General features: G+C 40.1%; 1 non-coding gene and 1 pseudogene across 1 annotated transcript; one reads left to right on the forward strand and one right to left on the reverse strand.

The window, feature by feature from the left end:
* Positions 1–34,810: 34,810 nt before the first annotated feature.
* LOC110296454 (high affinity immunoglobulin epsilon receptor subunit alpha pseudogene) lies at positions 34,811–36,278 on the forward strand (annotated as a pseudogene).
* A 15,826-nt stretch (positions 36,279–52,104) lies between these two features.
* LOC115032367 (U6 spliceosomal RNA) lies at positions 52,105–52,209 on the reverse strand. Its single transcript, XR_003838046.1, has one exon. It is a non-coding gene; the product is annotated as a U6 spliceosomal RNA (small nuclear RNA).
* Between the last annotated feature and the right edge of the window lie 19,880 nt (positions 52,210–72,089).

The following is a 72,089-nucleotide window of genomic DNA, read 5'->3' on the forward strand; positions in this document are numbered from 1 at the left end:
TGTCCCTTTCCTATGTTTTTTTAAAAAAAGGTTCATATTCTTTGTTTCTTTAGTCTAGTCTCTCTATTTGAGATGGAAATTGAAGTCCATCTCAATTTCCCTTGATATTTTTAGTTGAGTCATTGAAAATTTCCACTTTGTGGTTGTTTGAAATAGATGTCTCTTGAATGCCTGTCCTCAACTGGTGACACTTTTAGGGGAGGCTTTAGGAGGTGTGTGTGCTTTTGTTGTAGGAGGTTTGTCATTGGTGGAAGGTTCGGAGAGGTTAGACTCATGTCAGTTGTAGTTCTCCATCCTAATGGTTCAAGACGTGCTCTCAACTGTTTCTGCTTTCATACCTGCCTGCTGCGGTGCTTCCCTTCTATGATGGTGGTAAAGCCTTATACCTCTGGAACACCAAGTCTAAGTAAATGCATCATTCTTTATAGGATGAAATTGCCTTGGTAATACTGTTTTATCACAGCAACAGAAGAGTAACTATCACAAACTCCATTTGAGTACTTTAGTGTTCCTATATATTTATTGATTTCAGTTTTCAAATTCTGGATTGTCTTTATTGTTTCATTGATCCCCATGGTTGAATTTCCTTGGGCATCACTCAGCCATTTATTCTCTTTAATTCTTGTAACATTGGGCTGTTTCTTTGTGTCTTCTTTAAACACCTTTGACATTTTATGTCTTGGGATTCATCTTAAATCTCCATTCAGTGGATTTTTGTTTGTTTGTTGTTTTGTTTTATTTTAAATTTTTTTAAAAGATTTGTTTATTTATTTTATGTATATATGAGTAGTAGCTGTATAGATGGTTGTGAGCCTTCATGTGTTGTTGGATATTGAATTTAGGACCTCTGCTCACTCTGGTTGGTCCCTGCTTGCTCTGGTCAACTCTGCTTGCTCAGTCCCTGCTTGCTCTGGCCCAAAGATTTTATTTATTATTGTAAATAGGTACATTGTAGCTGTCTTCAGACCTACCAAAAGTGGGCGCCAGATCTCATTATAGGTAGTTGTTAGCCACCATGTGTTTGCTGGGATTTGAACTCAGGACCCTTGGAAGAGCAGTCAGTGCTCTTACCCGAGGAGCCATCTCACCAATCTCTTTTGTTTTGTTTTAAATAGAAGTTTCTTATATCACTTAGGTCAAATGTAAACCAGGAACAAGAATTGAAATTCAAATCCTCATGATCTAGTTTTGCATCTACTGTTAACTTACAATGGGTGAAAGTGAAAAATCACTCCCTCAATCTGTTAATGATACATGTCTACAAATAATCATGATCCAATAAGTTTATACTTTATAATTGTCATAGATACAAGACGATGGGGAATTCTGGTGGGGTGAGGTTATGTCAGAAAACTGCAGCTGATTTATAAGTCACTCCCTAAGCAGAAAAAGGAGAGAAAACTATGTAAGTAAGGCCTAAAGGGTTGCACTCAGAAAAGAAAAGAAATGATGCACAATAAAGAATCTTTTCTGCCCACTCATTATGGTCACAATTTTTAAGTATCATTTCAAAATAACATTTGTATGCAAGTACATTGCCACGAATGAGCCACACAGAATTAAATTGCCTGTAGTTTTGGACACTAGAGATTTTGTTCACAAACAAAACGCAGAAGCAAGAGCCATGCCAGCTTCTTCAGCCATATAACTGGGAGGATGAGCAAGTACAGACTGAGACTTGGCAGCACAAAGAATTTCATCCCCTTTTTCATGTATCTGCTTTATTGTTCTATATTTCCAGTTAATTAAATTTATAGTCAAATATCCAATGGTTAGAACAGTGGAAAGAGGACTACAAAGTCATTTTACATATTCTGAAAAAATACTGACAGGCTATCAGTCATAAAGAAAAACCGTCTATGAAGCTATTAACATAGAAATTAACTAAAAAAATATGTCCTGGGGCTGTTTTTTCTAAGCACAGATGCACAGACAAGGTTGGTAGCTTAAACAAAGGATGAAGAATTGGAGATGAAGAATGGTTCAGAGCTCTTTAATGCATATACATAGTTTAGGAATATTCACCTTTAGGAAGAGAGAATGATCTATTTGGTTGCAATATCTCGATGAAGTAATCAATGTGTTAATTGCTCATTTATTTCTCTAATAAGTATTTATTGAAGGTTTGAACATTATCTACACTAGAGTATAGAGAAGTTGATCAAATACACGTATACATTAAGTTCAATGAGTAACCATGAGGACCCCGATGAGAAATCACACTGTTTCCTTTTATTGTGATACATGCTAGGTTAGGTAAGATTGAACTAGCATGAAAACAATAACTAGTGCCAGTATACACTTTCATACAGTGTGTCTACATATCCAACAGGAAGGAGAGTTTACATGGGAATGGCTTGTATACCTTTGCAGGAGCTTTTCCCCTGCAGAAACAGACACATGTCTGACTCACCATCGAGGACACCATTGACAAGCCAAGAAAATATGATGCTACTGAAGTCCACTGTGAGGAGCCAATGGTTTTTTGGCTTACTTAGAACGTGTGGATCAGATGATTCTTACAGGAGACTGGGTAACCCCAAAGTAGCTGTATGAGTGACAGTGTCACCCCAGCATGGATGATGACTTCTAGCTACACAGATTGCTAACGTATGTTAACCTTCCACACTTTATACCCTAGAGACCATGAGGCTATGTTCAATTAGGGAAAAAATTGGGACGTTCAAGAGAGACGGGTGAGACATCAGGTGAGGGTCTGATGACCTTCTGTATGTCCTCTTTCTATGAAGGACTCTCAACAGCCAGCAGGCTTGATTGTGAGGGTCCCTTAGAAGCAGTCACAGGTGCTCTGATGAAGATGACAGAGTCACACTCAGAGGATGACCCTACAATGTATACACAAATATTTAAATGAACGTGTTAACAGTCTAAGCTACTTTGAGCTTCTTTATAGAGTTGTAGGAATGGGCTACAGTCAACACTAGCGAGGTTTTCACTGTGATTTGGGGATTATGTGGTAGAGAGTCTTGTGTTGTGGGAAATAATAAAAAACGCAATTCACACTATGCTGGCAGGCCCCCGCACTGGCAGGCATGGCCAGCCTGCTCTCATCTCGTGGAGACTCTCTGACGCAGAGCTCCGAAATCTCTCTACCCAGCTTGCTAAGTTCCCACTGGCTGGTCAGTACTACACCAACCCCACACTTCAAAATTCCCATGGCCTTTTTGGGTTCACTTCTTGCAAACCCATGCTTCGCCATTGCACTTTTCTCTCTGGAACCCAGTTGAGCCACAGCGCAAAGGAAAACACCACACAAACTTAGTTCAGAATCAGTGGTAACTCGGTCTCTGGGCGCAACAATTAGAATCCTAATTTTCTAAGCTATAATAAATAGAACTCCTCCAGTGGCGAATTCTGGTGGATTCGCCATCTAAACCAGGTGTCACTTGTAGCTACATCTTGTTGTTCCCTGCTGTCCCGTGCAAGAGGCCATTGTCCTCGCCTCCTCTTTTCTTCCTCCCTCCAACCCGGAAGTCCCACCTACTCATCCAGTGATTGGTTTCTTTATTCATTAGAAGGGTCACATGAACTCCTGAGTACATGATTCACTCCTTGTCCAGATTGCCCCTCTTAGAGAAGTTGAATTAACATCAAAATATAAACAGCACTGGGGTTATTCACAACAATCTTGTTGGTGGAGACTACACTAAGATATTTTAAAAGAGATAATTTTAAAAATTTAATCTTTTTCATATATGAACACAAGGCATTTAATCATATTTACTTCCCATTCTCCCTCCAGCTCCTCTTGGATCCCTCCCAGATGTCCCCTCTGAAATTCATGCGATGTGTTTGATCTTTTTAAAATCTCACTGAGTCTAATCAGTGCTGCTCACATCTGCATGAGTGTGAGGTCATTCATGGGAATATGAACAACCGGCCAGAACCAAGACCAAGTCTCCCTCCTCTAGCAGGCATCGATTGTCAATCACTCTTCTGCTGGAGTGGGATCTCACGTACCCTCTCCTCATCTCGCTGGAATGTTGGGTAGAGGTTGATTTTGTTCATTCTTCATCTATCACTCTGGGTAGCTTTCTTGCTGGCCCTATCTGGCATGTTCTGCTCATTCAGTTTTCCCCACTCTTCTTCATTTTCCTTCTTCCCACATCATACTCCAGCATGCAAATGAACACCAACTCCCATACCCTTTCCCTGGTTCAAGCAGGAGCAAAAATGACTGCCACTACCACAACAACAGAAGCATATTTTTGTTCTTTATATGCCACTGATTAATCACACACACACACATACACACACACACACACACACACACACACTTCCCACAAACCATTCTGTGGTATTTACTCAGTCTAAATTGAAGCTATTTGAATTGGTTGTCTCTAAATCATGTTCTATTTAATGTTACAGGCATTTTATTTTATTTTATTATTTTATTTTATTTTATTTTATTTTAGTACTTTAGGACTTTCAGTAAACATTGACTAGGAACTAACTCCTCCTCCATACAAGTCCTTCATGCTCACATCAATCCTGCTCGCTTCACCTCTCTTGCTTTTAACTCCTTTTTTTTTTCTTCAGCTTCTGCTTTCAGATCTGTCTCTGCCTCCCACAGATTTTTCTTTTCACATGCACTAGCTTTGAGACAGAAGCACAGAAGGCAAGGTTTCTGTATGTGCTGAACTGTCACCCCGGCAAGTCAGAGAGGAGAATGAGGGACTCATCCATCAGGCAGCCCAAGTCACTGCTCTTGGGCACCACCACAGGGCCACATTGTCCATATAACTAACTGCTGTCCTCTTGAAGTTGTGTACTCCTCACTGCTAGGACACACTCAGATGTTAGACCCATGGAGGACCTCAGAGCATAAGTCTAGCCTTTCCATTTCAGAGAAACACTGCTTTGGAAAGTCTCAGCTTGTGAGATATAAACATGAAATCGTTAGCTCTGAACCACCAACCAGGGAGCCTTCATGGGCCTGACATATGTTGTAATGTGTATTTTGGTCTTCTTGTGGGACTCCTAACAGTGGAAGCTGGGGCTGACTCTGTTGCCTCTTCTTGGGACCCTTTTTCCCATACTGTGTTGCCTTGTCTAACCTTAATAGAAGAAGAGGTGCTAGACTCATTGTAAGGTGATATGTCATGGCTAGTTGATATGCATGGAAGGCCTGCTCTTTTCTGAAGAGAAATGGAAGAAAGAGGGATTGGGTCAGAGGAAAGGGGAATTGATGGAGAGGGATAAGAGGAGAGGAGGGAGGGGGAACTGTAGTAGGGATATAAAATAGATTAAAACAAAAAGAAAAGTGATCCATCCAGCCCCACCCCCCAAAAAATTAGTGCTGTGGTCCTATTCTTATAAGGCAGTAGGCTTGCTCAATGACATGATAGGCCAACTCCAAGGCCATTTGATTGCTTCTCATAACTAATAAAAGAGTCCATTGAGGTTAATAAACCCAAATCTGTTAGTTTCAAATTTTAACTTTAAATCTCACTTAAAATTGTGTGCCCAGTCCAGTATAGTATACATCTCTACTTGCCACCTGCATAGAATAAGCTGATAGTTCCAATGTCCTGATGCATGTGGGAGGTGGGAACCTATACTTCTTTTCTCCTTACATCATCCACTTGTCTGGGAGGAGAAATAGAGAATGAAAACTAAGGTAATTATCCATAACGAACTTTGTTTTGTCATAACTGCTCTTCTGCATACGAACCCCACATTGTAACGGAAGGTGAAGGTGTAGTGGGGTTTCATTTGTATTAGGTGTCACTGTTAGTTTGACGTTACTGAATTACTTTTCTCATTTACTTATTTTTTAAGTGTTGTTCTTTGGGTTTTTCCATTGTAGGGTCTCCATCATTTCACCCATCTCTGACTGCATGAAGCCAACTCTACAGCCTTTCATTATTGTAGGACCCATTCACCAAATTCCATGTCTCCTGGAGTAAATATATCTGAGTCTTAAGCCTTCAGCACTTTCTATTATATATGCTTAGTTTATTGGGCAATTAAATAAATGCCACATGAAGTGATAACTGCATAGGCTAACCCCTTGCACCCTTTTTGGGGACCTATCATTCCTTCTCCACTATTTCCTCAAGCAAAACTGAATGCTCTGGTAATATAATGCTTTATAGTTAAGGCAAAATTTAAGTGTGAGATCTCAACTTCTTGAAGTTGGGAAGAAGGGTTTAATCACCTCAACTTGTATAGTAATCATGTTGTAATAATATGTCTAATGTGTTTGTTTCCCGCGTTTAAGATTTTGGCCATTCAGACTTAGATCTCTAAGCTTCAAATATTGAGTCCGCAAATCACCTTGACTTCTGCTTCTCATGAGAACCAGAGTACAAGCAGAACTCACTCCATAGGCTCCCTGTGAGTAAGCGGTTAAAGCGCAATGTCTGATACTAAATACTCACCAAATGCTATGAATCATTGTAATTGTTCGATATTTATTATTTTTTACTGAATCATGTTTCAATCTCCCCATATTATTTTTTCCTGTAAAACTCAAGGTTTTTTTCCTCAAGGCAATACATTTAGGAGGAATAAAAAGCATTATTTTTCTTACTCTACATCATGCTCGGTATGTTTCTATGCACATAGCAGCTGTTTAATAAGTAAAAGACAAACTAAACAAAAACCACAAAAATTCAACTTTATACAATTTTTTTGCTCTAATGTACTTTTATGAAACTCAAATAAGTTCTTATTTTATTAGTAAGTCAAAGGATAATATAGTGTAGAAGGCATCTCACACAGTTTTTCATAGCATGCTAAGGTGTTGTATTATGTAGAAGAGTTGCTGAAAACAAACCTTGTGGAATACACTAAGTACAGAGCCTGTGCACAATGCCTCCCCACTCCAAGGTTTCTTTTTAGTCAAGTTTTGCCATGAATCTGACTTGGAAATGTTCAGCACAGTTTTTTCCTCTGGCATTTTGCATATTTTCTCTCTTAACTTCGTTCTAGGAACCACTGGGAATAATCTTGTCTTATCTATATTCACTGTTGATTTTATTTACTCGAAACTTAACTTATATTTTCAATTATTTGTTGGACTTCAAATGTTTGTGCTTTGGCAACGGAGTTTGTATAATTTGAGGGTTTCTCCTAAAGAATTATCCTTTTAGCACTTTTTTTTTTGAAATAACGAAGATTCAAAACTTAAACTTCTCAGTGTATTATGGCAGAAATACCTGTGTTCTTCTCAAGAAATATTTATGGGTGAAAACAGCTTCCCTTATTTGTGGAAAGACCAATGTGTTTAATCTTCTACTCTGTCTCTTCTCCTTAGATCATCATCAAAAACTAGCAAATGCTATCTAAATTCCCTCAAGTGAGAGCTCATCTTGACCCCTGCATCCTCCAGCCCCTCCAGGCTACTGGAAAGCTTCTCTGACATTATCTGTCAAGACTTCCTTCCTTCTCCCTTCCTGTTCTCAGTGGCTCACTTCAGCTTGGCTTCCACACACACCCTTCCACAGAGATCAGCATCATTAGTTCCTAGAGACTTCCACAGTGCCAGGCACAGTGTCGTTTAATCTTCTCATCTTACTTCATCTCTCAGCAAGATTCAGGAATAACCATTTCTCTAGAAGTGTGCTCTCTTCCCAGCTCTGCTGAGGACCCTCTTATCTTATAAACTGTAGTATCTAGTATCTTTTCTGGACCTGTCCCCTCCTCCATCCTTGAGATGTTGGCCTTCCTTACTGCTTTATCCTGGAATTTGCTTTCTTTTTAAACTCTCTCCCTCCTTCTTCCCCTCCCTTCCTCCCTCCTTCCCTCCACCCATCCCTCCCTTCTCTCTCTCCCTTTCCCTCCATCTCTCTCTCTCTTTCCCTTATTCCCATCCCAATAAGTGATTTCATCTTATTCAGTCACATCAAATATATGCCAGTGATTTAAAACCTTACATTTCTAGTAAAAACAATTAAAATTTAAACTTCATTAACTGTCTATTTAGCATTATCATCATGTAAAAAGGATGCCACAGCACAAATTCTTTAAATTGGAACACTTAATTTTTCTCCTTAAACTGGTACTTTCCTGATCTGTAGTCCCTCCCCAGCCTCCACTAATAAACAGTGTCACCATTAGCATAGATATTAGAGCTAGAAAATTAAGAACTATGCTTACACTTTCTCCATCTGCCAATCTGCCCATAAATCCTCTTAATGCTAACCGTAATGCTTGGCATGAACCCATCAACCTTCCACTAGCATCGCTCTAGGACAACTTATCATCACATTCTATTTCAAAGAAGTCATAATTTAACAGACTCCTAAAATCCACTAAAAGTCTACACCTCACATGACTACAGGTATACCTGAATGTGTATCTCCTTTGCTATCTTTCCATATACATATGTGCACATGTACATGCACATGTATTTATCTGTCTGAAAACCCTCCAAATGTTTTAGTCAAGGGAATACATAGTTATACATGTGCACACATGCCTATCTACATGTGTGCATGTCCCCTTGATTTTCACAGTCAAACAGCTTTTCATAACCATTCAAAGAAAACATGGCTCTTTGTCATGTTCTTCAGATACAATCTGTCCCCATTCTCAGTTCCATCTCATTTTATGCCTTTGCCTCTTTGCCCACCAAGCTTCCACCTTACTGTTCTCTTAATTCCTGGATCTCAATGATCTTTCGTGTCAATCAGTGTTAAATGGGAGCCTGTGTTTCCTTCATTCATTTCCTTAGTCATTACAGTTCAAACTCAGGGACTTCTTGTTTAGAAAACACAATGTACAGGATGCCATCACTGAACTTCACAGCTTAGTTTTCTCTTTCAGGGATTTTAAACTATGTAATTAACCAACAAGCTATACCTAAGTTCCAACTTTAATGAGACAGACCTTTATAATTACATGTAGTTCTCCTACACATTGCTATTATGACATTACTTAACTCATGATTTGGTATAATCCCAATTCAGAAATTAAGAATATAATTTTATTTCAATTTTACTATTGCACATTTCTTCTAATGTTGACCTTTGGGTCATGTAAATAGAGGATTAGCTACATTAATTTTTTTGCATAATAATATGCAATATAATAAAGACTTTTTATTAGCTATGATAAAGAATACCACTCTGTGTTTGGAGCCTTTTAATGGTGGCTCTGTGTTGGCTTATTCTTTCTTCTATTTATTGAACAATTTGAAAGCTCCATCATAGGTTTATCAAGATAATTTGAGTCACCAGATAGAAATTACAATTAAAAATAAAAGGTAAAATAGTAACCTATTAACTAATCAAGTAAGCAAACCATAATAATTGTAGAATTATTTTTATTTTGTCACCTAGGAAAATGAGCATATGTTATCTTTTAAAAAACAATCCCAGTTCTTCCTTATGAGAAACTGGATTAAATTCTTGCCAGAGAATGTTCCTGACTATTCTGACAATGCACCTCTGTCTAACAGTTACCATCACATTATTCCAATCACCTGTCAGATCTTGAGTTTTTATCCAGGACCAGATCCTTACTTAACTGTGTTCTTGAACCTCTACTGTCTGTTAGGATTAACAGTCTTGGAGGACAAGTCAGGCAGACCGTGTTCACAATCCCGTTTCTCCTTTCTGGGCTTGTTTCCCTTCCTCAACACCTAGACCAGTGATTTCCAGCCCTATTAGGCCCTGTTTGCTGTTGTCCATTTATAAAACATCTGCTGCTGCTCTGATATGACATATATAGATTATACATTGACTAGTAGATAATTATGATAAGGTTAATGAAAGTCAGGTTTCTGCTTACTTACTGAGCCTCACAAAGACTCTGAATAATGTTAATACATTTTTATATATTTATATTTTATAAATTTAATTTAAAATCAACTATACATTAATTTATATATTGTGTATATAAATAATTGATAGAAAGTATGAATATAAATTATATTTATATTTTATAAATATATATAATTATATATTTATTTATAATATTTATATATTTATATAATTTGCAGGATTAAGACCTTTTGCTAGTAACCTTTCTGTTCCTGAGTACTCATAACTGAAAAATGTGAAGCTTTTACTTTACTTACAGTTTATGACATTTTAGTCAGTTGGTTCTGTTGTCTTTGTGAAAAGGCAGAACACATGGTCCAAGCACATGGACCAGGGGAAGCCTCTGGCCTCATGATAACTAGGAAGCAAATAGAAGGGAAAAGGAAGGACCTGGTACCCAATATCCCCTTCAAGAACATTCTTCCAAAGGTCTCTGATGTACCACTTGGCCCTGCTGATTAAAGAATCTCCCCTCAGTACCACAGGCTGTGGAGCCAGCCTTTCCAACAGCTCTTCTTGGTATCCTGGCTATAATTGTCCAAAAGCACCGTCTTTCCCATTCAGACTTCCCTAGACCATAGTTTCTCTCCTTTTGCCAATGCGAGAGTAGATGAGGGTTGTGTTGAGTTTCATGTAAGAAGGACACTGGCCAAGGAGCTACTTAGATCTTCCTTTGTGTAATAGATGATTTAAGTAGCTTTCATGTGTAGTAGTCTACTCTAGTCCTTCCTAGTGTAGGTGTGAGATCTTCCTCCAAAGCTGTCTCTCCTGCCTTCACTGCTCAGAGATGGAAGGCCAACCAACACCCTGCAGAGTAAAGCGTCTGCCAGTACAGGGAGTTGCAATCTGTGGGCAGAGAGGGAAAGACAAGAATGAAATACCTTGTCTGAGAAGCTAATCTTTTTTAAAAATGTAAGCTTCAGATATGTCTAGTTTCATTAACAGAAGATTTGAGTTGTTTCCATGCCTAATGAAACTATGAGCCCCCCCCCCCCGCCGCAAATAACTTATTCAATCATACGAGTAGAAAATTGTAAATACATCGCAATGATTTTAGCTTTCGTGGTGAGATTCAAGCACCCAGACGCATTAGAACGCCTGTGTGTGTGAGCATAAGCCCGCAGCTCTACAAACAATAATATCGCATGTTGAAATTGCATCTGCCGTTCACTCCAGCTGCAATAATGGAAAATAAACACTGATCAATGATGCTAGAGGAATGAATTATACTTGTAGATTCCCTGCTAAAGTGATATTAGAAAATTATTCTCCAATAAAGAGAAGATCAAATAATATGAAGCAAAAACTTATAGAAAAAGAAAAATTCTATGGAAGAGTGCATATTAGTGACTCATTTTTTTTTCTTGATCTCCTAATACATGTGTTATCTAGTTTGTTGGAAAAACAATGAGGTTTATTTTATAGTTCCAAATAAGTAGTCACTGAAATACTTAATATTGTATTCATTACTTTCTGTTAATTTTTAGGAGGAGAACCCTAAATTAAATAAACTTCAGGGTCCTAAAGTTGGATCTCTCTTTGTGTGCTGCTTACATGTGCCTTGTCTAGCCTCGCTATAAGGACTTTTGCCTTGTCTCAATGTACCTTGTTTTGTTGTGTCTTGTTGTTGTCTCTGGAGGCCTGCTTTCTTTCTGAAGGGAAATGGACTGGGAGTGCATCTAGGGAAGGTGGAGCTGGGAGGAATGGAGGGGAAAGTAACTGTGGTCTCGATGTATTGTATGAGAGAAGAATCTATTTTCAATAAAAAGTATATAAAATCAGAACAACTCAGAACTTTAATATGAGGAAGTAATAAAATGGGAAAACTTTATAATAAGAAAGAGGGACCATGAGCTATAGCTGACCATAGTAGCTGTTGCTCTGACTCTGAAACATGAAGATTGATGGACAGTGTGCAGAGCAGGGAACAAGCACTCTCCCCCAAGTACTCTTGGCAGCTTACTTCCTATAAATTCAGATATACATGGGAAGGCTAAAAAAAATGCTCCTGCACTTATATGTCAAAGTCAAATAAATAAATTATAAAATTGTATTAATGTAACTGGGCATTTTAAAAAGGTGTCTGGAAATGGAGGTTATTAGCATGTAAGGCTGCCTGGTATCTTGAGTGTCAAAGTATGCTCTGTGGCCTTCTGTTTTCACAAATATCTTCCTTATACTTGCTATTAAGACAAACAATCTCTAACGCGCATGTGTGTGCGTGTGCTCACACACACACACACATACACACTCACTCACACACACGCACACACACTCATACTCACACACACACATACACACTCACTCACACATACTCACACACACATACACACTCACTCACACATACTCACACACACTCATACACACACACTCACACACTCACACACATATGCACTCACACACAATGCACTCACACAGTCACACACACAGTCACATACAATCACTCACACACAAACTCACAAACACATACACACAAATATACACACACAATCATTCACATTCTCTCTTGCTCTCTCTCTCTCTCTCTCTCTCTCTCTCTCTCTCTCTCTCTCTCTCACAGACACACTCACTCCTCAAGGCTTCTTGCAGATATCCATTCATCACATCTACCCTTTCTTGGGTTTTGTTGTCAGTGCTGCGCTGCTCTTCTTTTTATGTCTCTATATGTATCTGTGCTTATGTGTAGATGCAGATGTGTGTGTGCATCTGGAGGCCAGAGGTTAATATTCAGTGTCGTCCTTCACATTTCCCTTTATTTCCCTTTATTGTTTTGAGACTGAATCTCTTACTGACCCACTGATTCATTTATGCATCTGGCCAGCGAGTCCCAGGGATCTTGGTGTTTCCCTCTCTCAGCACTGGAGTTAGGGAGGGTGCTTTGGGTCACAGTTTGTACATGGGTGGTGGAGGTCAGACACACGTCCTCATGCTTGCCAAGCTAGCACTTTCTGATGAGTCGTTTCACAGCCTGCTTCATTATTTGTGTGTTTTGTTTGTTTGTTTGTTTGAGACAGAGTCTTATTATGTATACTAGGCTGGCCCCAAAATCTGTCAGGTGACCCTCCTGCCTCAGTGTTCTGACTGCTGAGATTTTAGGCCTGACCCTTCATGTATGACTATGGCTATCTCCCCTTTTTTCCAACTCCCCGTAGTAACTTCCTTTATCCATTAGAAACACACTGGTCACAGTACAGTGCAACCACAGTCCTGAAAGATTAGAATTCATGATTCACCTATTAAAATGCAAATGCTCTGTGCTGGGCCAAGACTTCTGGTCTTATTTTCTGACAGACTAAAGGGATTCCTTTAAGAGTAGGCTGTTTCCGTGTTTCGGTTCTGTAAGCAGGCTTAAAATAACCCCTGTGCATATTACACTTGGCTGACTGAAAAACAGGAATTTTTGTCTGGAGCCACATCTGTAACTGACCTCTGGCTCCTACCCTATCCCTGCAGGCCTGAGAGTGATGTGGGAGCTGCTTCTCTCTGGTGAGGACAGTGCTCCTAAGTGCTACTGGAGTCTAATGATCATCCCCATCAGCTCAGAGTGCTGTGTTATGTCAATAAAATATTAGGTGCTAGAAATACATTTGGTATCAATTCTCCATTCAAATTTTGTTTCTGGGAAAACTTTCACCCAATTCTCTCTTTCCTAAGAGCAAAACCTCCATACAAAACACTTACCTTACCAGTAATAGCTTCTATTAATAGATGCAGTATCTGCCATGCTCCATGCTAAGCACCTCAGTATATTAGCTCATTTAACACTCAAGGCCCTCATATGCCCTCAAGGCAGGTACCATCCCTTCTTGTATCTGACAATCGAAGCATCAGGCAATTTGGTGCCTTGAGGAAGCCACACAGTGAATGAGGGCTCTGACTTGAGAAAGCTACACAGTGAATGAGGGCTCTGACTTGAGAAAGCCACACAGTGAATGAGGGGTCTGACTTGAGACTCAAGCTTGAGAGTCTGTTCACATCCTAGATTTCTAATTCTTTTGTAAATATGTACAGATGATCTTTAAAAAGCTTAAAAATCTTAGTGTTCATTATAATAACCTTTTCCCACCACCGCATTCCGTCTGCATCTTCCCCTGCAGGTTAGAATACAGTTCTCTTTGCTCCGAGTGCTCTGTGCCTCCTGACCCTGCACCTGCATCTGTAGGAAGAGAGGAAGGCAAGTCTGAAGCCCTTGGCTAGAAATGATGTTTCAGGCTCCTCCCTCAGCTATACGATGCCACAAGATGCCTCCTCTGCAAAGTGAGGTGCCTATTCCATATCCCAAAGATGCCCACCCCTGTGCCATAACAGAGTGTGAGCTAAAGGACATTTGCTCAGTTGAGGTAAAGGAATTTTCTCAGTCCTGAGAAAAACTAGGGCACCTAGGAATGTTTTTATTTTCCTGTATGTTTTATAAATTAGGCAGTACCCAAGAATTGTAACACTACTTAGGAAAAACTTCCCCAGTATATAGTTTTCATCTGCATTCAGAAAATAGTCATACTATGTGATGCTTTAACATCGAGTTGGCAGATCTGGTAGCACTTGCTTATATAGTATATCAGCTTGAATTCTACCAAGTCTTAATCTCCAATTATGATTACCTTTAGGTTTGAGTGATAGTATTATTTTGTTTTTAAAACATTAGGTGTTAGATGTGTGTTTTACAGCTAGTCTTCATTCAAATAGTTCTTTCTGTGAAAAAGTCTACCTGCTTTTCTCTTTCTAGTTAGAGGAAAACCAGTCCTTAAAACTGGACGCGAGGGGGCAGGAAAGATGGCTCAGTGGTTAAGAGCACTGGCTGCTCTTGTAGAGGGTTGGAGTTCGGTTTTCAGCACCCACATTAGGCGGGTCATAACACCCTGGAACTCCTGTTTTAGGGAGTATTATGCTTTTTCTTGCTTTCAAAGGTACTCACACACATGCATATACCACACAGACACACACATAGACACACACACAGACAGACAGACAGACAGACACACACACACACCTTTTACTGAACGAACTCAACTAAAATGCTACCAGTGACAACCAGTTATGCAGCTGTTAAATGAGAAATCATCCCTTGGAATGAGGAAAGTAATGGGCACAACAAGAGATGGATGAACTAGATCCATGTGTTTCTGTCTGTAGATGAGGAACTCTGGTGAATCTTTGGAGTTCCCGAGTAAGTCTTATGAACCCATCCACAGGTATGTGAGCCCAATGTGCTGACTGAATAGACACTCCCACTGTGTCCATCTATCTAGTTACCCATATGCACTCTCCACCAAATGGCCTTAGTTAACATCTTAAGCCTTTTAACTGGCAACTGAATAGGTTTCAAATACTACCTTGCCTCTCTATGATGTAATTTCTTTATTACCAACCACATAGAATTGATAGAAGGGAAACACTGGTAAGATGTATTGCATACTTAGCCCTTTCACTGAGAGAGAGAGAGAGAGAGAGAGAGAGAGAGAGAGAGAGAGAGAGAGAGAGAGAGAGAGAGAGAGAGAGAGAGATTTATGAGACACATAAGCCACGAGGACACAGGTATACTGGCTTTTCAATGTTTTATGTTCAATATTATATGGACGTTGGCTTTATAGAACATATAGAATAAGCCAGCATATTGGCTGTTCTGGTTCCTGATTTTGGAAGGAGCAGGAAGTGAATAGGCTAAGTTCTGCTGCTTCTCTTTCAGACATTACAGGAAAATAAAGTTTCTGTTAAAAGTTTCTCACTTTGAATCCAGGTTCAAGGACACCTCATAGAACGACAATCCCAACCTTTATTCATGGTTATTAGAGTTTTATACCTACATGCTACAAAGTGAAATACAGATTAAGTCTCCTGGAAACTGGGCAGGGTGATGCTATTATATCCATAGTCTTGTGTGTGCATGCATGCATGCATGTAACAAAAAACTTTCAAGGCAAAGAAAGAAAGCTTCCTTCCTTCCTTTCTCTTTTTCTTTCTCTTTTTCTTCCTTCCTTCCTTCCTTCCTTCCTTCCTTCCTTCCTTCCTTCCTTCCTTCCTCTCCCTCCCTCCCTCCTACCCTCCCTCCCTCCCCCTCCCTCCCTTCTCCCTTCCTCCCTCCCCCCCTCTCTTTGTTTCTTTGTTTCTTTCTTTCTCTGTTTTTTGGTACCCAGAGCCTATTGATTCCTTCTCAGAATAGTATTTTCAAATGTATGCTCACAATAATCATTGTCGTCGTCGTCGTCATCATCATCATCATCATCATCATCAACACAGGGAAAACACAAATTACTTTAAAATAAATTTTCATGAGTTTCAATAAGTTCCTGTGCCTCAAAGCACATGTTTTTTGTTGTAGGCAAACTTGAGTCCAAGAAACAAGATGGATATCAACCACGGAGAGTGTTTTATTTATATAAGGTTAAGAATGGACCCGCCAGCTACCCACGACCCCCGCCGCAGGATTTTGGGACTGCTGGTGAGTGGAACACAGCTTCTGCTCCAGTCCAATCACGCGGGACCTGAGACTGCTCTGGTTGGGGAGAGAGAAATCCGGCCTACATAGGGCCACAACCCTCTTCCGGTCAGAAAAGCACTAGGACAGCTGGGGCGCAGGGTCAGCTGACACTCGCCAGCTACCCACAACACCGGCCACAGGATCTTAAGACTTCTGGTGAGTGGAGCACAGCTTCTGCTCCAATCCAATTGCGGGGGACCTGAGACTGCATTAGTTAGGGAAGCAGAAACCGGCCTGAGTAGGGCCACAGGCCTCATCCGGCCGGATCAGCGCCGGGGTAGCAGGAGCGCAGGGTTGCCTGACACCCGCCAGCTACCCACGACCCCCGCCGCAGGATTTTGGGACTGCTGGTGAGTGGAACACAGCTTCTGCTCCAATCTTTAAACAGTGACAACGATAACAACTAACCCCAGAGATTACCAGATGGCAAAAGGTAAACGTAATAATCTTACTAACAGAAACCAAGACCACTCACCATCATCAGAACCCAGCACCCCCACTTTGCCCAGTCCAGGGCACCCCAACACACTGGAAAAGCTAGACACGGATTTAAAAGCATATCTCCTGATGATGATAGAGGACTTCAAGAAGGACTTTAATAACACACTTAAAGAAATGCAGGAGAACACTGCTAAACAGGCAGAAGACAATAAAGAGGAAGCACAAAAATCCCTTAAAGAATTGCAGGAGAACACTGCTAAAGAGTTACAAATCCTTAAAGAAAAACAGGATAACATAATCAAACAGGTAGAAGTCCTTACAGAAAAACAGGAAAACACATCCAAACAGATGATGGAAATGAACAAAACCATACTAGACCTAAAAAGGGAAGTAGACACAATAAAGAAAACCCAAAATGAGGCAACACTGGAGATAGAAACCCTAGGAAAGAAATCTGGAACCATAGATATGAGCATCAGCAACAGAATACAAGAGATGGAAGAGAGAATCTCAGGTGCAGAAGATTCCATAGAGAACATCGGCACAACAATCAAGGAAAATGTAAAATGCAAAAAGATCCTAACTCAAAACATCCAAGAAATACAGGACGCAATGAGAAGACCAAACCTACGGATAATAGGAGTGGATGAGAATGAAGATTTTCAACTCAAAGGACCAGCAAACATCTTCAACAAAATTATAGAAGAAAACTTCCCAAATCTAAAGAAAGAGATGCCCATGAACATACAAGAAGCCTACAGAACTCCAAATAGACTGGACCAGAAAAGAAATACCTCCCGACACATTATAATCAGAACAACAAATGCTCTAAATAAAGATAGAATACTAAAAGCAGTAAGAGAAAAAGGCCAAGTAACATATAAAGGCAAGCCTATCAGAATTACACCAGATTTTTCACCAGAGACTATGAAAGCCAGAAGATCCTGGACGGATGTTATACAGACGCTAAAAGAACACAAATTCCAGCCCAGGCTACTATACCCAGCCAAACTCTCAATTAACATAGATGGAGAAACCAAAGTATTCCACGACAAAACCAAATTCACACATTATCTCTCCACGAATCCAGCCCTTCAAAGGATAATAACAGAAAAAAACCAATACAAGGACAGGAACCACGCCCTAGAAACAACAAGAAGGTAATCCCTCAACAAACCTAAAAGAAGACAGCCACAAGAACAAAATGCCAACTTTAACAACAATAATAACAGGAAACAACAATTACTTTTCCTTAATATCTCTTAATATCAATGGACTCAACTCCGCGATAAAAAGACATAGACTAACAAACTGGCTACACAAACAAGACCCAACATTTTGCGGCTTACAGGAAACTCATCTCAGAGAAAAGGATAGACACTACCTCAGAATGAAAGGATGGAAAACAATTTTCCAAGCAAATGGCATGAAGAAACAAGCTGGAGTAGCCATTCTAATATCTGATAAGATTGACTTCCAACCCAAAGTCATTAAAAAAGACAGGGAGGGACACTTCATACTCATCAAAGGTAAAATCCTCCAAGAGGAACTATCAATCCTGAATATCTATGCTCCAAATACAAAGGCAGCCACATTCATTAAAGAAACTTTAGTAAAACTCAAAGCACACATTGCACCTCATACAATAATAGTGGGAGACTTCAACACACCACTTTCACCAATGGACAGATCATGGAAACAGAAACTAAACAGGGACACAATGAAACTAACAGAAATTATGAATCAAATGGATCTGGCAGATATCTACAGAACATTCTATCCTAAAACAAAAGGATATACCTTCTTCTCAGCACCTCATGGTACCTTCTCCAAAATTGACCACATAATTGGTCACAAAGCAGGCCTCAACAGATACAAAAATATTGAAATTGTCCCATGCATCCTATCAGATCACCATGGACTAAGGCTGATCTTCAATAACAAAATAAATAATAGAAAGCCAACCTTCACGTGGAAACTGAACAACACTCTTCTCAATGATACCTTGGTCAAGGAAGGAATAAAGAAAGAAATTAAGGACTTTTTAGAGTTCAATGAAAATGAAGCCACAACATACCCAAACTTATGGGACGCAATGAAAGCATTTCTAAGAGGAAAACTCATAGCTCTGAGTGCCTCCAAAAGGAAACTAGAGAGAGCACACATTAGCAGCTTGACAACACACCTAAAAGCACTAGAACAAAAGGAAGCAAATTCACCCAAGAGGAGTAGACGGCAGGAAATAATCAAACTCAGGGGTGAAATCAACCAAGTGGAAACAAGAAAAACTATTCAAAGAATCAACCAATCAAGGAGCTGGTTCTTTGAGAAAATCAACAAGATAGATAAACCCTTAGCCAGACTCATTAGAGGGCACAGGGAAAGCATCCTAATTAACAAAATCAGAAATGAAAAAGGAGACATAACAACAGATCCTGAAGACATCCAAAACACCATCAGATCCTTCTACCAAAGGCTATACTCAACAAAACTGGAGAACCTGGATGAAATGGAGAAGTTCCTAGACAGATACCAGGTACCAAAGTTGAATCAAGATCAGGTTAATGATCTCAACAGCCCTATATCCCCCAAAGAAATAGAAGCAGTCATTAATAGTCTCCCAACTAAAAAAAGCCCAGGACCAGATGGGTTTAGTGCAGAGTTCTATCAGACCTTCAAAGAAGATCTAATCCCAGTTCTTCACAAACTATTCCACAAAATAGAAACAGAAGGTACTCTACCCAACTCATTCTATGAAGCCACAATTACTCTGATACCTAAACCACAAAAAGACCCAACAAAGATAGAAAACTTCAGACCAATATCCCTTATGAATATTGATGCAAAAATCCTCAATAAAGTTCTTGCTAACCGAATCCAAGAACACATCAAAACAATCATCCATCCTGACCAAGTAGGTTTCATCCCAGGGATGCAGGGATGGTTCAATATACGGAAATCCATCAACGTAATCCAGTATATAAACAAACTCAAAGACAAAAACCACATGGTCATCTCGTTAGATGCGGAAAAAGCATTTGACAAGATCCAACACCCATTCATGATAAAAGTGTTGGAAAGATCAGGAATTCAAGGCCCATACCTAAACATGATAAAAGCAATCTACAGCAAACCAGTAGCCAACATCAAAGTAAATGGTCAGAAGCTTGAAGCAATCCCTCTAAAATCAGGGACTAGACAAGGCTGTCCACTTTCTCCATACCTATTCAACATTGTACTTGAAGTCCTAGCCAGAGCAATTCGACAACAAAAGGAGATCAAAGGGATACAAATTGGAAAAGATGAAGTCAAAATATCACTCTTTGCAGATGATATGATAGTATATATAAGTGACCCTAAAAATTCCACCAGAGAACTCCTAAGCCTGATAAACAGCTTCGGTGAAGTAGCTGGATATAAAATTAACTCAAACAAATCAATGGCCTTTCTCTACACAAAGAATAAACAGGCTGAGAAAGAAATTAGGGAAACAACACCCTTCTCAATAGTCACAAATAATATAAAATATCTTGGCGTGACTCTAACTAAGGAAGTGAAAGATCTGTATAATAAAAACTTCAAGTCTCTGAAGAAAGAAATTCTAGAAGATCTCAGAAGATGGAAAGATCTCCCATGCTCATGGATTGGCAGGATCAACATTGTAAAAATGGCTATCTTGCCAAAAGCAATCTACAGATTCAATGCAATCCCCATCAAAATTCCAACTCAATTCTTCAACGAATTAGAAAGTGCAATCTGCAAATTCATCTGGAATAACAAAAAACCTAGGATAGCAAAAACTCTTCTCAAGGATAAAAGAACCTCTGGTGGAATCACCATGCCGGACCTAAAGTTCTACTACAATTGTGATAAAAACTGCATGGTACTGGTATAGTGACAGACAAATAGACCAATGGAATAGAATTGAAGACCCAGAAATGAACCCACACACCTACGGTCACTTGATCTTCGACAAGGGAGCTAAAAACATCCAGTGGAAGAAAGACAGCATTTTCAACAAATGGTGCTGGCACAACTGGTTGTTAACATGTAGAAGAATGCGAATCGATCCATTCCTATCTCCTTGTACTAAGGTCAAGTCTAAGTGGATCAAGGAACTTCACATAAAACCAGAGACACTGAAACTTATAGAGGAGAAAGTGGGGAAAAGCCTTGAAGATATGGGCACAGGGAAAAAATTCCTGAATAGAACAGTAATGGCTTGTGATGTAAGATCGAGAATTGACAAGTGGGACCTCATGAAACTACAAAGCTTCTGCAAGGCTAAAGACACCATCAATAAGACAAAAAAACCACCAACAGATTGGGAAAGGATCTTCACCTATCCTAAATCAGATAAGGGACTAATATCCAATATATATAAAGAACTCAAGAAGGTGGACTCCAGAAAGTCAAATAACCCCATTAAAAAATGGGGCTCAGAACTGAACAAAGAATTCTCACCTGAGGAATACCGAATGGCAGAGAAACACCTGAAAAAATGTTCAACATCCTTAATCATCAGGGAAATGCAAATCAAAACAACCCTGAGATTCCACCTCACACCAGTCAGAATGGCTAAGATCAAAAATTCAGGTGACAGCAGATGCTGGCGAGGATGTGGAGAAAGAGGAACAGTCCTCCATTGTTGGTGGGATTGCAAGCTTGTACAACCACTCTGGAAATCAGTCTGGCGGTTCCTCAGAAAATTGGACATAGTACTACCGGAGGATCCAGCAATACCTCTCCTGGGCATATATCCAGAAGATGTCCCAACCGGTAAAAAGGACACATGCTCCACTATGTTCATAGCAGCCCTATTTATAATAGCCAGAAGCTGGAAAGAACCCAGATGTCCCTCAACAGAGGAATGGATACAGAAATTATGGTACATTTACACAATGGAGTACTACTCAGCTATTAAAAAGAATGAATTTATGAAATTCCTAGCCAAATGGATGGACCTGGAGGACATCATCTTGAGTGAAGTAACACAATCACAAAAGAACTCACACAATATGTATTCACTGATAAGTGGATATTAGCCCAAAACTTAGGATACCCAAGATATAAGATACAATTTGCTAAACGCATGAAACTCAAGAAGAATGAAGACCAAAGTGTGGACACTGTGCACCTTCTTAGAATTGGGAACAAACACCCAGGGAAGGAGTTACAGAGACAAAGTTCGTAGCTGTGATGAAAGGATGGACCATTTAGAGACTGCCGTATCCAGGGATCCATCCCATAAGCAGCTTCTAAACGCTGACACCATTGCATACACTAGCAAGATTTTGCTGAAAGGACCCAAATATAGCTGTCTCTTGTGAGACGATGCCGGGGCTTAGCAAACACAGGAGTGGATGTTCACAGTCAGCTATTGGATGTATCACAGGGCTCCCAATGGAGAAGCTAGAGAAAGTACCCAAGGAGCTAAAGGGATCTGCAACCCTATAGTTGGAACAACATGATGTACTAACCAGAACCCCGGAGCTCTTGTCTCTAGCTGCATATGTATCGAAAGATGGCCTAGTCGGCCATCAATGGAAAGAGAGGCCCATTGGACTTGCAAACTTTATATGCCCCAATATAGGGGAATGCCAGGGCCAAAATAATGGGAATGGGTGGGTAGGGAAGTGGGGGGCGCTATGGGGGACTTTTGGGATAGCATTGGAAATGTAATTGAGGAAAATATGTAATAAAAATATTAAAAATAAAAAAAAAAGAATGTATTGTATGTGAACTGTATCAAGATGGGTAATTGAAACTCTTATTAATTTGGTGCTTATCTATGTCTTCTGAATTCTTTTTCTTTGCTTAGCAACATTCTTTAGTAATTAGAGTATGGTTTATTCTTTCTGGTGGTCATGATGTAACTTGTTTACTATTATTTATTTACTTATTTATTTAAAGATTGACAGCAATATAGCTTGTTTTTAAGCTTTGTTAAACTTTGGTTGAAACTGTTAACTTTTTTTTTTCTGTTGCTGTTTCTAACATAACCGTCTTCATCTCAGTGTTGTGCACTTAAGTGTAAACCTTAGATGGTGAAACAAATAAAAATGATCTCTCTAGCAAACCTATCTTCTTCAGAGCAGGCATGAACCTCTCAGGGAGTGCGCTCTTGATCCCACATAAGTAGGAGCTGTTTGGACAATGTGGAGAGACTTCAGAAAAGCCTGTGTAGAAGCTGTTCGAGCCACAGCAATGTGACAGCATTTCAGGCAATTTTATTGTAGGACCTCTTTCCTAGGAAAGAAGAATACTCAAATCCCTCAATAAACTCTCAACAATGCGCAAGGTATAATCGATCTCTGTCTTTTCCAGGATCAAGGAATTCAAACATTACCCCCCCCCCCCAGCAGCTCAAACCAAGACACTTCTCCATTCCTTCTTGCTTCCTCTCCCCACCCTTCCTGATCCTGCTCTTTCCTAGGACTTTGAGAGGACTGAGATTACTCAAAGTGCACTGCCACGAGACACCAGCCATTGATCTTACACAGGCTGCAACCCAGCTCATATTAGTATTTATATTAAAATTATCTAACAAATAAAACTAATAAAAGGAAGAATGTATTAAATATCTTTCCCATGCTAGATGCCGTGCCGTGAATTTTAAATATTAGTTTTCTTATTAAACCCTATAATGAAAATAAAATATTCAGTGAATTAGTTAGAGCAGCTGTGATCAAATAGAGGACTGGTGTGCCTTTAAAGGAGAAATGTTCATGTTTGATGATTATAAAAATGAAGTGTTGACCAAAGGTGGGAAGCATTAAAAATGAAGATTTTCTGGTTCCATAAATGAAGGTTCATATCTACCTTCCCGTACCATGAGCTATATCAGAACCCAGTGGAGGAAGAGCCTCTGAAATTATCTGCCAAGGACCAATCAAATCCTGGATCACCGTGAATCACGGGGAGAGTGACAGACTAAGTAGGAGTGGGCTGGTAACTGAGAAGAACCTCAAAGCATGTCACCGATTGTTCTCCATGCTATGGGATGTTCTTAGAGCATCATAGTGACCAAGAACTTGACTTCAGGGTTATATTTTTAAATGTTTAAAGCTCAAATGAGCCATTTAATAGGTGGCGCGATAATACAGATTACTTTCCCAAGATCTATTTTTCTATCAATGAAATATAGATTGTAATAAAATCCAATTAAATTAGACAGTAATATCTAATTCATAAGATTTTCTTGTGTGTACAGTGTCAGCTATATTTAGCACGGTACCTGGCACTTATCAAGAGTTTCAGTATGTATGTGTTTCTTTCTACCGTCCTTTATACCCTGTGTTTCTAAGTCTCAAACCAAATACTTGTGCACTGAATGGTATCTTAAGGAGTCTCTGCGGCTCTGGTTGATCCACAGTTCTTGCCCACCAGATTCTAGGTGTCAGCTGAAGGTACAATGGGAGAAAATGGGTGACTATAAAATTGTCCAACTTGGCACAACCCTATTATTATCTCTGGAGAAAGACAAGGCCAGGCATAGCTGATAAAATAACCAGATACGATGCAGAAGACATTTCCTTCTCTTTTGTGGTTTCAAGCCTATTTTCTTCCTTCCTTCCTTCCTTCCTTCCTTCCTTCCTTCCTTCCTTCCTTCCTTCCTTCCTTCCTTCCTTCCTTCCTTCCTTCCTTCCTTTCTTTCTTTCTCTTTCTTTCTTTCTTTCTTTCTTTCTTTCTTTCTTTCTTTCTTTCTTTCTTTCTTTCTTTCTTTCTTTCTTTCCGTCTTTCTTGGCTTATTATTGTTCTTTTGGATATTTTCTTTATTTACATTTCAAATGTTTTCCCCTTTCCAGGTCGGAAACACCTATCCTATCTCCCCTCACCCTGCCTCTATGAGGGTGCTCTGCTACCCACTCACTCCCATCCTCCTGCCCTGGCATTCCCCTACACTGGGACATTGAACACCCTCAGGCCCGAGGGCCTCTCCTCCCACTGTGATGTCCAACAAGGCCATCCTCTGCCACATATGCGACAGGAACCATGGGTCCCTCCTTGTGTATTCTTTGGTTGGCGGTTCAGTCCCTGGGAGCTCCGGGGGGTCTGGCATGTTGACACTGTTGCTCCCTCCATGGGGCTACAAACCCCCTCAGCTCCTTCAGTCCCTTCTCAAACTCCTCCATCAGGGACCTCTGAGCTCAGTCCAATGGCTGGCTGAGAGATTCCTCCTCTATATTTGTCAAGCTCTGGCACAGCCTCTCAAGAGAAAGCCATTTCAGGCTCCTATCAGCAAGCATTTCCCAGCTTCCACAATAATGTCCGGGTTTGGTGACTGTATATGGGATGGATCCCCAGGTGAGGCAGTCTCTGGATGTCCTTTTCTTCAGTCTCTGCTCCACACGTTGTCTCCAAATTTCCTCTTATGAGTATTCTGTTCACCCTTCTAAAGCGTATTTTCAAAGCCATAGCTCTTTGATGAAGTTAGCACCTGAAGGTGCAGGGGCAATGGCAACTGGAAGGTCTGCCCAGCTGTGCCTATCACTGCTGCTCACGTGTAAGTACAGGTTCATGTTATTCTCTGCTCCGAGAGACCAAAATGCATTTAGAGAGCATCAAGGTGGGACATTGATTTTTTTTGTTTTGTTTTGTTTTTTGTTTTTGGTGATTTTATAGCACATATGCAAAATGAAGTATGTTTCCCAGACACTCTGTAGGCAAGAAGAGCAGAGGAAAGTGGGCTGAGCACCACCTCAGTGGGAAACCAGGCAAATAGCTTAGATCTTTTCAATCCTCTGGCATCTATTAGAGTACAAGACAAGTACCAACATAAGAGAAGAGAGGAAAGAGCGCAGCTCCTGCTCCACATTGACCACCAAAGCTCCACATATGTGGATTTCTTTCCCACACTGATTTCAGTGCTCTGGTGACTGGGAACACTGGGGACAGATGCTAAACTTTATTAATTTTGCAGTTCTGGGCTTCATGCTAACAAGTGAGTCCTTGGTCGTTCTTTCTCCAGTGGGTCTGAGCATTGTTCTTCATTTGTGTGACTGTACCCACTGTGTTTGTTCTTTACGGCTGTGAATCATCCCCACTATGGACAGCCAGCTTCCCTGCTGTATCTTATTTATTCCTTCTTCTCCCTTCTTCAAAAGTTTCCTATATACAATATCCCTCTTTCAAGCCATCTCTTCTTTTGCTTAACTCAATAGCTATGTCTTATGCTAACCTGTCCCAGCCTCCCTTCTAGGCCTTTCACAGCTACCCATCCAACTCCCACATGACTTTCTTTTTTTTTTTTAAATCTTATTTTATTAGATATTTTATTTATTTACATTTCAAATGCTATCCTGAAAGTTCCATATACCCCTATACCCCTGCTCCCCTACCCACCCACTCCCACTTCTTGGCCCTGGCGTTCCCCTGTACTGGGGCATATAAAATTTGCAAGACCTAAGGGCCTCTCTTCCCATTGATGACCGACTAGGCCATCTTCTGCTACATATGAAGCTAGAGACACGAGCTCTGGGGGGACTGGTTAGTTCATATTGTTGTTCCACCTATAGGGTTGCCGGCCCCTTCAGCTCCTTGGGTACTTTCTTTAGCTCCTCCATTGGGGGCCCTGTGTTCCATCCTATAGATGACTGTGAGCATTCACTTCTGCATTTGCCAGGCACTGGCATAGCTTCATACAAGACAGCTATTACAGGGTCCCTTCAGCAAAATCTTGCTGGCATATGCAATAGTGGCTGGGTTTGGTGGCTGATTATGGGATAGATCCCCGGGTAGTCTCTGGATAATCCATCCTTTCATCTTAGCTCCAAACTTTGTAACTCCTTTCATGGGTATTTTGTTCCCTACTCTAAAGATGAATAAAGTATCCACACGTTGGTCTTCCTTCTTGTTTTCTTGTGTTTTGTAAATTGTATCTTGGGTATTCTAAGTTTCTGGGTTAATATCCACTTATCAGTGAGTGCATATCAAGTGGCTTCTTTTGTGATTGGGTTACCTCACTCAGGATGATGCCCTCCAGGTCCATCCATTTGCCTAGGAATTTCATAAATTCATTCTTTTTAATAGCTGAGTAGTACTCCATTGTGCAAATGTACCACATTTTCTGTATCCATTCCTCTCTTGAGGGGCATCAGGGTTCTTTCCAGCTTCTGGCTATTATAAATAAGGCTGCTATGAACATAGTGGAGCATGTGATCTTCTTACCGGTTGGAACATCTTCTGGATATATGCCCAGGAGAGGTATTGTGGGCTCCTCTGGTAGTACTATGTCCAATTTTCTGAGGAACCACCAGACTGACTTCCAGAGTGGAAGCTCCAAGCTTGCAATCCCACCAGCAATGGAGGAGTGTTCCTCTTTCTCCACATCCTCGCCAGCATCTGCTGTCACCTGAATTTTTCATCTTAGCCATTCTGACTGGTGTGAGGTGGAATCTCAGGGTTGTTTTGATTTGCATTTCCCTGATGATTAAGGATGTTGAACATTTTTTCAGGTGTTTCTCAGCCATTCTGTATTCCTCAGTTGAGAATTCTTTGTTTAGCTCTGTAACCCATTTTTAATGGGGTTATTTGAATTTCTGGAGTCCAGCTTCTTTAGCTCTTTTTTTTTTTTTTTTTGGTTTTTCGAGACAGGGTTTCTCTGTATAGCCCTGGCTGTCCTGGAACTCACTTTGTAGACCAGGCTGGCCTCGAACTCAGAAATCCGCCTGCCTCTGCCTCCCGAGTGCTGGGATTAAAGGCGTGCGCCACCACGCCCGGTTTAGCTCTTTTTTATATATTGGATATTAGTCACCTATCAGATTTAGGATTGGTAAAAATCCTTTCCCAATCTGTTGGTGGCCTTTCAGTCTTATTGACAGTGTCTTTTGCCTTACAGAAGCTTTGCAATTTTATGAGGTCCCATTTGTCAATTCTTGATCTTGCAGCAAAAGCCATTGCTGTTCTGTTTAGGAATTTTTCCCCTAGTGCCCATGTCTTCGAGGCTATTCCCCACTTTCTCCTCTATAAGTTCTAGTGTCTCTGGTTTTATGTGGAGTTCCTTGATCAACTTAGACTTGACCTTAGTACAAAGAGATAAGAATGGATCAATTTGCATTCTTCTACATGAAGAATTGTGCCAGCACCATTTGTTGAAAATGCTGTCCTTTTTTCCACTGGATGGTTTTAGCTCCCTTGTCAGATATCAAGTGATCATAGGTGAGTGGGTTCATTTCTGGGTCTTCAATTCTATTCCATTGATCTACCTGTCTGTTGCTGTACCAGTATCATGCAGTTTTTTTTAAAATCACAATTGCTCTGTAGTACAGCTTAAGGTCAGGCATGGTGATTCCACCAGAGTTTCTTTTATTGTTGAGAATAGTTTTAGCTATCCCAGGTTTTTTATTATTCCAGACGAATTTGCAAATTGCCTCTTCTAACTCAGTGAAGAATTGAGTTGGAATTTTGATGGGGATTGCATTGAATCTGTAGATTGCTTTGGCAGTATAGCCATTTTGACTATATTAATCCTGCCAATCCATGAGCATGGGAGATCTTTCCATCTTCTGAGATCTTCTTCATTTTTTTTTCTTCAGAGACTTGAAGTTCTTATCATACTGATCTTTCACTTGCTTAGTTAGAGTCATACCAAGGTATTTTATATTATCTGTGACTATTGTGAAGGGTGTTGTTTCCCTAATTTCTTTCTCAGCCCGTTTATCCTTTGTGTAGAGAAAGGCCATTATTTTTTTTTGAGTTAATTTTATATCCATCTAATGAACTGAAGCTGTTTAATTGGGTTTAGGAGTTCTTTGGTGGAATTTTTAGGGTCTTTTATATATACTATCATATCATCTGCAAATAGTGATATTTTGAATTCTTCATTTCCAATTTGTATCCCCTTGATCTCCTTTTGTTGTCAAATTGCTCTGGCTAGGACTTCAAGTACAATGTTGAATAGGTAAGGAGAAAGTGGGCAGCCTTCTCTAGTACCTGATTTTAATGGGATTCCGTCGTTGATGTTGGCTACTGGTTTGCTGTAGATTGCTTTTATTATGTTTATGTATGGGCCTTGAATTCCTGATCTTTCCAAGACTTTTATTATGAAGGGGTGTTGGATTTTGTCAAATGTTTTCTCTGCGTCTAAGGAGATGATCATGTGGTTTTTGTCTTTGAGTTTGTTTATATAATGGATTATGTTTATGGATTTCAGTATATTAAACCATCCCTGCATCCCTGGAATGAAACCTACTTGGTCATGATGGATGACTGTTTTGATGTGTTCTTGGATTTGGTTTGTGAGGATGTTATTGAGTATTTTTGCATCGATATTCAAAATGGAAATTGGTCTGAAGTTCTCTTTCTTTGTTGGATCTTTTTGTGGTTTAGGTATCAGAGTAATTGTGGCTTCATAGAATGAATTGGGTAGAGTACATTCTGCTTCTATTTTGTGGAATAGTTTGAGGAAAGTTGGAATTAGGTCTTCTTTGAAGGTCTGATAGAACTCTGCACTAATCCCTGGGTCGGAGCTTTTTTTTTTGGTTGGGAGACTAATGATGACTGCTTCTATTTCTTTATGGCAAATGAGATTGTTTAGATCGGTAATCTGATCCTGATTTAACTTTCGTACTTGGTATCTGTCTAAGAATTTGTCCATTTCATCCAGGTTTTCTAGGTTTTTTTTTTTTTTTTTAGTATAGCCTTTTGTAGTAGGATTTGATGATGGTTTGGATTTCCTCAGGTTCTGTTTTTCTGCCTCCTTTTTCATTTCTGATTTTTAAAATTAGGATCTGTCCCTGTGCCCTCTAGTTAGTCTGGCTAAGGGTTTATCTATCTTGTTGATTTTCTCAAAGAACCAGCTCCTGGTTTGGTTGATTCTTTGAATAGTTCTTTTTGTTTCTACTTTGTTGATTTCAGCCCTGAGTATGATTATTTCCTGCTGTCTACTCCTCTTGGGTGAATTTGCTTCCTTTAGTTCTCGAGCTTCTCGGTGTGCTGTCAGGATGCTAGTGTATGCTTTCTCTAGTTTCTTTTTGGAGGCACTCAGGGCTATGAGTTTTCCTCTTAGGACTGCCTACATTGTGTCCCATAAGTTTGGGTATGTTGTGGCTTTATTTTTATTAAACTCTAAAAAGTCTTTAATTTCTTTCTTTATTACATTCTTGACCAAGGAGTCATTGAGTAGAGTGTTATTCAGTTTCCACGTGAATGTTGGCTTTCTATTATTTATGCAGTTATTGAAGATCAGCCTTAGTCCATGGTGATCAGATAGGACACATGGGATAATTTCAATATTTTTGTGTCTGTAGAGGCCTGTTTTGTGTCCAATTATATGGTAAAATTTGGAGAAGGTACCATGTGGTGCTGAGAAGAAGGCATATGCTTTCATTTTAGGATAAAATGTTCTGTGGATGTCTATTAAATCCATTTGTTTCATAACTTCTGCTAGTGTCCATGTGTCTCTGTTTACTTTCTGTTTCCAGGATTTGTCCATTGGTGAGAGTGGTGTGTGAAGTCTCCCATTATTATTGTGTGAGATGCAATGTGTGCTTTGAGCTTTACTAAAGTTTCTTTAATGAATGTGGCTGCCCTTGCATTTGGAGCATAGATATTCAGAATTGAGAGTTCATCTTGTTATATTTTACCTTTGATGAGTATGAAGTGCCCCTCCTTGTCTTTTTTGATAACTTTGGGTTGGAAGTCAATTTTATTCGATATAAGAATGGCTACTCCAGCTTGTTTCTTCAGACTATTTAATTGGAAAATTGTTTTCCAGCCTTTCACTCTGAGGTAGTGTCTGTCCTTTTCCCTGAGGTGGGTTTCCTGTAAGCAACAAAATGTTGGTTCCTGTTTGTGTAACCAGTCTATTAGTCTATGTCGTTTTTTGGGGAATTGAGTCCATTGATGTTAAGAGAAATTAAAGAAAAGTAAATGTTGCTTTCTGTTATTTGTGTTGTTAAAGTGGGGATTCTGTTCTTGCAGCTGTCTTTTAGGTTTGTTGAAGGATTACTTTCTTGCTTTTTCTAGGGTAGTGTACGTCTTTGTGTTGGTGGTTTCCCTTTATTATCCTTTGAAGGGCTGGATTTGTGGAAAGATATTGTTTGAATTTGGTTTTATCATGGAATACTTTGGTTTCTCCATCTATGGTAATTGAGAGTTTTGCTGGGTATAGTAGCCTGGGCTGGCATTTGTGTTCTCTTAGGGTCTATATAACATCTATCCAGAATCTTCTGGCTTTCATAGTCTCTGGTGAGAAGTCTGGTGTAATTCTGATAGGTCTGCCTTTATCCACTACTTGACCTTTTTCCCTTACTGCTTTTAATATTCTATCTTTATTTAGTGCATTTGTTGTTCTGATTATTATATGTCAGGAGGAATTTCTTTTCTGGTCCAGTCTCTTTGGAGTTCTGTAGGCTTCTTGTATGTTCATGGGCATCTCTTTCTTTAGATTTGGGAAGTTTTCTTCTATAATTAAGTTGATGATATTTGCTGGCCCTTTAAGTTGAAAATCTTCATTCTCATCTACTCCTATTATTCGTAGGTTTGGTTTTCTCATTGTGTTCTGGATTTCCTGGATTTTTTGAGTTAGGATCTTTTTGCATTTTGTATTTTCTTTGATTGTTGCGCCGATGTTCTCTATGGAATCTCCTGCACCTGAGATTCTCTCTTCCATCTCTTGTATTCTATTGCTGATGCTCGCATCTATGGTTTCTGATTTCTTTCTTAGGGTTTCTATCTCCAGAGTTGTCTCACTTTGGGTTTTCTTTATTGTTTCTACTTCTCTTTTTTGATCTTGGATGGTTTTGTTAAATTCCATCACCTGTTTGGCTGTGTTTTCCTGTAATTCTTTAAGAACTTCTACCTCTTTAGCAGTGTTCTGTATTTCTTTAGGTCAGTTATTAATACCCATTTTTAAAGTCCTCTATTAGCATCATGAGATATGATTTTATATCTGAGTCTTGCTTTTCAGATGTGTTGGGGTATCCAGGACTGGCTGAGGTGGGAGTGCTGGGTTCTGGTGATGGTTAGTGGTCTTGGTTTCTGTTAGTAAGATTCTTATGTTTGCCTTTCGCCAGCTGGTAATCTCTGGCGTTAGTTTTATAGTTGTCTCTGCTTGGAGCTTGTTCCTCCTGTGATTCTGTTAGCCTCTGTCAGCACTCCTGGGAGTCCAGCTCTCTCCTGAGTCTCAGTGGTCAGAGTATTCTGTGCAGGGAAGCTCTCCTCATGCAGGGAAGGTACACAGAGCTCTGGCATTCAGACATGCCTCCTGGCTGAAGATGAAGGCCTGAAAGAGGGCCTGTCCCAGAAGATGTATTGCCTCCACAGTCTGTGAGCTGACCTGCACAGACTGGTCTCCAGGGGACCTGGGTCACAAGATGGCTCCCTCACCTGTTCCAGCAGTCAGAGCCCTATCAGGCAGACAGATCTCCTCTGGTGGGGAAGGTGCCAGAATGTCTGGAGCCCAAACAGGGGTCTGTCCCAGAAGCTATGTAGCTTCTGCAGTCCACACTCTCACCTGTGTAGACTGGTCTCTGAGGGAGCCAGGGCACAAGATGGCTCCCTCAACTGCTCTGACTTTCTTTATTGCTATGCTATAACTGAGACTTCAGTTACTCAGATTACATCACTAGTGGAGGTTACACAGCTGACAAAGACTGGATTCTATCTTAAGTCCCCAATGTCTGAAGATAGCGCCATGACTATATCACCCCTTATCTTCACCATGTAGCCATTTCTTTAGTGCCCACTTAAATTTTCACCATGTCTCCTTGCTCCCAGAAGCCATCCAAGGCTGACACCCTCTTGGTTTTTCTTGTGACCATCTAAAATTTCAAACATTCTTCATTCTATCTATTCACAATTAAAGAGCTATAGTAATTTAGACCATGTAGAGCTTATATTTTTATCAAGTCTATTATATACTTTTATTTTAATTATTACAACTTATTCCTGCACACTATAATAAAGTGTACCGATCCTTGCTGTAGTTTGAAGTGATTGACAGTTGTCCCTGACATATTTTAATGAAGCCAAGATGTTGACATTCACTTATTACTCCTACATTTAGCTGTTTAATAATTATTTAATAAACATTATATACCAACCATTATAGGAAGCAATGACTGAGTGTGACTAATACTATCTCTATCTACAAAGAGATTGCAATTTTTATTTCTAGATGCTTAAACTGAATTAGAGGAGGTTATCCTATCACATTATAAATTAGTTTGCTTGTTTCCAAACCTCTGTGTTTGTGGGTAACCTTTGGGTTTAGCTTGGTTGCTCCCTGAGGTGACAACATGGTACACTTCATCCTTTATTGTTTTTTTTCTAGACATCAGGGCAAAAGTCTTGTCCTGCTGCCAGAGTAAATGGGCCATTGTAAAAACATGTACATACATGTATAAACATGACGATTGACATGCTTGTACTTTTGACATGATCATTTTCAATGATTTAAAATTTCTTTGTCTTCAGGCAGCATGCACAAGCTGATATGAGGCCTTCAACACATATATAGCAGAGGACTGTCTGGTCTAGCCTCAGTGAGAGAAGACGCACCTAACCCTAGAGAGACTTGGGGCCCCAGGGAGGGGACAGGTCTGGTGGGGTGGGAGTAGGGGGCATCGTCTTAGAGATGGAAGAGGAGGAATGGAATGAGGAACTGTTGGAGGGTGGACTTGGAGGGAATAACGACTTGTCAGTAAAAAAGATATAATAATAATAATAATAATAATAATAATAATAATAATAATAATTACAACAACAGCAATAAAATGTCTTTATCGTCACAATTTAACTTTTTTAAAGTCACTCAGAAATCTGTAGTGTCCTTGAATGGATTAGAATACTTACCAACAAGAAAGTGACTTTTACATGAAGTGGGAATAATTCCCTTCAGAACTACTCTACTAAATGGATCTACAATGGCACCAACTAGGTGACAAATTCACATTTGGACAGTGTGAGTGCCACCATTCAAGGCATGAAAGATACCTCTGTTCATTCCCAATTTCCTTTACTGTTACTCAAAACTTAATACAGCATATTTAAGTGTCAATAAATGTTGAATAAACAAATTATCTTTTGAATGGATAAGTTGCACATTATATTTTCTCTTGAGTGGAAGGTGTTTTAAATTCTGTAAGCCGATTTCAAAGATAAACTAAACCATAAAAGATAGTTATTTATTTCATCCTAAGTATATTTGAGAGGGTCCCTTAAAAGGCTTTTCTTAAAAACAATATACTTGTACAAGTTAGATATATTCTAACTCAAAATTCTCCATTTATGATTATTTTACAATTCTTAAAAATGGCATTAGCCATAGAGCATGATTTTAAAAAAGATTTATTTATTTTATGTATATGAGTACACTGTAGCTGTCTTCAGACATACCAGAAGAGGAAATCAGATCTCATTACAGATGGTTGTGAGCCACCATGTGGCTGTGTGTGAGCTGGGAATTGAACTCAGGACCTCTGGAAGAGCAGCCAGTGCTCTTAACCACTGAGCCATCTCTCCAGTTCAGGAAATAATTTTTACATCTTGCTGAGTCATTGCTGACAATTATTCATTGAATATCTGCCTACTATAAAAACTGTGGTAGGTATTAGGGGCAGATGCAGCCCTGACTACTTGATACATAGATTTATATAGAAAAGAGGACAATAAGTAGAAATTAAACATATAGTTCAAATTGATGCATATATTTTAAAGAAACTTTTTTTTTTTGGCCAACTACAATTAACAACAGAGTTGAGAAGACTCTGTGAAGAAAGAGTGTACAAAATAAATCCCCTAAGCTGAAACTCCATAGTCTATCTGTATGTTTATCTACTTTTGCTTAACTCGACCCTGATCTAAAGGGAATTCTGCTTTGCAAGCCTTCTCTATGTGTGCTCAGATTGGGCAGAGAGGAGGGGAGTTAGAAGAGAAAGGTCTCAGAGACTTTATAGCTCCTGACTGACTTTTCAGGGGGAGAAAGGATTCAAATGTATAGAAGTGAGGTTATTCATATTATTTTTGTCTTTATTCTTTCATGGATCTTATGAGCCAAGAAACGGGTTAGTGATCATCTCTGGATGACCCCTTTTATCAGTCTGTGCATCGGTCTGTCCCTTTCTCCATGCAATGTTTCTTTGTTTTTTTCCATCCAATGTTAAATAAACCACTACAAAGTAATGAATGTCTTTCAGGCTGGCTGGTTCTTCAGGCCTCTGCTGATGTGGTGCTGGAAAAAGGGCCCTTCTTCTTTAGGAGCCATGGCAGGAAGAACTGGATGCACACCAGGTGATCTACTACAAGGATGCTCTCAAGTACTTGCTCTCAAGTACTATGATGATGGTCCCAACATCTTCATTAAAAATGCTACACTTGATAACAGTGGCACCTATGACTGCTCAGGCAGTATTCATTGGGTGTACATTTACTCTGAGAAACTAAGAATTACTGTAATAAATGGTGAGTTGATAATGAAATACATAGTCTTTACTGGGGAAGGGAAAGCACACATATGAGTCAGTGTATGAAGTTAGTACAACAACTAACTTCAATAAGTTGTGATTGTCTCAAAGACTAATAGACTTACAACAAGGAGACCCAGTCCATATCTCAACAGCAGAGCCCTTATTTGCCAAGTGCTGATGGTAATGTCTATGCACAAAATGGAATTTTGCAACAAATAATGGGATATTTTTGTCAAATGGCTTTCTAAACTGTCAAGTTCTGTCCAGACACAAAAGGATCCAGTCCTTATTTCGATCTCAAATTCATCTATTGCTCTGAAGAATAGTATTTATATTTATCGAACTGAAAGGAGTTTGGAAAGCCAAAGGAAGCAAGGATATAAAGAGATTGAAGAATCCGTATTAGCCGAGGATGGTAGAAGAGGAAAATCAACCCGTCAGCAAGCTGTGAGGGCAAGTCCCAAAAGATGTGAGTGAGTCTGCTGAGAACAGGCAGGTGGCCTGCCCTTATGACCCACAAGAATATTTGCTCTTCCCAAACATCATGTAAGAGGGGAACCTTTGAAATGTTTGCCTTTGAAGGAAGAAATTTCGTTTTATCTTGGCATGCTCATAATTATCTATTAAAAAAAAAGCAAGACGCTAAATCTCAGAGTTAAGCTCTGCCAGTATTTGCTAATTTGAGAGTAAAATGCTGTTTAATTATCTCTGCTCCACTCTGTGTCCTTTCTACATTCAAATAGTCAGGGAACAGCATCATGTTTTCCATGACTTAGGCTGGCTAGAGGAACTTTAAGACAGGGGTCATTGGGAACCACTTATCCTTCTATAGTGCTCTAGAGAGAATAGACTGTGGAACTCAGTATATTGGGTGTTCTCTGTCTGTTCTTGGATACCCCATCATACTAATGATGGACAATCATGCCTGGGTCCCTCTTGAGCCCCATTTTCCAATTTCTGATCTGAATTGTATACTTGTTGCATCTACACTCCATTCTAACTCACAAAAGCAAATATGGTTGACTACAGTGAATTTTTCCATTGTTGGTGATGATTTTGTTTGCTGTGGACACAGGGTTATTGCTCTCAACCCAAGAACAGTTCAAATCAGTCTTGGAGATTCGGAAACCTGGAAAAGGCAACAAGGTTGAAACCTAACTCCTAACCTAGGTACATAAAGGAGCTAATGTTGTTGGCAAAGAGACAATTCTTAACAGTAATTTTTCACAGTGTTGTCAATAGCTTCTCAACTGTCAAAGGCCACTGGCATTATCCACTGAAAAGTCTGTGCCCCAGGATTTGCATACATGCTTCATTAAACCAACTGCAGCTGGTTAAGCAACATGTAATAGCAAGTGCTCAGTAAACACTGGTTTAATAAGGTAAAGAATGAGCCAATTCCTATTGTTGTATTTGTAAAAGAGAATCACAATTTGAATAAAGTAAGCATGAAACCATGTGGCACAGTACTTTTAGAGATCCTGGGTTTATTCCTTTGTTCAGTTTCTTCTAGAAGAAAGACCATGAGGGTATGAATTCAAATGTCTTTTTTGTTGTTGTTATAAACAGTAGGCAGCACAGAAGACATGGAGGAACGTTGGTAACATATTGTGTTCTCCCATCCATTACTATGAGATATTGATTCTTGATAAAAGTTTCAAGGCACGGAGAAGAATTTCAGACTGGGATTCTCATGTGATGAATTCACTGCTCTTGTGTCACCCAAACTTATAACTGCAACTTATATCTTCACAGTGTGACTCAACCAAAGGTTTTTTTTTTTTGTTCGTTTGTTTGTTTGTTTGTTTTTTAAGAAATCCAGTAAATAAACTCTGTAGTTTAGAATCAAATAAGTTATTAGGCAACGAAAATAGTTGGTTTGATTTGTACATTATCTCTCATTTTATGTTACCAAAATATTCAATGAAGGCCCAGGTCTACCTCACAGTATGAATGGGATTATGTTTCTTGCCAGCAAAGATATCCATTATTATGACTAAATCACACAGTAGAAGATATGAATCCAAATCTTGATTCTTTTACTTTCTGGGTTTGTGATTTGGGAAAAATCTACTTACCTATCTGTAAGACAAGTGTTTCATTTCTAAAATTAGAATGAGCCTATGCATTGTGTCTAACTCAGCTCCTGCTCCGTGCCCATGCAGACAGTGAGCTGGGGCTTAAGGAAATGTCTAAGGGACAGGGGCATGCTGTCAGTGCTGAACACTGGTTTATGACAACCAACATGTAAGAGCAGAGGGCTTCAAGTTTGCCCAGACTCTGCACCTACTGACAGTGTTGGGAAATGTATGAGGGTAACTAACAAACACTGACTAGACCTGGAATTCCTACTTAGCAAAAAAGTGCAAACAAGAGGGGAAACAGAGTCATATTGTCAACTTTTTCTGTTTTGAAGACTGGTATATGATGTGAACTGCCTTCTACTCCTCATTTCCCCCCTCATTGTCTATGGTAAGGATGACAACTTTCCAGTCATGTAGAGTCATGGAAATAGGTGTGATGAATGCAGAAGAGATTTCTATTGAAATATAGGCAGGGGAAAGTCCCCAAAGGAAACTCTTGGGTGCTTTTATGGGAAACTTTCTCTACTACCTGTCCAAGATTTACTTCAGGATAAAGCCTTCAGATCACAGTGCTGCCACCACACACAACTGAGACACATTGTTCCACAGAAGCCCCTACAGTGTCAGCGTCTCTGGTACTGAGGTAAACAGGATGTTCCTCCTTCTCTGGGGTAAACAGGAAGTTCCTGCTTTATTGAAGACTTAGTGGTGATGCCAAATCCTCAGAGTTAGGAACTGAGAGGTGCTTGATATGGGAAGGAATACTAGGTGCGATCAGCTTAGGAAACATCTGAAGGGACATCTAGAATCCTTAAATGTTGCTGTTCGTGTTTGCCTCCCTCCTTCCCCATTCAAGCTTGGGAAGGCCATGGATAGAACAGAGGAGAGGGATGGGAGTCCAAGGGGCTTCTCACTGGGTGCTAGACCAGGCCAGGCCACTTGCAAGCCTTTGTTTCTGTATGAGAGGGGATTGGACAAGGTGGTTTCTAGAGTCTCCTTAATCTCACACATCGCCTCTCATTCTCAATGTACTGATCATCCAGGTGGAGATGGTCAGAAGTCATTTCCCACCCAGCACCATAGTGGATTTCTCCTCATGCGCCACCACTGGGCACTCAGGTCTGTCACCACTTTGATGTGTTGATTGTCCTATATAAACTCCTGGTCTCTTTTAGATTTGTGCCTGCCATTTCTGTTTATTTCTTTACTCTATTACCATCCACATTTTATTCAGGAAGTTATGTAGAAAACAAGGTTTCTACAAAATAAAGTTTTACTCAATTGATCTCCAAATGATATAGTTTCTAAACGTGTGTGGTTTTGTTTTGGTATATAGGAAATATTTCTATTTATGTTAATATTGCCTAGATTCTACAGACAAGTAGAGAAATTCACCCCTCACTTACCCAATAAGCCTCCTTGGTCACCTCTGATCTGTATCAAATAGGCCCAGGCCAGACAATAAAACAAACCTAACATCCTAAAATAGATAACCACAAATGCTAAGAATTCCCAATAGTCAGAAGAGGGAAACAAATCAGCATTTTCTAGCTTGGGCCACCGTTGGCAGAGAGACTCAGACAAAAGTTCTCAGAGACTGAGAATTAAGTCCCAGGAAGGTTTTCTCAGTTAGGATTTCTATTGCTGTGATAAAACACTATGATCAAAATCAATTTGGGATCAAGGGTTTATTTCACCGTATATCTCCTCATCACAGTGCATTATTGAAGGAAGTAAGGGGAGGAAAGGATTCTAAGTGGGGCATGGAGGCAAGACGTGATGCAGAGGCCATGGAGGGGTGCTGCTGATTGGCTTGCTTCTCATGGCTTCCTTCGTCTGTCTTCTTATAGCACCTAGGATGATCTGTCCAGGGGCGCTACCACCCACAGTGAGTTGCATCCTCTCACTCAAGAAAATATACCTCTTATGCCCATAGGTCAAGCTGGTAGGGGCATTTTCTCAATTGAAGTTCCCTCTTCCAAAAGGACTCTAGTTAGTGTCAAGTTGACATAAAAACTGCCAGCACAAAGGGCTTGTATTCTCTTTTAAACAGGAAATGAGAGTGCAGGAGCACCTCTCTAAACCTGGAGATTCATTTTCCTGTTGTGGAGGGTAGAAGCACAGAGACAGCGCAGGCCTATGGATGACCTCAGAGTCTGTCTTCCTGCCTTGCATCACCTGCCCAGGTCCAGACAGTTACTTACCAAGTCATGTCCCTATCTTGTGCTCCATCAAGTGCCACAGCATTCCCACTGAAAGCTGGACTCTACTAATATGCTCTGAATCGCTATCAAGTTTACCTGCTCATACCACCTGCAGCACCCACGATCTTTCACTTTTAAAACTGAAAAGGCATGGGTGTACTGTCAGTTTCGTTGCTGTTCAATACAGCACAGACAGTGGGCAAAATCTCTCTGCAATGTTGTGAGGTCAGGGGGCAAAGAATCTGAAATATCAGAAAATTCAGACAGAAAATCCCAGAGGTTTATTTTTAAACCAGGTTTTTAAAGGAGATTGTATTAAATTATTATCGTGAAAATCTTGTCATGGTAGATATAACTCAGCATTTGGAATAAAATATATTTTAAAACTGAAAGAAGAGATCTCTTCTACCTGTACTAGAATAATTTGAGGCTAAAAAATGTGTTCTTCACAAATGCCACCTCTTCTAGAAGCGGAATTGTAAACTGCTGCTGCAAATTCCTGACCCCAGGAAACAGACACCAGGACAGAGGCTTGGATGCAGCATCCACACCTTTGCTGGAGTGAAGGAATCTGGGTTGAGAGAGACAAGCTGAAATGTGAACCAGTCATGGCAGAAACCCTACACCATGTCACAGATGGACCTGAGATAGCTCTTTGTCATCACCATAGAGAGGAGACACCATGGATTAGACAAACCTCTGGAGGCAGCATGTCCCTAGAACATGTAAAATCACAAAGATGCAGTTCCTTAGCAAGGATGCTTCCTGAAGGGGATGGACTCACTGAGAACCTCACTCCAGGGTTCTTAGTTACCTGGGGAACCCATGTGATCATCCTGAAAGTACAATCTGGGGATGCATCAGCTTCTGGAAAATTCATCTTCAGACATTTGATGACTGTTCTGCTGACTATCGTACCATTACTTCATAGCTTTAAACTACAGTGAACAAAATTGCTAATCCATTACAAAATCTTTTAATCAAAGTTGGAGAAAGGAATTTCTGGGAAATCTGGATACTTAGTAAATACATATGTAACTCCCCCCCCCCATCACCATGCAGACTTCATATTCTAGTGTTTTTGTCCAAAGTGACACATGCTACCTTGTTCACTTCAATGGGTGTGTTCCACTCAGTCAAACAGCCAATATAATGTGCCTTTCACTGTGATGGGCTCCATCTAGCTCCACCCTCTTACTGCAGCCTGGAAAAGATGAACGAATCTCACCTTACTCGTTTAGTCCTCTTCTCAGTTTGAGTTTTCTCCTGTCACAGGATTGTAGAGAGCCCACACCTGTGCTCTCTGTAACTGGTGCAGTTTTACCTTCTTACCTCTGTGATAACACCCACTTTAAAGACGTAGTTTAAGTGTCTTGAAACCCCTCCCCCCAGGCCATCACACAGTATTAACATGCTATTTGTGAAAACAGACTATGAGACAATCTTTGACATAAAGGTACTTGCATATGAACCTCTTCACTGTCTTGCTACGACATCCACACTAACTGCACCAGCAGCCTCAACAACAACAAACAGGTCTTTCTGGGTTTGTTTCTAAACTTGATATTTATCAGATTTAGAAACTTGATGTGCTTAGTGTTTAAATATACTTGAATTAATACAGTCTTGCTTAACGATGAGGGTCTATTCTGAGAATACATCCACAAGCAATTTCATCATTATGCAAATACAGAGCATATCTATATGAACACAGTAGCATGTTGTACATACAAAACTGTATGGTTTATGCCATTGTATATGATGTCTATTATTGGTTGAAAGGTGACTGTGTGCCATATGACTGCAATTTGCAATATTCTCTTGGAGAGTACAGCTATGTGCACATGTGAAAGATTCTATACACAAAGCAGTTTGGCTCCATCCTTGAGCTAGGTCTAGTTCCAAAGCTTCCAATTCAAAGAGTACCAAGCCTTTGGCTATAAGTAACATGGGTTTATAAATTTAATGAATAAAATAATAATATTCTAAAGCCAGACATAGTGATACTTGCCTGAAATCCAAGTACTTAGGAGGCAGAGGCAGAAGGATCAAACAAACCAACCAAATATAAAAACAATACTTTGGGGGAAATGTCAAGCTTCATGTTACTCTTCTTCAAATTATTTATTTAAAATAACTTAAAGTTAATAAATTATGTACTTATATATTTCAATAATTTATCCATTTTATAATAAAGTTTTTAAAATATTGTTCTTTACTTCTCAATTTCTATTTTTGAAATAATTTAAATTCTACATTATTTTATATCAGACTTTTACTTCAAAGGCATCCTGGTTTATTGAATTCATACACAGTATATGACTATTGTAACATGGCAAAGGTTAATTTTACCAACAATGGTAGCATTCAATGATTCAAGGGTCAGTGTGGTAGTGGAAGTGTTTATTAACAAGTCAGTACACTGGAAGATCACTGACTCTCATCTTCCACTGACATCATGTCCCTTATACCAAGGGAGAGACATGTACACTTTCATTTTTATGTCATTGTTATTTTTAAAAAGTTTTCATAGAAATATTTGTGTCATATTATTTCCCCTCCCACAACCTGTCCCAGACTCCCCCATTCTCATTCTCTTAAAAGAATGAGAATGGAAATTGGGCGGGCATCTCTGGGACTAGCTGGAGGCCTGGGATGGGGGAGGCTTTGGAGAGTCTATGGGGGTAACCCTAGCTTAGATTCCTACCAGAGGGGGATATAGAGACTGAAGTGGCCACCTCCTGTAGCCAGACAAGAGTTCCAGTGGAGGAAGGGAGACATCAACCCACTCACAAAACCTTCAATCCAAAATTTGTCCTGTCTACAAGATGTATAGGAATAAAGATGGAGCAGTGACTTAGGGAACAGCTGACCAATGACTGCCCCAGCTTGAGACCCACCCTATGTGAGAGAGTTGACCTCCAACACTATTAATGATACTCTGTTATGCTTGAAGACAGGAGCCTAGAATAACTGTCTCTTGAGAGGTTTCATCCACCAGTGGATACAAACAGATGCAAAGACCCACAACCAAATATCAGGTGGAGCTCAGGGAGTCTTGTGGAAGAGTTGGGGATAGAATTAAACTAGCCAGAGATATCAGGGACACCACAAGAAGACCTACAGTGTTAACTAATCTGAGTCCAGGGGGCTCAGAGGAACTGAACTACAAACCAAAGAACATGGGCTGGACCTAGGTCTCCTACACATTTGTGGCCAATGTGTAGCTTGGTGTTTATGTGGTCTCCTAACAACTGGAGCATGGGCTGTTTCTGACTCTGTTGCCTTCCATTGGATATTCTTCCCCTATATGGACTGCCTGGTTGGGTCTCTGCAGGAAAGGATGTGCCTTGTCTTGATGGGACTTGATATCCTAGGATGGGGTAGTGCACAAAGGGGGAGGGATTTGCAGGAGTGGGACTGGGAAGAGAGGAGAGAAGGGGCCTGTGATTGGGATGTAAACTGAATATACAAAATGAATTATTGAAAAAAAAAGAAAAACAAAACTAAAACCAACCTTACAAAAAAAAAAGCACATAAACACACAACCCCTAAATGTTGGCCAATTACTCCTGAATTTGGGTCCTACCCTGGTTCATATACTCAGTGTAACTCCATTGAAGAAAACTGATTTTTCCCTCTCTTAGTAGCTACCAATTGTAAATAACTTCGTCATTAGGGCTGTGCCATTTTGTCTAGTCTTACTGACTTACTGAACTATGGATATGGCAATATGTCATCAGGAATCATTTTATTGCTATGTTCCTTTGGAAGAATAATAATACTAACCATCCCCTTAGGAGCCATGAACTGTACAACCTTATGCTCTTGGCCTTATAATCAGTATCAGGTATGGGTTCTATCTCATGGAGCAGGCCTTAAATCCATTAAAAAGTCATTGGTTACTCCCATAACGTGTAAGTGCCCACCTAGTCCAATGTTTGAAAGTGGGGTCTGTTCAGAAGTGTTCGTAGCTCACATCCTACCTTGTTTATGTAGGTCAGCAGGAGTTGCTGTCCAGTGGATTCAAAGAGGACATAAATCATCCAAGTTTCTATGTTGGTTAAGGTGACTTGTGTCTGATTTTTGTTGTGGTCAGTGTTTCTCGTGAAAAATCTTCTGGGTGTGCCCTGGGACCAGGCAGAAAACACTCGGGAAGAAAGAGTTCCTGCAGTTAGTTTATGAAACTTAGATATCAGTGGCAACAAATCCTAGCGAGCTAGGACAGACAAAGTCTGAGAACTGGGATGGGTACATATGTTTTACTATATTCTCTACAAAAACACCTGTTTCCTTTCTCCTCATCTTCACTTTCACTTTGAAAAGATTTTAAAAATCAGAGTCATGGAGCAACACATGCAAGTTACCACATTCCATAGCTCTGCCTGCCTCCCAAGAGGCCAGATCTAACCCAACACACACACAGGAAACCTGCTCAAACCTGAGAAACATGGCTCTATCTGCCTTCTGGGAGTCCTGTTACAATGCAGGACACTCAACCCAATCAACATGAGAGGCAAGTACATGATGAAAGTCATTTGCCTTTCATTATGTACTTGCAAGAATATAATCAACTGACGCCAATACAATATGCCACCATCAGAACCCAGCTCTCATACTATAGCAAGCCTTGGACATTCTACCAAGGAGCAGATTGAAACAGATATAGATACTCATAGCCTAACATCAGGGGAAGGTCTGAGATACTTATGGAAGAGTTGGGGGAAGGGTTTAAGTCCCTGAAGTAGATGAGAATCCCACAGGGACCAAGAGAGTCAACAAACCTGGATCCCAGGGAGCTCTCAGAGTCTGAGGCACCTACCAAAGAACATACACAGACTGGAAGGAGGCTCCTGGCACATATGTTGTAGACAGGTAGTTTACTCTTCATTGCTGGCCTCAGAGGGAGAGGATGTGCCTAATCTGGCAGAGACTTGATGTACCAGGGTGGGGATACCCAGGGAGGGGCTCCACCTTCTCAGAGGAGAAGGGAGAGGGAGAGGGAGAGGGACTCTGTGAGGGAGAGACCAGGAGGGAGAGCAGCATTTAGGATGTAAAAAAATTAATTAATAAAAAAGACTTTAAAAATTATCAACATAGTGCATACTCAGAAAAATGAATAAAACATGGCTCAATAAACTAAAAACCATTAAGCAGGCCAGCTATTTATAGTCACCTCTAAAATTCTGCCTCTGTACCCCTTGACAATTAGCAACATTATTTTTCCTGCAAATATTATCTCATAGTTTGTGTGACACCTGTTCCCTTTTGTTACTTCACTGTTTCTTCACAAATGCTATAGTTCACATATTCTTGCCAGAGTTCATTCTGTCTTGAATGAAATCATAGAAGACATATTATTTTGCACATGTCTTATGATGTTCAACATTATATCTTTAAAATTCATCCATTTTGTCATGATTCATATATCCTACAAATTTTCAACTGTATCACAGTGTGCTTGTGTTTGTTTCTGGCCTTAGGGTTATTATAAATGGTCCTGCAGTGAACACGCTTAACAGGACACAGACATACTCTGACATCGATTCCCTAAAAATTGAGTGTGGTACAATTTAATTCATTTTTGACACTAACTACCCAGAGCTAGCACAGACCTCACAAAATAAGGAAAATTTCTTCATAAGACTGCCTCTAGTTCAGACATCAGACACAAATCATAGGGAGTGCCCAGGCATTGCTCGGCCAGCTACAGACTTCAGAATGCCGTTTTCCATCTTAATCGTGGAACAATCGCAACACAGATCTGAAGTCCAAGTACCTGAGGTCAGCATCACGTTCAATCATGAACTTAGTTCTTAGGACTAGCCCTACTTCCTTTTATGTCTTCCTTCCTTCCTTCCTTCCTTCCTTCCTTCCTTCCTTCCTTCCTTCCTTCCTTCCTTCCTTCCTTCCTTCCTTCCTCCCTCCCTCCCTCCCTCCCTCCCTCCCTCTCTTTTCTTTCTTTCTTTCTTTCTTTCTTTCTTTCTTTCTTTCTTTCTTTCTTTCTTTCTTTCTTTCTTTCTTCCTTCCTTCCTTCCTTCCTTCCTTCCTTCCTTCCTTCCTTCCTTCCTTCCTTCCTTCCTTTCTTTCTTTCTTTCTTTCTTTCTTTCTTTCTTTCTTTCTTTCTTTCTTTCTTTCTTTCTTGTTGAAAATTCACACAGTATATTCTGATCATGGATTTTCCTCTGTCATCTTCCCAGATCCTCCCCACCTATCTAACTCTATACCTTCTTCCTTTCCCTCTTTAGAAAACAAACAGGTAAAGAAAATGAAACAAACAAACATAACAATAAACAATAAAAGCACAAGAAACACACACACACACACACACACACACACACACACACGCACGCATGCATGCACGCACACACCAATATACCAGAAAAAGACCAATAAGATAAAAAATGACCAAAGCAATATAAGACAAAAATTCTACAAAATCATCATTGAGTTGTTTTGTGTTGGCCATTTACTGCTGGATATGGGGTCTTTCTTTGTGTTTTGTATATCCAATGAGACTCCATTGGACAGAACTGTTTTCTTTTCTTTTGCAAAAGGTTGCCAGTTGGAGGTAGCTTCTTTGTTCAAAGCAGGGGCTCATGTCCACTTCCCAGTCTCAGTGCTGGAACCCCATCTGTCTTGGATCCATGAAGGCTCTGTGCATGCTGCCACAGTTTGTGAGTTCACATGTATGTCAACGCAGCTGTGTTTAGAAGGCTTTATTTCCTTAGTGCCCTCCAGTCCTCTGGCTCTTAATGATCTTTCTGCCTCTCTTCTGCAAGTGGAGGAATTTAATGAAGACATTTCACTTCAGACTGAGTGTTCAAAGGTCTCTCTCTCTGAACACTGCCCAATTTGAGTACTCTGTATTATTTCCCATCTATTGCAAGAGGAAGCTTCTTTGAAGACGGGTGAATGAAACACTGATTTATGGGAACAGCAGAATGTTATGAGGAATAATTTTATTGCTATGCTCCTCTGTATAACAATAGTATTTAAGAACAGCCTCACTTCTGATGCCAATTGAGAGTCTTAGGGGAACCTACACTTTGGGCTGTCTATGATATCAGGAAGTTTTGATGTTCTTTCAGGTTTGAGAGTTCACTAGAGTATGCTACTTGTGTTCATAGTTTTATAGATTAGGAAGATTCAAAGACAGGCAGGAGGGCAATACAAGAATGCCCATGTCCTTCTTTGGAATTTGGGTGGTTCATCCTGTCAACAAGTCAAGCTGAAAGTTCCAGAAAGCTCTACTGAGCTCCCACTTCCAGGGACTTTTATTGGGGCTTTATGACACAGATGACTGAATTGTTGGCCATGAGAGTAAACACACTTTCCCTGTCCCCATCCTGGAGGTAAGAGGCTGGAATTCTCACTCTCTAATAATGTGCTGATGACCGTCTTCTGTCTTGAAGTTGCTCAGGATATCCTAACCATGAAAAAAGACAAAATATTATATATATATATATATATATATATATATATATATATATATATATATAATCATATCATCAGGTAAATAGCTTTTTTGATGGCATATGCCAAAGAGTAGAATTTGTGGGTACTAGTAAATGAATAATCTATAAGAAAATACCTTTTATTTTATTTTATTATTATTTTTACAAGGAATGACCCTATTTTTGTGGTATCTTATTTTTTATTAGATACTTTCTTTATTTACATTTCAAATGCTATCCCTATACCCTTCCCCCCCCCGCCCTGCCCTGCTCCCCTACCAACCCACTCCCACTTCTTGGCCCTGGCGTTCCCCTGTACTGGGGCATATAAAGTTTGCAAGACCTAAGGGGCTCTCTTCTGCTACATATGTAGCTAGAGACACGAGCTCTGGAGGGACTGGTTAGTTCATATTGTTGTTCCACCTATAGGGTTGCAGACCCCTTCAGCACCTTGGGTACTTTCTCTAGCTCCTCCATTGGGGGCCCTGTGTTCCATCTTATAGATGACTGTGAGCTGCCACTTCTGTATTTGCCAGGCACTGGCATAGCCTCACAAGAGACAGCTATATCAGGGTCCTTTCAGCAAAATCTTGCTGGCATATGCAACAGTGGGAACGACCCTAACTTGTACTCTCACTAGTAAATATTTCCATGAGCACAGGTTGTTCTTCATCTTTATTAGTGCCTGACACTGACAGGTGTTTTAATTTTGGTCACTTTCATAACTACACAGGGATTCTCTTCACTTTTGAAAGTTTCACTGGATATAGAACTTTAAGCTGGCAAAATGTTTTTTCCTCTACTATACTGACATACCATTCTGCTCTCTCTAGCTATACGGTTGTGATTATAAAAAAAAAATCGCTTCTCAACTTGCATTCTCTCTTTTTTCTTTTCAAATTTTATTTTATATTTTACATAATCACTTTACATCCCTTTCACTGACCCCCCCCAATCCTTCTCCCATCCTCCTCCCCTTCTCCTTTTACCTGGTCGGGGTGGGGTGGGAATCCTCCTACTCTGCTACATCAATTCTCTACAAGGCTAGGTGTTTACTCTCCCACTGGGACCAGACAAGGCAGCCCAGCTACAACACATCTCACTTACAGGCAATAGCTTTTGGGATAGCTCCCACTCCAGTTGTTCAGGACCTATATGAAGACCAAGTTGCACATCAGCTACATATGTTCTGGGATGCCTAGGTTCAAAGAATAAACCTGTGTTTATTCTTTGGTTGGTGTTTCAGTCTCTGAGAGCCCAAAGGGTCCAGGTTAGTTGACTCTGTTGGTCTTCTGTGGAGTTCCTATCCCCTTCAGGGCCCACAATCCTTCCTCGTATTCTTCTACAAGAGTCCCCACTCTCTATCCACTGTTTGGCTGTAGGTTTCTGCATCTGCCTGAGTCAGCTACTGGGTGGAGCCCCTCAGAAGACAGCCATGCCAGGCTCCTTTCTGCAAGCATAACAGGAAATCATTAATAATGTCAGAGATTGGTGCTTGCTCATGAGATGGTTATTAGTTGGGACAGTTATTGGTTGGCCATTCCCTCAGCCTCTTCTTTACCCCACCGTGCCTGGATTTCTTGTAGACAGGATAAATTTTGGGTTGAAAGTTTTGTGGGTTTGCTTTCTCTTGTAAAGATAGCTCTTCAACAGAGGGAAAAGCACACAAACTGGTTAGCCAATTCCACATTATTAGCCCTGGAAACACTGTTCATTCTGAACAGATTATAGCTAGGAATATATGTATGTAATAACAAAGGAAAACAGAGACTATGGGGGCTGGAGAGATGGCTGAGCAGTTAAGAGCACTGACTGCTCTTCCAGAGGTCCTGAGTTCAAATCCCAGCAACCACATGGTGGTTCACAACCATCTGTAATGGGATCTGATGCCCTCTTCTGGTGTGTCTGAAGATAGCTACAGTGTACACATATACATAAAATAAATAAATCTTAAAAAAAAAAAGAAAACAGAGACTATGGATTTGAAAGAAAGAAGGTATCTGGGAGTTTTTTGGGGGGCATGGGGGAGGGGAGGCAAGGAAGAAATGTAGTTATGTTATAATCTCAAAAATAAAAGAAACAAAAGAATGCAAAATGCTGACTCCCTTGTGGTGTGTGTGTGTGTGTGTGTGTGTGTGTGTGTGTTTTGTTGGTATAACCTAGCAGCTATCTAGGAATTCTAAGTGTAGATTTTGTTTTCTTTTGCATTTATTTTCTGCAGTTCCACAGAGTTATGTCAGGATGTGGGATTAAAAGACTATTTAGTCTGTCAGTTGCTTCATTCTTCTTGAATACCTGGACTAATGTCTTATTTTGGTTTTGGAGTCTGCTCAGCCATTTGTTACCTTCAAAGTATTGTTTGTCCTATATTGCCTTCCTCTTTCTCTTTGGGTATCTGATTAAACATTGGTTACACAGTCTTATTCAATTTTCTATTTCTCTTATGTTTTCTGTGCTCTTAGTTCAGCCGTGTTGAATTCTGTTCCTTATGACTCATGCATTTTAACATATTTTTCTCATTTTAAAGTTTTGTTAACTTTTCTGTCCTCGAATTTCATTTGACTCTCTCTCTCAGATGCGTCCTGTCAGCTTTTCTGGCTCTCTGCAGATATTTCCAAGCTTTAAACTGTCTTTTTAACACAGCAAGCACAGTAATTTTATAATCTGTGTCTGATAATGCCTATGCATGATGCTTGAGAAGGAATTTTTTGATGTTTATTATTTCTCCTGAATTTATTCCCTCATGTGTCTGATTTATTTGGCTGTTTTATTTTCACTATAAACAAAAGAATAACTGTAGGAATATGTGAATAAATCTCTTCCCATGAAGAGAAAGTTTGAGTTCATTTCAGCCTGGCAGCTTGAAAGAGGGGTGCTCCAACACAGATCATCTTAGCTTGTGTTCAAGGTTGGTAATGTGATTCCTTGGTTATGTGAGGATGTGACTCCAGGTAGCAAGGTTGTGCAAATAGTGTTTAGTACTCATTCTCATCTTAAGGATGGAGTTCACTAGGTCTCAACTTACTGTAGAGAGCAGTTTATATTCGGTTTACTGTTGATTCCCCTTTTTGTTCATGTTCTAGGCATTGATCTTGCCCTTTGGTATTTCTAAACAGAAAACTCAAGGTTCCTAGAATCAGGGAGTACCTTTATAGACAAAGTAATTCCCATATCCAATCATCTCCTCAGATTTCTAGTTTACCTTTTATCTTGACTTTACCTGTGTATGTACAATTGTTATTACTATCTTGTTATTTACCTTTCCCTTAATCTTTACCTCAGACCCCCTTTTCTCATTCTCTGTAAGTCTCTCAATTTTGTAGTTAAAATTATGTTTTACTTAGGATCAGAGATGGTTCGGTGGGATGATGCGTTTCATCTTGAGCTTGATTGCCAGATCCTGCAATGTAGCAGGTGAGAATGAACTCTCCAGCAGTGCCATTGGTCTCCAAATGCCTTTTCCTTCCTAATGATTCATCTGCTTGATACTGAGCTGGTCCTCCATAGCATATGTGAGTGATGTCCTTACAGAGAGTTTCAGTTTGAAGATGGTACTATAATAGTGTCAGTATTCTTAGGGATGATAGTTAAAATTCACATCCTATATTTTAAATACTGAAAAGATAGTAAAATGTCAAATTATAAAATAAGGAACAGCAAAGAAAAATCAGACATTTGTGTGTCCCAAAGGAACCAGGATAACTGTCAGCAAAGGGTACTTCTTAAAAAAGTACACACTAAAGTCTTCTATGATCCCCAAGAATAAATCCAAAGAAGTTGTAGAATATTCAGAAATGTAGTAACAGTGTTAGAAGGTCACTGTAAGATTTGGAATATATTTAATTCAGTGCTCTGAGAAATATTATTAATATCAAAATATATGCTAATGAGTAAGAAATAATGAGAACAAATATATTAATCACATATCTCAAAAAGTTATTAAAAACCCAATAATATTATCTAGTGGAAAGCAAAATATAGAAATTAACATAGACAAAAGCAAAAAATAATGATTTAGAAAATAGGGGAATGAGAAATTATTAGTGACTAAATGAAAAGCTAGCTCTTTAAAAATTAACAAAAAAGAGAAACTTGTAGCTAATCTCCATCAGTGTTGATCATGGGCTGCATAAGTAAGTCTGAAGTCCATGGAACAGGGACAGGCTGGAGCAGGTAAAATTGTCATGCCATGTCTTACACAGTTTTTTTTTTTTCCTCTTTAGAAATTCCATCTGCTCCCAAGACATTCTAACAGATGAATTGTCCTCAGAATATCTAGGAAATCTTCCTTAGTGAAAGCATACTGCTTATAGGCTACTAGAGCCATTTGCAGAACTACTTAGATTAGTATTTGTCTCAATAACTGGAGACTATAGCTGACTGTGACGTCATCTAGTCATGAAAGCAAGAAAGTTGAAAAGATCCCTCCTATTAAAAAAAAAAAGGCTGAGGAATAATCGGAGACTAAAAGAAATTTAGAAGAACCATAACATATAAAATTTAAATAAATTTGAACAAAATGAGAATAGATACATTTTGGGAACCTACATGGTCCCGGAATAGAAAAACTAGAACACCGGTTTCTATCAAAGATACACAGACCACTGCATAGGCACTATTTCCCCAAGTGTTGTATCAGTGAGCAGGTGACCTGGTTGCCTTTCAAATGGTTCTCTAGCATTGTTGTGCCCTTGAACTTTCTGTGTTCAAACGACGAACGAGCATGGTTGCCAGGCACACGACCACGGAGCTTTTGAAGGCAGCTCATTCTGTGGAGAAACTGGATTCTAGTTTTATTGAATTTTAGTTCATTTAAATTTAAAAAGCCACATGTTTTTGTTGGCTACTGTAATTGAGAAGGCAGCTCTAGGGTGGATAAATGTGTAAGAGCTTCCAAATTCTTTTCATAAATGTGGTGAGCCTAATAAAGATTGAACATAAAAATACCACAGATCAATGTCATTTATAAAAAATGATGTAGACATATCAAATGAAATTAGGAAGCAGAATCAAGTAGCACTTCAAATATATGGTATATAGAGTACATAGAGGGTTTATTGCAGATATTAAAAGTATTTGAGTATGTACAAAATCCCAGTATTAATCTCAAGTATCATATAAAAAGCTAAAAGTTTAGAAAAAGATTAATTGAGATAAGTTACTATATGATGCGGATGTCACACTGACTAAGTGTTACTCTCTGACACAACAGCATTGACTGGAGAGCATAAACAATAAAATGCACTTTCCACATTTCTAAAGAACCGCAGTCATCCTTGTGCAGGGGCCATGCTAATCCTCTCTGTATCATTCCAATTTTATCATAAAACCAGATACACTGAATCTAATAGAAGAGAAAGTGGGAAAGAACCTTAAATTCATTGGTAAAGGGGGAAATTTCCTAAGCAGAACTCCAATGGCTCATGCTCTAAGATCAAGAATTGATAAATGGGACATCATGAAATTGGAAAGCTTCTGTAAGACAAAGGACATAGTCCTTAAGACAAATCGGCAACTTACAGACTGGGAATCTGTACCTCACTAACCCCACATCTGATAGAAGGCTAATATCCAAAATATATAAAGAACTCAAGAAGTTAGTCACCAGAAAAACCAAACAACCCAATCAAAAAATGGGGCATAGAACTAAACCTAGAATTCACAACCGAGGAATCTCGAATGGCTGAGAAGCTCCTAAAGAAATGTTTAAAGTCCTTAGTGATCAGAGAAATGCAAATCAAAATGGCCCTGAGATCCCACCTTACACCAATCAGAATGGCTAAGATCAAAACTTCAAGTGACAACACATGTTGGAGAGGATGTGGAGAAAGGGGAACACTCCTCCATTGCTGGTGGGATTGCAAACTGGTACAACCACTCTGGAAATCAATCTGGAGATTCCTCAGAAAATTGGAAATAGATCTATCTGAAGACCCAGCTATACCATTCTTGGGAATATACTCAACAGATGCCCCACAATGCCACAGGGGCACATGTTCCACTATGTTAATAGTGGCCTTATTTGTGATAGCCAGTAGCTGGAAATAACCTAGATGTCCCATGACAGAAGAATGGATACAGAAAATGTGGTTCATTTACACAATGGAATACTACTCAGCTATTAAGAACGAGGACATCCTGAGTTTTGCAGGCAAATGGGTGGAACCTGAGTGAGGTAACTCAGACTCAAAAGGACATTCATGGTATTTACTCACTAATAAGTGGATATTAGCCAAAACAAACAAACAAAGAAATCCCTTATACAGAATATGCAAGATACAGTCCACAGAACTCGAAAAGGTCAACAAGCTGAAGTGCCCAAGTGAAGATACCTCAGTCCCACTTAGGAGAGAGAAGAAAGCAACCAAAAGTGGGGAAGGACGGAAGGACTTGGGTGGGAAAGTGGACAGGGGTGGGGGGGAGAGGGAGTTGGGGAGAGAGGGAGTGGGAGAGAGAGGGAAACCTGATCTGGTATTGGGTGAGGGAAAAGGACTGAAGCCCTGAGGGTCAGCAGAAAGAGTGTAAATAGGAAACCTCAGGAAAGAGGAGGTTGGGGGACCCCTGCCTCCAGAATGCACCAGAGACCTGGGAGGTGAGAGACTCTCAGGACTCAAAGAGAGGAACCTTAGATGAAATGCCTGTAGGTAGGGAGAGGGAACTTATAGAGCCCACCTCCAACAGGAAGACAGGACATCAAGTGAGGGATGGTGTTCCCATCCCACAGTCACATCTCTGACCTATAATTGTTCCTGTCTGAAAGAATTACAGGGATGGAAATGGAGAGGAGCCTGAGGAATAGAAGGTCCAGCAACAAGCCCATAGTGGGATTCAGCTCAAAAAGGGGAGGTCCCAAGGCCTGAAGCTATTACTGAGGCTACAAAAAGGGATCTATCATGACTACCCTCCCAAATGACCCAACAAGCACCCAACCAATGGACAGAAGCAGCTGACCCCTGTTGTTGAATTAGGGAAGGCTGAAAGAAGCTGAGGAGAAGGGTGATCCTGCAGGAGGACCAGCAGTCTCAATTAATCTGGACCCCTGAGATCTCTCAAACGCTGGACCACCAAACAGACAGCACACACCAGCTGATATGAGGCCCTCAACACACATACAGTAGAGGACTTCTGGGTCTGTGTTCATTCAGAGATGATGCAGCTAATCATCAAGAGATTGGAGGCTCCAGGGTGTTTAGAGGTCAGGTGGGGTGGGGGTGGGGCATCCATGTCCATGTGGAGACAGGGTGGGATGGGGAGGGGGTGTAGGATGTGGAGCAGTCAGAGAGTGGATGGGCAGGGAATGGAATATACAGTGTAAAAAATAAATTAAAAATAAAATAAAAATAAAATTATGAAATTGGAACAAAAAAAGAACAGAAGTCAAGTTCTACTGTCTACATGACTGGGTTCTGGTAAAGATCCTCTTCCTTGTTTGCAGATAGCTGAGTTCGCATCATATCTTCAATTGGTGGAAACAGAGAGGGCCTTCTCTCTCCTCTTACAAAGATGCTAATCCCATCATGAGGCTTCACTTTCATGATCTGATTACTTTCTCACACCTGTCTTAATACCATATGTACATATGCCTTAATACCATATGCCTACAGAAAAACAGAATCAACAGGGCATTCATTTTCAACAAAAAGTACTTAGTCTATTGGACCACATAATCACATAGGTGAGAAATGCTCATGAATGCTGTCTGAGAGCTAGAGTCAGGGAGCTCAGAAACAACTATGTCCAAGAAGCTGAAAACCTCATGGTGACAGAGCAATAATGTAACTCCTTTCTGATGCAAAGGCTTGAGAATTCCTCAGGGATACTGATGGAAGTCTCCACCCAAATACCAATGAACCTTGATATGATGTCCAAGGGTAGTACCATCGGGAAATACATGTCAGGAAAGAAGAGCAAGAGAGAGAAAAACCTTTCTCGTCCTTTTTTATTTTTCTTGATTTCATTTGGACCCCTAACCTAGACAACCTTAGATATCCTCAGAAATATTTGCCAGTTCCCTAGTCATTCCTTGAGTCATCCAAGTTGACACACCAAATTAATGTCACCCAATGTTCTCGGGTTCTAGAGCTCCATATAGGAATTAGGAGAGCATGCAACATGAAGTCTATAATAGACTGGCAATAAAACCATGTCCAAGGGATTCATATCACAATGAAAAATCTGAACAAGGGTTTAGCAGTGTTAGTCAGTATACTTGAAAGAGAAAAGGTGAGAAGAGAATGAAAAGAAAGAAGAGCGAGGGGAAGAAGGAAGAGAGAATGGAAGTTTAAGTTGGTTTTTAGAAGACCCAAGAATGAGCTGAAAATTTATTGAATTTGTAAGAAAAATTAAAAATGTAGCAGTATATGCAATTAAGGCAAAGAAGGCAATATCCTTTGTATATATAAACAACAGCCAGCTAGAGGGCTGTAGGGCTGTAGGGCTGTAGGGCTGTAGGGCTGTAGGGCTGTAGGGCTGTAGGGCTGTAGGGCTGTAGGGCTGTAGGGCTGTAGGGCTGTAGGGCTGTAGGGCTGTAGGGCTGTAGGGCTGTAGGGCTGTAGGGCTGTAGGGCTGTAGGGCTGTAGGGCTGTAGGGCTGTAGGGCTGTAGGGCTGTAGGGCTGTAGGGCTGGGGCCCCCCTAATTTCCTACCAACAGGGAATCATTCTCTCTTTCTTCTCTTTCCTTCCTTTGACAGCAATAGGAATTAGGAACAGGCAAAATTTCTGGGAATAGTCTGAAGAAACATGCAAGAGCTAGTTGAAGAAGACTTTCTAACTGGCCCAGGGACACAAAGGGGAATTTGAATGAGCAGAGAAGAACACAATGCTATTGTATAGTATAAAAGCAGACATTTAAAGGAGCTGTTTCCAACAAAGCAAACTGACTCTATAGTTCCCTGAGCAAAATGAAAATCAAGAATGACCAGGGTTTTTTCTCCCATTTAGCATAGTACCATATATGTTAAAGCAGGATGGTAATTTCACATAAGTAGATAGACCAGTGCATCAGGATAGAAAGGCCAGATACCAAGCCAAGTGCATCCAGGAATTCAGGCTCCAATAAAGACATCATTTCAAAACATGAGTGCAGAGGAAGATTGTTCAGGCATCTGGGTAGCCATCTGGAAAAAAATGTTGCCTCATGAATACTTCATATGCCAGACCAAAATGGTTTTTTAGTGAATTAAAGATTTAAATGCAAGGGGGAAAGAAGATATACAGCCGTACATGATTAGAACAATCAAGATCCTTTAAGAATAATTCTGGCTAGAAGAAAGACTAAGCTTCACAGAGACCACAAGTCATGAAAATCCTGATATGTTCAACCACACTAAGCACCTTTTATGACAGAGACAAAGTCAGAAGATAGATGATCTAGGAAAGCTATTTACATAACAAAGGGCTGAGCTCTGTACTGTGTAAGGAGCTTTTATAGATTGTTTGGGAAGAGTCCAAGAGCACACTAGAAATATAGGCAAAAGGCATGAATAAATACTTCAGAGAAAAGGACATATCAGCAGCCCATAAAATCATGAGAAGATGTGCAACATCCTTTATAATTGGAAAAATGCAAATTGAAACTTCCCTGTGATGTTAATTTTCATCTATCAGACTGTCAAAGATCAAAAAGTTTGGAAACATGGTGGGCTGGGAAGCACCAGGCCAAAGAGGCCCCTTTTATTGCCTGTAGGAAAGTGAACTCTGTGGTCAGACAGTGTGCAGATAGCCAGATTTGTGACTGCGAGTTTGGAAAGATGCTGGGAGAAGGATCCAGCTTTTAGGATATGAAGAAGTGAACTGTGACTTCACCTACAGCACAAATAACTTTATGTTAACACTGGGTTGTGTTAGCAGCATTGAGTAAGGGAGTGGGAGTTCACATCATACAAATGGGTCATAGATGCTAACCATAATTCTCACCTTTGACTCTGAAGTTCCCATGAATGTTCATCATTGAATTCATATATTCATCTGCTTCCTCACGTGACAAAACTCTCGGCTCTACTCTAAGCACTGCAACTTTGTACCCACACTAATTTTTGCCTCCCTGTGGATATTTTTGTCTTGTTTCCCAGTTTCATTACTGATTTTTCATTTCTACCTCTGGGCTTATGAACCAGCGCGCTAAGTGGTACCTATGTTTGTTTATGTCCTGTCCCTACAGGACCCACCAGTTGGGCTTATTGTGCAAAGTGTATCCAGCGAAGTGAAACAGTATAAGCAACATTATGCCTAAGATACTATGGGACATCTGCTGTCTCAACCATAGGACATTGATTCAAAAGCAAATTTGAATTGATTGCTCGCTAAGGTACAGAGCTAGAGATAAGCAGTTAACAGAGGGGAGAATGGCAGCCTGGCAGGAATCTTCCATTTATGGCTGAAAGGAACAGACCAATTAGAAATGTGGCTAAGTACGCCCTCGAGTGCGGAACACATTTAGTAAAGTGAAGCAGTCGTGCCTGGATGGACTGTAAAATTTCCCCACATAAAATCGGGAGAAGGCTAACTAGGGAGGCGAACTGCTTTCTGTCCAGGAAGCTGTAACAAAATGACTGAGGCTGACTGTAACTGATGGCCCAAACATTTCTCCTCAGTGTTCTGCAGAGAGACATACGACAACCAGAGAGATTAAACCAGGTGAGACTCTTAATGGCAAAACTTAATGCCCAGCAGAAGAGGGGGAGCGAGGGAATGGGCAGAGATCATTTTCTTTGTCAAAGAAGCAAAAGTGGTATGCTCACGGGAGCAAGCCTCCATTTAGTGCTCATAATTAAATGGATCTTAATTATGCATAGGGTGATAAATGTTAATTGATATGAAAGAGAAAAAAGAGAAAATTCTCTTTGTAAGGATATGCATATCCCTGAAGACCTAAAATTAAAGGGGTGTTTAAGGCTAGTTTTTCCTCTCTATAGAAAATGAGGAAATGGCAGAAGGGCCTCTTTGGCTTTAGAAAGAAAGGGTGGGAATGAATAAATACCTCTCAATACTCAGAGGCATGATGTCTCTAACAGCTTTTCCCTGGATGCCTCTTGCTATATATTTTCTCAATTTTAGTCTTGGCTGCAGGGTATTAGTAAGGGAATCAAAGATTCAAGTATTATAAATACACATTGTCTGGCTTCCAAAATAGTATTTACTGTAGCTAATATTTACCAAGTGAGTAACTTGCCAATTTTTGTATCTGTCTAGCATTATATTTTTTCCCAGGAAAATTTTAAAATGTGAGTGTTCAATACATATAATGATGTGAACAATTGGAAGTACACAGTTTGAGGCATTATTACAATGTGACCACCCTTATATAAGTAACGCTGAGGTCAAGAAATGAAGTGGGGTGGCTGGCAGAAGCCCTGGGAGGGTTGATCAACTCTGCTGCCAGCCAGGTCCAGATCCAGTGCTTTGAGTTAGTCCATCCTACCATTTGCTCCATCTATAAGCTGCTGGACTGTGGAACAGCTGCTACTGCAGAACCAGATGTCATCACTGAATAGGGCTGGTTTGGAGCTGCTGCTTGCAGTGCTGAGAGTCAGGGGAGGGGTCAGTGGGACTGCATGCAGGCCACAAGCACAAAGGTAGAGCTAGTGAGCCTTGGAGATTCAGATATTGCGGGCAGGGAGGTGTGCAGCAACCTGGAACTCACATAGAACCTGCCCCTGGTCACCCTGTCTGGTCACAAGATCATCCTGACTCAGGGCAACAGCAGGATATTCAAGAAGAGTCTTTGTGATGGTTCAGTATTTATAGGGAATCAGAAACCAGAAATGTTGAACCAGACCAGTGACTTGTTGCAATGAATATTTGCAGGTAAAGCTGTTATATCCCTAACAGCTTATTGTATATATATTATAATTCCAGTGCCACTACTTTGAATGAATATGCGATGGAGAGGTAGAAAATGAAGAGGTATGTGCATGGTGGAGAGAGAACTTGAGGGTCATATCTAGGTCTATGGTCCTACAGCAGGCAGGGATCATGTTAATGTCTGTGGGCCATACTGCTGCCAGAGACCATATTGCTGTCCTGGAAGGTGTCACTCTTGAGGGCATGTAGATGTTTTTGGCCTCTTCTGTGGCAGAGGTCTGTGTTCATATGCATGGCTTATACTGCCACTAGAAACCATGGTGAGGTTCAGGACATGTTCTGACACAGGAGACCATGTGAATATCCGTGGTCCATGCTGTTTCCAGAAACCATGTGGAAGTCTCCTGAATATCTGTGCTCCTGCTGATTGTAAAGGGCAAAGAAGTTACTTTTAGTAGCACCCACTACTGTGGCATCAATGACTGTGGGATCACAATTGAAAAAGAGGAACATAGAAGGTTTCTGTGACACCTTCTCCCCTCAAAGTAACAGGCTAAACAGGAAATCATTAAAGAGAACTCTTAAAAATTGTGGTAAGGATGCTGAGGTGTAGCTCTTCACAATCGAAGGTTTCTGGCAGGTGAGGAGTCAGTTGTTTTTGTTTTTGTTTTTGTTTTTACGGGGCTGGCTATTGGAAGTTTGCTCATGCTCCAGTGAGTATATGCAACACACATTGGATTGTGTTTTTTCCTTCAGTTTTAGGCAGGGAGGGGAGACCACAAAGGTGGGGGAGGGGCAGACCTGCGAGGACTGGAAAGTGAGTGTGATTGGGTGCATAATGTGAAACTCCTAAATAATCAATAAAAATATTATGAAAAAACGCAGTGGAACACTATCGATGCCCCAGAAGTGCTTGTAATGCTTCTTCATTGTCATTATCCTCCTCTCTGTCCTCTCCAAAAGTTGTCACTAGCCTGATTCTAGCACAGATTGGTTATGCCTACCTTTGACCTATATATAATTGCAGGGCTAGTTTGCATTGTGTTGTGTATGGCTTCTCTTATCATATTTGTCATATTCAAATTCAATTTAATAATGTATTCATTTTCATTTCAGAATTGTGACTCTCATTTTACTAGTAAGGGGCATGTGGAAAGTTTTCACCTGGATAGTGTGATTTTACTTTTGTGAACATTAGAGCAGATAGTTGTTTTTTTTTTTTCTGAAAAATTTGTTTATATTTGGGGATATTCTTGGAAATAAAATTTGTAGGTCATATGGTATCAAGATGTTGAGTTAGGAAAAACTGCCATGCTGTTTTCAAAAGGGAGATACTCATCTCTCTCATTGTGCCTTATGTGTCATTGGTAGAGAGGCTCTGTCTCTGTATAGGTAACACTTGAACCCCAAAGTCTATTGGGTGATCTTGGCAACTGGGTTACAAGAAGACTTTAGGTATCAGACCCCATTAAGTGCTCAAAAACATCATTTCTACCCCATCTTTGGGTTCCACTCAGCTGTGATCGACAGTTTCAGCTCATCTCAGGCTCACTGTCTTGCCGAAGGTACATAGAGAATGTCCACCAACTCTCTTGAAGCTTCTACCACACTACAGAGATTTTGGGTAATCTACCTGGCAACCAACTATGTTCATCCCTAAAATATAGGTTAGGAGTGGATGAAAAAAATACTTCTTCCATTTAATCAACTTCAGAGTCTTCTATATCCTTCTTGAGAGATTCTTAGTAGAAATTAGCCCTAGTTGTCTAAGGTAGTGATTTTAGCAACAGCTCTTTATTTTGGATTTGTGTCATTCTTCCAGGTGTCTCTTTATAGCTCCCTGGAACCACATCCTAAATAAACCAGTTACAGTGAGCCCTGGCCATAGATTTGGTTCATTTACACAACAGAATACTACTCAGCTATTAAGAATGAGGACATCCTGAGTTTTGCAGGCAAATGGATGGAACTAGAAAATATCATCCTGAGTGAGGTCTTCTGTGGTTCTTGATGTTGTTAATCCATGGAATGCTTCATTAGATTCTGTTAGTATTCTTCAAATTTCCATTCTAGGCATTTTTCTTTGTTGGTTGAATATCCTGGAAATAAAATTCTTTATCTATTTTTTCTATGTTACTGTGATCTATTCCCCAAGAAAAGTTTATATTTGATAGTTATATTAATAATTATATTAATATTTAATATAATTAATAAGATAATTATATTACTTATCTCTCAATAATCACTGCAATAACAACAGCTATACTTATGGATGGGCTTACATTTTATGAGGCATTATTATATTTGAAACACTAAATTTAAGCCCACTGAAGGTAAAATTAGTGCCTTTATTTCATATGATCTATCTATCTATCTATCTATCTATCTATCTATCATCTATCTATCCATTTTATTGATTATTTTTGAGTTTCACATCATGCATTGCAGACCCAATCATCTATGTGTCCCTTATATGCATGAGGTCTCAGATTTACTATAACATCCCAACTATAGCACAGTGAGCCACTCTAGTGATCTGTGCTCTGATGTTGCTCTTGTCTTTCTCTGAAGGCTACAGGTAGTTCTGAGGCAAGGAAGTGGCATTAGAGAAATTTGCAATTACCATTTTAAGAGCCTCAGAAATATATGCAAAAGTAGTGTGATGATACAAACCAAAAAACACCACAGGGAAGAAAACTCAATAGGAGGAAAAGATGATGGAAACTCTCCTGTTTGTCAAAGAATTATGACAACAAATGTGTACATACGCTTAGAGGGAAATGCGAGGATCTAAGGTGGGGGTTTGAATACCGACAACCCAAAGCTGCAAAGCATGTGTGCTAATATGTTCCCTCTAGGCCTGGAGGGAATCTGGTTTGGGAGGAAAACAAATTCAAATAGGTGATATAGGTAATCTTCTGTAAATATGATTTATGTGTAAATGACTACAGTAAAAAAATAACCGACGGCCACTTCTCCAGAGCTCTTTGAAAACAAGCCAGTTCTGGTGCTGGTAATGGAATGAGTAATCTCTTAAGTAATTTATGATAATCAGACATACAAACATATGCAAGCGTAAAGAAACAGAATAAAACAAAAAAGGCAAACCATTCTCAAACTTGCCTGGCCTACGGGGCAGTCAGTGGTTTCAGGGAAAGAATAACAGATTCTGCACTTTTATTTTTTTATTTTATTTTATTTTTTTTGTCTAATGAGGTATGTTTGTGCTGTTTCAGGCATAGAAGCAACTGCTTCCAGTGCAGACTGGCTCGGAGGGCATACCCTATCTTGGCCTGCCAGAGACAGGCTCATGCAGGTATCAGTATATATTAATGTTTAGTCATGTGTTAAATAATCAGGGGGTTATTAACCTGAGGTTCTTTCTGGACCCAGAATCCTTACCAAGTAAATGGAAACTTTCATTTGAGGTATTTATTGCAGCTGGTTCATTTTTTAAAAAATGTATTTCTGCAATAGGCACTTATCTTTCACCTCTGGGAGGCAACCAAGGACAACAGGAACAGCCTACAGTGTTTTTGGACAATCCTGAACAACTCAAAGGAGGGCTTCTTGAGCCTGGTTGTGGTGGGTTTTGTTAGGTAGTATATGGCTTTGGGGAAGAACATTGTCAGGCTAATATGGAAGGGGAAAAGCGTATGCAGCCTCAAGCCTAGACAGAGAGCTGTAGGTGACTAAGGAGTGCTGAGAGTGGGCAAGTAATCTTCTCCAGGGAGGAGCTCACCATTGGGTTATTGAATATCTAATGGCCAGCCCTGAAACAACCAAAACAAAACATGGTAACCTAAGGTTGTTTCAGGATCCAGATCTTTCCCAAGTAAATGGAAACTTTGGTTTGAAGTATTTGTTGCAGGCAGCTGGTTCAATTTTTGAAAAACGTGTTTCTGCAATAGGGACTTATCTTTCACCTCTGGGAGGCAATCAAGGTCAACAGCTCACACACACACACACACACACACACACACACACACACACACGCACACAAATGCGCGCACACACACACACACAAACACACACACTGAGTGGGTTGTATTTATGCATTTAGGGGGACAGGGAGCTGTGAGTTTGAGAAGGAGCATGGTGTGGTACATGAGCAATTGGAGGGAGGAAAGGGAAGTGGAGGAGGATGTAGCCATATTATACTCTCAAAATTAAAAACTAACAATACAGAAGTGGATGCTCACAGTCATCTATAAGATGGAACACAGGGCCCCCAATGGAGAAGCTAGAGAAAGCACCCAAGGAGCTGAAGGGGTCTGCAACCCTATAGGTGGAACAATAATATGAACTAACCAGTACCCCCAGAGCTCGTATCTCTAGCTGCATATGTAGCAGAAGATGGCCTAGTCGGCCATCACTGGAAAGAGAGGTCCCTTGGTATTGCAAACTTTATATGCCCCAGTACAGGGGAACTCCATGCCCAAGAAATGGGAGTGGGTGGGTAGGGGATCAGGGCAGGGGGGTTACCTGATGGTCGTGGTTACCTGATGAACCCAGAGGTTGTCGTTTTGGCTACAGCATGCAAGCTCCAGGGATCCTCTTGTCTCTGTCTTTCCAGCACTGTGGTTACAGGAACGTATGCGACCTGGCTTTTACATGGATTCTGAACTCAGGTCTCTATGTTTGTGTGACAAGCTCTGTTCCCACTGAGACATCTCCCCACTCCTACAGGTGTTTTTTCTTCTTCTTTTCCTGGGGGTGGTTAACTTCTAGCCCTCAGTGCTTCCCTACCCCCATGAAGTTTAGGGCTAACATTTCCCAAGTTACACTTCTTAGGAGCTCTAGTGGAAGACATTTGAGGCTTTTTTGAAAAGTGAAGACTCCAGGTTTTCACATGTAGAAATTCATTAACAGAGGATCCATGCATGTTCAAGGCTGACTTCATTGACCTGTGGTCTGGGAGAAACTCTGCACTGGGTTCAGAAGGCCTAGATTTGATGGAGCACAATGTATAAACTTCCTGCAGAGTTGGATAATGTTGAACAATGAGCCTGACATTTTCATCTTGTGTTGACTTTCCAGACTGTGTGGGTTTGTCCAGTGGCTTTCTGTTTTGTGAACATGTTTGGTTATATTATACCTGGAGGTAGTACCATAAGAAGAAGCAAGCATTCTCTGGCCTTCTTCAAACACCCCCCATGAAGAGCTTGAAAAAGTTTAATGTAATGTTGGTGAGGATATGAGGAAAAGGATGGTCTCACTTATTACCTGTGGTAATGCAATTCACCTAGAAGAACATTTAATTTTAAATACATATTCTTTAAAATTTCCTTCAGGTTTGAAATTCAAAATATTAATACATTATTTTCCATATTTCCCCTTAGGGGTATTTATTTAGCTTTGGAATTTTATTGCTTTTACTTCTAAATTTTATTTTAACTAAGGCAGCACATCCTATAGAGTATTAAAGAGTTTCTGTGGAACAGGTGGGCTTTGTGCTCCAGTTTTTCTTAATTCTAGGCTCTGATTTTAGAGGAAATTTATTTGGCTTTGTCTTCTTGTATTTACTTCTTATTTCTGTTCTGTTTCTTATCTTGATTTATTGACTCTAAGTAATCTATCAACTTTCTTTTGTAATGCAGTTGATTTAGTTTTCTTATGCCAGTCCACAACCGTTTTGCTATCGTGATTTCACATGTAGTCTTAAAATGTGTTAGTTGCATGTGCATGCATTTTTCAGGATCATGAGATTATGTTTTATACTTAGTTGTGCCTCATGTTTTCCTCTGGGCATCATGTGTTTGGGTATGTTTACTTTGTTTTATGTGCATATGTATGGGCTAGCATATGAAGAAGTTTATTTACTTCCGTGTGGCTGGTGATAGAAAAAAAAATCAATGTCTGATAAATGGCTATTAACAGAGGACATGTGAAGTGGATATAATAGAATGCCCTTCTGCAAATATAAAGCATAAGCTAAATTTGTCGACAAGTGCTGAGGTATCAAAGCTTCTTACTAGCTCAGGCCTGAAAGATCACTTGTCTGACCCCTCCGTATGAGGCAGGAGGTGTCTTGGTCCAGCACTGTGATCAAACCATGCATCTCATTCTTGTTATCTTTCTATGGACCAGGTTGGTGCCCTGGACCAACAGACTGTTCTTCAGTGACAGCATCCTGAGGGAAAGGACCAGGAGGTCAGAAGATAGAGATAAGAAACCCTGGAATCTGGAGGTCTTGAATAAGCTATGTCTTATGCCAAGCAAGTTTATTAAGAAGTATAGCATTTTATATACTATTACCAGAGGAGATATGGGACAAAGTCAACAGAATCTATCATACAATGGGACTAAGTCATTGGGAAGCTAAATAAACAATGTTGCACCAAGAGAACACAGTGTGTCTTAAGATCATTACAGGCTGAAAACACAGCAGCCTTGGGACTGATAACCACAGCCTCATTGGGTGGAAAGAATTGGGTTCTCAGGATCTGAAGCCACAGCTTCCCTCGATATTTGACTTCCCCCTTCTCTGCACCCAATATTCCCTCGATATTTGACTTCCCCCTTCTCTGCACCCAATATTCACAGCCTTCTATTTGTTTTTGTGTCTTTCCTGCCTCTCCCACTTTGAACAATTTTTCGTCCCGTAGAGCAGAACTCCAAGAGCCTGTAAAGCAGAGGCCAAGTCATTAATAATAGAGAAGAAATTTAAATTTTTTATAGGCCAATCTTTCCATTACAGAAAATAAAGAAAGAGCTAAATATATGCATGTGTGGTTAAATAATTATATGCTGTCATATTGTGTTTATCTTTGTGTTCTCTGCCCCATATTCTTCCTCCACTCTGACCCGTCAAGAAGAAAAAGAGCCCAGGGAGGAGTGATGAGAGATTCAAGCTCAAGGAAGACAAACCACTCCATAACCATGTGATAGCACACATCTCCAAGTGAAGGGTGGTCATCTTGTAATTTGATATGAACAGGAAGTCAACACGTCCCTATTTCCTCAGGGTCCCATTATCTCAGCTGCATAAGAACCACCCTTCTAAATTTAGAAGTCCAAATTTGCTTTTTTTTTTTTTTTTACTGTGAATGTTAATTAAGTTATGTAGGAAGCTGTCAAGCCACTCTCTCACAAATACTTAAGGAGCCCAATAGATGTAGCTTCTGTATTAGGAGATGGAAAAATACGAGGCTTGGGGAGGATGGGAAAAGCCACATTTTGCTCTTGATGTGATGATTCCAATAGCCTTCTTAGGTCTCAATGGGCATTTCATTATTTACCTTCTGGATTGTGAAATTGGATTTTTAAACACTTCGGTTTAGAGATTTTCAAATGTTTCAAGGTGCCTGAAAATGGGAATAACATCAGGTTCAAGATAAGAAACACAGAATGAAAAGACTAAAGAGGGTCCTCTGGCCTTGACAGGCCTACTGCACTCATGAACTCATAGCTGTAGTTGCCTGCACTAGATTAAGCCAGTGAACAGTCTAGCCTGGAGTGAGAAGCTAACTGAGAAGCTATGGGACAGTTGGTGACTTCTTGGGAAGGGATACTCAGTTTTCTTAAAGAACATGGGTCTTGAAAGGACACGGCTCCTGGTAAGTTAACGAAGCTCCAGTGGATGATTCAATACCTAGAAGCATAGAGACAGCACAAATTGGAGTGAGTATTGAGCTACTGGAACAATAGAAAGAAATGAAGTTGGTGGAGGGGGGCACATGAAGGGAAATGGTGGTGGGTGTGGTCTGGGAGGAGATAGAGTGGCCATGATCAGAATGCAGACTTCTTAGATAATAAAATAGTTTTCAAGAATGAATGGAAAGGGCATGTTAAATACTGAGCCTGGGTAAGTGGTTTTCTATTCTGTTTATATAGCACATCGACTTGTTCTGTTTCCATATCTGAGAAGAACAAGTCTTGGGAATAATCAGATAAATGTATTGTTTCCTCCATGTCTGCCTCTTTGCTACAGTGGTAGATGGGCCAGTCTTTTCTCACCTAGTGATGGAGTTGTGCATATATAGGAAAAGCTTTGTTTCAGGATAACTGAGACCCAGGTATCACTCCAAGCTTTCTCTTATCCTTTGCAGCCCAGGCTTTGCCTCATCCACACAGTAGTTCTTATCCAACAGACGCTTTCTGAGACCTGTAAGTTGGTAGGGCCAGTCCCCTGCATTCATGTCTAACACAGTTTTGAAAATGTGCATGAAGCCCTCACTTTTGAAGGTTGGAAAATTAATCCCTTGTGTTATTAGATGAACCTGTAGAGAACTAAACAAGTTTTACAAATCCGATTTCCACGTAATCAGCTTATTGATCACTTTTAACACAGTTGGATGGGCATAAACAGTTTGATTTTTCACTCTCCAACTTCTGTTTCCAACCAGGCTCAGTAGAATTTCCATTTCCTGTGTCTTGCTGCTATATTGGACAATTGCCATGTGTCTTTTTTCTTTCAATTATTGAAGGTTTTGAGTTCCTTTTCCTAACTCTATCTGCTACCTCAGGAGGTGTCATGCTATTGATTTTCTTTTTGTTCCAACTGTTGGGATTGTGGATAACCATAAGGAAGATGGAGTCTACTATTTAACCTTCTGGAGGGTGATAGAGAGAGGGAAATATCTGATACAAGGCTGAAAAGCTTGTTAGAGTCTCCCAGGAATGGTAATCACATCCTTGCTTGCTGTCATTGACACTTTGACTCTGATCATTGGTACACGAACCACTGGCATTGACATATTGACATTGTTATTGACATATAGGTGTGATTTTTGTCTGGGAAGGTTATCTAATGTTAACTTTTGTGTATTTGTGCATTCTATGGAGGGCCCTTCTAAACTGTTTAGACAGTGTCTTGACAGGAGAAAGAAGATCACTGCGCTTCTCAGATCCTCCTCCAAGAAGATATTCACAAGTTGTTCTTTCAAGTCCCTCTTGCCTGGTGGCCACCCTTGGTAGAAGAGTCAGCATATGCAGCACAGCCCACTTAATCACAAGAAATTCAGATGCTGTTGCTGTGCCATCTCCTTTGTGTTCTGGCTACTCCCTAGTCTCCTATTGGTGAAGAAGTCTGCCTCTCTTAATGGTACAAAAGAGTCAACAACATCTGCAGCTGGTCAGATGATGTCAGCAGCAGGATAATAGTGACATAGATTCACAACCAAGTGAGAAGGGTCACAGAGTGCTTATCCTCGAGAATGGGGTGAACTAAAAAATGGTCAGAGGAAGACTGTGCTGTGTCTACAAGATGAGGTCTACCTTGATTCCCATAGTGTGAATGGTTCTGAAGAACTTTGAAGGTGGGTAGAGACATGAAACCTATTAGGTTGAGGACTGGGAGGGTGCAGGTGGCCCAGGTAAGGGATGAACTAGAGACCTCATTGAGTGAGAGGCATGTGTGCTAATAGCAGGTGTAGTGGCTATTCCTGGTTGTCAACTTGACTATATTTGGAATGAACTACAATCCAGAATTAGAAGGCTCACCAGTGACCCTTATCTGGAGGCTGGGAGATCCTTATCTGGATCTTGGTATGGAGATCTTGAGCCATAGTGGCTATGGATTCCAGAAGATTAAATCTCCAAGTTTAAGGAGATTTAATCTGGGCTACACCTTTCATCTGGGATTAAAGGTGTGGTGGAACACACCTTTAATCTGGGCTACACCTTCTGCTGGAGACAATATAAGGACATTAGAAGAAGGGAGTCTAGCTCTTGCTCCTTCGCCTGCTTGCCGTGTGAGACTGAGTAACTGCTAGATCCTTGAACTTCCATTCACAGCTGCGACTGAACCATTGTTGGGAATTGGGCTGCCGACTGTAAGTCATCAATAAATTCTTTTACTATATAGAGACTATCCATAAGTTCTGTGACTCTAGAGAACCCTGACTAATACAGCAGGGAACCTCCCAGTAAGGTGGTAAGGTTTCTGTGGCTCCAAGAGGCTCAAAGGTGCAAGTCTGGAGCTTTAGGCTTTGTAATACTCTCTCTCTCTCTCTCTCTCTCTCTCTCTCTCTCTCTCTCTCTCTCTCTCTCTCTCTCTCTCTCTCTCTCTCTCTCTCCCCTCTGATTTCTTTGTCGTCCTTTGTTTTTAAGGTTCAGAATCAGATTTCTGAGTGTATTATCCACAAATTATTCAACATGGAGATGAGATTTCAGTAAGCCCTTTCCATAGCATGGCCTCTTCTCTATGAGTAAGATTTCTGGCTTCAGAAAAATGAACAAAAACGATGAATGAAACACTTTCCTCCCCCATCTTTAAAGCAGTGGCAAGATCCTTGTCTAATTTTAGTTAAACTAGAGGATCTTAATAGTTTTGTGTGCCTATTTCCATCTACAAGGGGACATTAGAATCTGCCAATCATTGGAAACCAGAAACAGGTGCAGAGATCCTCCTTCTCCCACCCCTCAGTCTCATGATAGCTCATTTCTTTGTCAGGATTCCCTTCACATCCCTGTACAGTACCAGCTCGTCAGCTACTCTCAGCACTTCACCATAGGGAGATTTCTTTCCAGCACATTCTCTCTGGATGAACCCCATTCATTTCTATTTTAAAAACTGATTCCTATATATTTATGATTTCTACTCCATGGACTCATGTTGCTCTTCTTAAATCTATATCCACAAGTCTATCTGCTTATAGGTTAGCTCCATTTGAATAATGCATAGGTATTTTTAACCTTAAAAGTCTCAAAACCAAATCACTATCTCTTTTTTCATATCTCAGTCACTTCTTGCAGTATTCCTTGTGCTGGTTAACTGTTCACCCTAAGTTAAACACTTCGGGATCATCTTTGACTCTCTCAGCTCTCATACTTAATCCATCACCCCAGACTGTCAATCTGTCCTCCCACCATTTTTTTCACATCTGTCAGTTTCTCCCTATCAACTCATTCTTCTTCCAGCCCAGTCCAGGATCACCTGTTTTCTGCAGCCCCACACTGCCTTCCCAGCTAGTCTTCTCCCTCTATTATCTATCAACCCCTATGCTAATAGGTGAGCTTTCTGAATGAGAAATTAAGTCATTGCCATCATATTACTTGAAGACACATAAGCACTCTTCATCATCCTTAGGATACACATCCTTCAGGATGGATTATAAAGTCATTCGTCATGTGATTAACACTGTCTTTCCGCTTTTCTCTTCTGTCAATGTCCTGTGAATTTTAAGTCTTCGCTCTATTAAATATTTTGTAGCCCAAATTATATTATTACTTAACTGTTGCTGCTTCTGCTGCCTGTAACATGCTTTCTGTCTTCCTTTCTCAGATCCTTTAGCAGCCTTGCATTTAGTTCTGCAAATGTGAATCTATTCTTTTGTGTTTTAAGATATTAAACTTTAACTTCACTTCTAGCAATACTTAGAGCCCACCAATGTATATTACTATATCATTTTGTACTTATCTTTCCACAAGTTCGATGATAGTTTATTGTAAACATGTGGATAATTATTGAACTCATCTACTTCTCTATTAGGCAGCGATTGGGATTTCGTAGTCATTTCTCTAGTCCGTTGCCTGGTATGATGTCTGAATGTAATATACCTTTGAAAATTGAAGTTTAAAAATTGTATTATGATGATGTGTTTGTGTGTATGATGTGTGTGTTAGGGCACATGTGTAATGGTGTGTGTATGGAGATCAGAGGAAAACTATGTGGAGTTAGCTTTCTCTTTCTACTAATGTTTATGGGTTTCATGGATTGAAAGTAGGTGACCAGGCTTATGTGATAAGTGCCTTTGCCCACAGTGCTGTCTCATCAGCCCCAAGATATCAAATTTTGATAATAAGTAGATGTTTGTATAAACTTATATGTATACATCTGTGCATACATACTTACATAGACACACAGTATTTGTTCTGTCTTTTCTGTCTTATGAAATAGAAAAATTATAGGATTTTGTGGCAAGCAGATAGTCTTACTACCTACTAACTCTAAGGCAGTTTACTTAACCTTTCTAAAATGCATAACAATGGCAGAAAATAATACTTTCCTCCATGGATACTCCTACTGTTCCATTTTGCCATCTTGGAAAGAGATACATGGAGAGGTTAAAATATCTTTAGATTATAACAGGCACAGGCATGATTATAACTGGTAGTCTAATTGCAGAATCTTGTTTCTGACCTCTAAGCAATGACCTGTAGGCTAACCTTCTCTGAAGGGTGTGCCTTCACATGTGATTTTATACATTGTTCTTCTGCCTTTTCTGCTCTACTGGTATTTGAAAATGTTGTATAAGAAAGGGAGAGTGTGGCTATAGTCTAGCACATTGAAAGCTTTCTCATATGATGGCTCATACCTAGGGGGGAAAAAGGAAAGAGAAAAATCATACAGGGAAATACAATCTTCATGAAGTATGAAGTAGGAGCTCCTTAACCAGAACCAAAGCCTGCCACTTAAGAACCTGGACACTTCACAGGACTGGAGAGCAGTAGACACTTACTGCGAATTCACCGAGCCACGAAGGAACAGCTACAAAGGTACTCACTATGTGTTTCAGTTTGATAAGTGGCTCATTGAGATATGGCTTATACTAAGAACTGTGCTTGGCTCTGGGGTGCAGAAGCAGTCCTCTTGCAGAAGGGTTGGTTATATCAAGGAGGTAGACTAGGAAATGGGAAATTCTGATATATTTCCAAGATCGAGATGAACTTAGAATATGGGACCTCATGTGAGGCATATCAATATGTTAATTTAAGAAAAATCTTTTTACAGAAAGGATATCCAGGAAGAGACCAGAGTGGCTCATGGTGAGGCATAGTATATGGTCTAACAAGATTAAGGATGAAGAGATGGCTGTGAGAGGGTGTGAAGTCAGCTGGTGGATCAGTGTCAGTTCTAGACCTGTCAATGGCCAACTGTATCTTGAAGCAAATGAGTTAATCTTTCTACCATGAACCCCAAAGCTGACACAAACATGCAGAGATTAAGTACTACTGCGAACAGAACACTCAGCTTGTTAAGTGCTTGCTACTCAAGCTTGAGGTCTTGAGTTCAGATCTCAAGCACTAGTAAAAAAATATGGGCATGGCAATGTGGGCTTTTGATACTAGGCCTCCCGGGAAGTAGAAACAGAAGAAATGATGACCTCCAGATGCAGTGAGAGACACTGTCTCAGAGAATAAGGTAGAGAAAAATTGATGAAGATAACAGATGTCTATTTCAGTTTATAATTTCCAGGTTATACTCTGTGGCTGAGGGAAATCAGGGTAGGAAGTCAAGCAGAGGCCATGAAAAAATGCTGATATCTGAATCCTGCTTCATGGCTTACTCAGCCTGCTTTCTTATAGAACTCAGGACCACAGACCCAGAGGCGGTTCTTTGTCAGGTGGGCTGGACTTTCCCATGCCAATCCATCAGAAAGATACACTACAGACTTGGCTACAGGACAATCTTCTTATAAAGATACAGACATCAGACATCATTCCTCAAAGGTCACTGAAGAGGAGGGCACTGTGCTA

The sequence above is a fragment of the Mus caroli genome, unplaced genomic scaffold, assembly GCF_978045245.1.
Source record: "Mus caroli unplaced genomic scaffold, Mus_caroli_1 scaffold_1, whole genome shotgun sequence".
In the NCBI taxonomy this organism is placed as follows: Eukaryota; Metazoa; Chordata; class Mammalia; order Rodentia; family Muridae; genus Mus; species Mus caroli.